We start from the raw sequence: 53,401 nt of genomic DNA, 5'->3' as shown, positions 1-53,401 counted from the left end.
TCTACATTTGCTAGAACATTTTATTCATCATAGTGCTGTCGCCGATACGCACTGCCTCACCTCAGTAGAATCACCTGTTTCTGGGAAGAACACAGCTGATTTCTTGAGGTGTATCCTCTGTTAGAAATGTAGCGTGTTTTGAGGCGTAGCTCGTGTCGTGCTTGCTGTATGGCTGCCGGAATGTTATTTCAGTTTCGAGAGTTAATTGACTCCTTTCTGGAACAACTGAAAGTCCGTTGTAATAATACTGCACAGTGTTCTCTCTAAGAACACTCACCTGGGTAGCGGCAACTACTGACTTGACTTTGACTGTTTTTTCAAGATTTTCTAGTAGATAATATTAAAGTTTTAATGGAATTAAACACGCTTGCTTATGCTTTTGATCACATGTTAACAGATCCACTAACAAAAGCCTAAGATTGTATTCAGTTAGTGAGAGCTTATTTTGTATTGTAAACTTGTCTCGCATTCAATTCTTTTTATCGGAGCAATTCTTACTTAAATCAAATATATATTGTATAAAAATGATATATAAATTATTTAAAATTAATAAATATATATTAATTATTTATCATAATTTACACATACAACTAATCTAGAAAAACACTGTGTTTGTGATGGGTATGTATATTTGTATTTGTAATCTCGTGGGAGCAGTAATAAGTCTGATGCATCCCATATTGTTTTGACAACGGCACATCTGTTGTGTTTTTTATCAATGTATGATTGTTATTATATTATATGTATCTTTAAGGCCAAAAATAAAATTTACACTTAGATCTATCTTGTCGATACTGTACCATGCATTATAGGCAAATTTTAGTTGTTCAAAGAGTAATGTAATTTGAAAATCTTATATTTATTGGACATCAAATTGATGATTATATGAAAAATGTTTAGATAGATGGAGTCTTTCATGTCACCCTTAAATAAATTTAATAAAAATATATTATATTAATTAATAATTTCACATCATTTAAGATAATTAGATTTAACTTTTACAGAAAACAAATTGAGAAAGTTCGATATTCTTTCTTTGATAGGAAAAAAAAATTATTTAGAAAAAGGGAAAAAAAAAAAAAAAGCCAACACATCCACTGTTATCATTGCTATGAGTTGGAAGAGCTTAGATATACTCTTAATGTTCCCAATTTAATTTATTTCTTGCTGGTTAACGGAAGAAATTAATAATGCTGCATTTAATACTAAAAAATATTTTTAAATAATTTTTAAATTATTGTACTAATAGAATTTTAAAATAATAATTTTTAAAAAAAATATCTAAAAATATTTAATGTATAATGGGATTTTATTAGAATATTATGGTAACGTCTTATTATTATAAGTTTATTTATTAATTATAGCTATTAATTAATATTATTTCAAATAATTTATTTATTTATTAATATAGATTTTCAATGAATTTATATGTAATTTTAGTTATTTATATTTTTTATAATATATATATTAGGACGATGAGATGTTGGTCGACAGAATGATAATTATAGCTGAATATTGGGCTCACTGAATATGCATTTGAGTGGCCCATTAAGTCATTACATTCTGTTTGTTTTGGTGATTTATTGAGCTTTGGGTTATAAACAAAGCATATAATAAGCAAACCATTCAGGTCTCAACTTAATAAATACTACTGACACTGTTTTCTCAATGAAGGAATAAAAATGTAAGCATTTCTCAAACTGATAAATATAAATTCCCCTTTTCTTTAGCAAATTATAAACCATTAATTATTAAGATTTTGTTTTCCCCTTTGCAATGAACCACTGGAGGAAAAGGAACCAAAAATCGAAACACTAATAAATTGAAATCTTCAGACATATAATAGGCAGAGAGGCAGAGAACCCATTGATTGCCTCCATTCTGTAATAGTAATAATAACAATCAGACACACACAAAAAGAGAGGAAATTACACCTCCTCTGTTATTTTATTAGAGTTCTTAATGTTTCTTGATTTTATTTTTATTTTTATTAATGTTATTTAGTTGATTTTTATTTTTTTGTCTTATAGCGATATTTGGCATTAAATCTTCTATTTGATTTCGATTTTTTTTATCTTTAATTTTTATTTTTTTTCTCGGTTTTTATCTTTTTTTATTTTTTTTATTTTATCTTTTATTTTTTCTAAAACTTTTCATTATTTCTTGAAAATTAGTGGTTTGTTGTTTATGTAAGACGGTTTTTCTTTTTAGTTAATTGTTTGTCATAGATGGTGGAGGCATCTAACAATAATAAAAAATCACATTTCTTATCAAAAAAATTGATCCAAATTTTAAATTACAAATCTAATAATAATCTCATCAGTAATTTACAAATATACCATATTAAACACAAAAACTAAAGATCATAAACTTTTTAAAAATATAAATTCATTAATTTTTTAATTTTATAAGAGCGAAGTCCAATTTTAAATATATATATATATATATATATAGTTGATTTTGTGTTAATTTAAATTTTAGTTTTTAAAATTTTTCAAAAAACTATCACATTATATGATTTATTAAATATTTCAAAGTTGGAAGAAAGATGAATATTGAATTTCAAAATTCAGATCTATAGAAAATAAAATATTTAGATATATTTTACAAAAAATCTAGAAAATAGTGTATATCGAGTATATATAGATATATTAAAAGTATATAATTTCAAAATTTAGTTTTATGTTTATATTATATGTACTTGATATATGACTTATAAAAATTTGTATATACCGACTATTATATGATATAAATTTTTAAAAGGAATAAATTAATTGTATATTTTATAGAAAAAACATTTTTTCTAAAAAAATATAAAATAATTTTTTAAGTATACAGTGAGAAGTATATACTAAGTATATAGCGAGTTTATTTCAAGTATATGGTATTATGATTCTCATTGTTTTTTCTCAATTCAGATTTTTAAAATAATCTTTTATTTTATATATATATATATATATATAGACTATCGACTTAAAATGGTTTTTAGTATTATATTAAAAGAATTTCTTTTAATAATCTCTAAAAATATTATACTATTATGCAATTTTTATACATGGTTGATTTTTGCATGTATTTGTATTGTGGCTCACTTGTCCACATCTCCCGCATTAGTAAGTAATTGTTTCAAAAAAGAGAAATAATAGTATATACTCGTTATATGCTCATATATACTCACATAATATATTATACTATTACATTCCCTTTATACATTTATTCTATATTTTTTTATGCATATATGAGTTGTGTTTTAATACTAATTATTTTTCACTTATTAATTATATTTAGTCATAAAATATAAACAGTTATTACTTTAATATATATTAATTTAACATGTATATACATTTATAGAAATAGTAATTGATATGCATGATACCCTCTTTATATACTCAGAGTATACTATTTACTGTTAAGAAATAAATAAAAAAAAATCTATATCTTTAAAATGATCTTTAGTATTATGTTTAAAGAAGTGTTTTTAATAATTTTTAAAAATATTTTTATTATTCTATAATTTTTATACATGGTTGATTTATACATGTCTTTCTATTGTGTTCCACTTGTTTGCATCTTTCGCATTTGATTTGATTCTTCTTTTTCCATACTGACTTTGCTCTTCTTTTCTTTGGTCTTCCTGATTTGATTTTGCCTTCTGATGCAAACACTTTTATTTCTTTGATATCATCTGATATATTTTATATATTTTTATTTTCAACAGGGTAAACTATTGACTCATATGTGGTGAGCATCATCTCTTTTGTATAATAATGTAAACAGTAACCATAAGAATTTTAGTTTATTTCTTTCATTATTTTCATTATATTTGATATTTTCTTCCCAATGTCTATTGTGGTGAAGAAAAATAGGTATTGTTGTCATATCTGTACATGAGAAAAAAATATTAAAGGTTATTTTAAAATCAGTAATAATCGTGATATAATATACTTAAAATATACTAGTTATATACTCATTATATACCTCTTACTGTATACTTTTAAATGTATTTTTTATACTTATTGTTTATATATATATATATATATATATATATATATATATATTATTATTATTATTATTATAATAATACTATTATATAGTAGTATTAGATTATAATATAATAGTATTAATAATATTCGATTATTATAAATTAATATAATTATTATAATAAATATAATTATTATATTTTTATTATATTATAATTATATTATTAATTTTAATATTAATTATTTATAATTAATATATATATATATATATATATATATATATATATACACACGCCTGCATATACTCATTAATCTTCAATATACAAATTTTGTACAACATATATATGAATCAAACATGATTTAAATATTAATTTTTTATAATTTTATAATAGATATTTATTGTATGCCTATATATATTTATGGTGTACTTTTTACTGTATACTATTTTCTTCCTAATAGATACTTATTGTATACTAATAGATACTTACTGTGATCTTTAAAACTTGTTTTATATTTTATTTTAAACCTTTTTTATAATTTATTATTGAATTATTTTATTTTTTATTATTTATTATTTATAACAATATAATAGTCAATATATTTTATAGGATAGTTTGAACCTATTTTTGTAAAATTTCAAGATATACTTGTAGTATATTTCTATATACTTGTTATATATAATTTCTTGGGTTTTCTATAGGATAGTTTTGATTACTTACTTATCTTTAGATCTGACAACTTTAATTCTTTAATCACCTTATTCTATATATAAGTACTTAAGAAAATGATATAATGTACTTGTTCTGAAGAACTTTAATATTTTTATTATAAAAAAAACATAAGAAATCAAATAGATAGATGTTTGAGATTGGATTACCTATTTTATATTTAAATTTGATGAATGTATATTGAAGAGACATTTCATTCTCTCATTTTTGTTGAGATTTCTGGTTGATCTTTTAAGATTTGGTGTCATAATTTTGTTAGATTAAATTCTTGCGATTTTTTAGCTTTTTAGATCTATTATTTTTGAGCTTTGAACACGCGTGTTTTTCATAGATTGTACATAAGTAAATTCTTTTGGTTATGAGCATATTTTTGTAAGATTTTATATCTGGTGGTATAAAAGTTAGGAAGCTCTACTTTTTAGACATTTCTGTAAATTTTTCAAAAAAGGATTGAAAGGAGATTGGTTGTGAACTTTTAGTGGATTCAATTTAAACTAAGTCATGGACAATTTTATTTCTATCATTGAGTTAAGTCAATAACTAATAGAGAAATTGATAATGATTTAATATGCACAAAAGGAAATTTATAAATATTTCTTGAGGTTTGTCATAATCTGGATTTACATCTCTTATTTTATAATAATATACATTTTCATATCTCGTATTAACAAAGTCTATTTAAATATTAGTACTATATAAAATTACTCAAAAAAGCAATAAAGTTTGTCTAGTTATGTATTTTTATTATTTTTTTAGATGCAAAAAAATACTGCATTCTTTGCTTTAATTTAAGTGAAAAATGTCTCATTCCATTTTAAAATAAATTTTGGTCTAATATAGATTCGTATAAAGATAAAATATTATTTTAAATTAGTAAAATATAACTCCTCAATACCTGGACCAATTCAAAATTTATTAAATTAACATACTATTGATAGAGTACTATTACAGTGAACATACAAAAAGAGAATAAAACTATATATTCTTAAAAACACTAACAGACTATCAGTCTATTTCTCGGACACTTGTTATCACTTATTAAGAATTGGGTCACACACACACATGCAAAGTTATCAAATTAGGGTATAGTTGTATACCTATATTTTTTTATTTTTTTTGTTTTGTTAAAGAATACATATAATTCATTAAAATGGCTAAACTTTCTTAGCTAATATTTAAGGAAGCTCAATTTCTCAAAAGCAAAAGGCTTATTTTTTTCCAAATAGGTATATATATATATATATTGCAATTAATAAGAAAATAATAAATAATTTATAAATATTTTAAATTTTAATATTAAATAATTAACATATATTTAATTAGACGTATGAATATAAAATATTTAAAATGAAAAATTTAAAAAAGAGATTATTATTAAATAATGAATTATACATTCACGAGGAGACATAGGAGTCCCCAAACAAATTCAGCCAAACATATATTCCAAAAACAGAAGTATAAATGTAACGTATGATGTCGGAAACCAAGAAATCTCAATCATGTCCAATAATAAAAGGGCATTCTGCTCAAATATAATACTAACTATATGTTGGGTAACAATAATTATGGACCTATAAGCATTCACTTAGTAATAATAATTAAAACAGAAGTGCAAAAACAGTTAAAACGCCTTCAAAACTTTTTGTATTTTAGGCATAAAAAGCAGCACGAGCACTGCATTAAAGGTATGAGATAATCTATATATTATAAATAAAAGGGAAATGAAAAGAATGGTTACATTGGATTCTTCAGAATTGTGATAATGTCACCATTAAATCTCTTGGGTCGAGGTACCCGTGTTTCATGCTCTCTCTCTCTCTGGGTGTCTTTTTCGCCATTTTCGCCTTCACACCTTTACATCCATTAATGGAAGACATTTATGAAACCTTCATCCTGCAAACCTAATTTAATCTTATCAAATGGACATGTTTTTCAGTATGGAATTACGTCCCTAAAATAATATAAATATATTATATATTTTGAGTCTAATTTTATTTACTGTAATAAAAAAAATTACGATTTAAAAATCAACAGAATTAATAAAAAAAATTATAATTTGATTCTTAAATTTTTTATTAAAATTACAATTCTACTATAATAAAGTTATTAATAAAATAATTTCTTATTTTATTTTAATAATTTAATATTAATTTATATAAATTTTTAATAAGTACTTTTTAATATTTAAATTTTACTAAAAATTACACTAAAGTTAGAATAATTAAAGAATATTAATTAATTATTTTTATATAAATACTAAAATTAATTTTTATATAAAAATTAAATAAAAAAATTTAATATAATAAATAAACTATAAGAGACCATTTGTATATTATATCAAAAATTAAGGGGTAAATAATATAATATAAAATAAAATCTAATTTAACAGAAATTTTATTAGAAGGAGTTTCAATATAAAATTATAAAATAAAAGATAAAAATTATAATTTTAAATATTAAAAGGTAATTAATATAATATAAAAAATATAAGAAGTAAATAATAATTACCCTTTTAATCTATGTAAAATTGAAACTACTAAAATAAGAGTCTAGCATTCGATTTCTAGATTCCTTAGGTTGTCTTTGGAATTGTTTTTTTTAAACTAATTTTTTCAGAAAAAAAAAATCCTTTTTTTTATTAATAATTACTTCTGAAAAAAAAAATGTAAAATGATGTTATTGTCAAACAAATATAGTTTATAAGAAATTCAATCAATCAATTAAATCAAAAAGTTATTCTCTTTATTTTTTTTTTTAAATTGTCAAATAATAGTTAGTGATCATTTTCAACTTATTAGTTCAAATAATCGAGTTGGATTCCACTATTGTAATATTTGGCTCAAATAACTTGTGAGCTTAGTCCAGCTTATTAGGTGTATATGATGGACATATAAATTGAAGTCAAGAGTGAATTTACAAGAATATATTATTCATCTGAGACTAATAATATATAATTCTATAATAACTAATTTTTAATTATAATTATATATATATATATTAAACTAATTAATTATATAAAAAATATTATTATCAAATAAAATATTACTGACTAGAATTTTATAAGCATATAATAAGCTGGTTAAGAATTAAGTTTGTAAAAGTAAATTTAGTTTTCATCTCTGTATTTATTATCTGCTTATTCTTTGCACTTTTTTATTTTTATTAATTTATGTATTATTTATATATGATAGTTTTCCTTCTTTCTTATTTTTAGTATTAGGTATTTCAATCTTTTCTAAACTAAATAAATATAAATTTAAAAAAATTTAATGACAAAAGATATACATTTATCAAATTATAATATATTTTGGGTATTTAAATTTTTTTAAAATGAAATAAATTCAACTGCATGTTTAAAGTATATATTTATTAAAATATGTGTTAAATATTTGAAAACTAATTTTTAAAAATAAAAAAATGAAAAATAGGTACTTCTAAAAGCAATAAGGATAATTTTAAAAACAAAAAAAAATATATCTTTATAATTATTTTAAAAAATAGAATAAATGGTGAAATTTTCACAAAATAAATTTTGAAGCTCAAAAGCTGTAATTGAATATGTATTAACTCGAGTCCGCTCAGTTGCATCCCTAATTGATAATAAGAAAATCCAAGTCTTTCCTGACCAAAAAAAAAAAGAAAAAGGAAAAAAAATAGTCAATCAAGTCTTTACTTTCTTTCTTCCTTTTCTTAAGATTTCCTTTGAAAAAAAAAAAAAAAGGAAATTTTGCTCCTGCACCATCATAGGAGAGGTCACGCACAGGTCACGGACGCGGACCTGCATAATGAACACGTGGGCCAACTTTAACCGGATACCTGCTGTCCTAGCGTAGTATTTGGGAACCCGCAACGTTAATGACACGTCAAAAATAAAAAAAGGCAAACGCAATTAGTAAGTAAGCCGGTCATTCGTTGGTCCACGTGTGTCAAATCATAGAGCCAGGTCACTCTACGAAGGAAGGCCCCTTCACGAGCAACGTAATTATTACTCTTTACAGGCCTTTGTCCATACATGTATAAATTGAGGTGATTTACATTAATGGTCCCTCAAACTTTAGCCCATATATTAATACATTCTTAATTTGTATCTCAAAAGCGATTATTAATAAATAATAACAAATACACATGACAGTCCATTTATGAATATTTCTTAATAAAAAATATATCACTAAATATAAATTGCATCATTTATTTTTTCTATCACCACTGTAAAACTTTCATTTTCTTTCTGTCAATCACTGCCACTGACATTAATCTTGACAAATTGCTCCTCAATTCCAACAACTTTGTATCAACCAAAGTCCCTCTAACACCACCATCAACTATTATTATTATTATTGTTCGAACCAGTGGGCAACATCAGTGGAAGATAGCAATTCCTCTTGTCAGAGTCAGCATCATCTCACTAGTGGAAGAGGACACCGGTAGCAACGATGAGGCGAGCAACGACAACCATAAGGCGAGTGAACGCATCGGTGACGAGCAATTGCGATGACAATGAGGCATGAGATGAGCGGCTGCAACGACGACGATATGATAAAGAGCGGTGGAAGAAACCTGCGATGGAGGAAACCGACCGAGTTCTGTCTTTCTTATTTAATTTGTTTCGATTGTGAGAAAGTGAAAAAAGAAAAAGATAAGTGTATTAATTTTGATTTTTTAGTATTTTTAATTTATTATTTGATTTAATTAATATAATTTAGTTATTTTTTAATTTTAAAATATGTCATATGTTTATTTTGATGTGGCATATGTGAACCACATGTATTTTTTTTGAAAAAATAAATTATCCAATTGGGCTGTCATCTTATTTTTTATTAGATTCTTACGTGGAGACTGATAAAAAAAGGTTTAGTGATATTATAATTAAAAATTAATAAATTTTATGATAGAAATTAAAATTTAAAAACAGTTGTTATACACGACCACATAAAAAATGAGTGATGGGAAACGCAAATTATCCGTACGAAAATTTCTATCTATCTTTTTACTATTTTTTTGCGACGTTTGAAAGATTTTAATTATGAAATTATTACGATGATATTGTAATATCATTGGTTTTAAACAAAATTTATTCTTTGGATGCTTAAAAATTTTGAAAAATGAAGATTCACGACTTTTTCATTATCTATCAAAATTTAATAAAACTATGGGTTCTTAACAATTCTGTTTTTGTTGAAGGTGAAACTTTATTTTTTCTAAATTATCTTTAAATTTCATAAATTTTGATAATAAATAAGTTATAATTTTAAAATAGCTGAATATACAATTTTAATTATAAATTCTATTAACTGAAATTTTTGATATATTTTAGTTATTATTTTATCGAATCTTTTTCTTTTAATCTTTTTCACATTTTATATTTTCATTCTCTTTTACTTTTGTATATGTAATATTTATATTTTTATTGAGTAAAGGCAAAATATATTTTTAGTTTTATTTTATTGAATTTCTTAACTTTTATTTTATTTTTATTTTCATTTTTGCCTTGATTAAGGAATTAACAGTCATTGATGAAAATAAAATAAAAGTACAATAGTTAGAAGGAATAAAAATTTAATGCAATATGTGCAAAAAGTCACTAATCTAAGTAAAATAAAAGTATAAGAATTTAATAAAAAAAAAAGAACTTAATAAAAATAAATTGAAAGATTCAAGACTTAATAGTAAATTTACTATAAAAATATTTAAAAATACATTAATAAAAGTTAAAGATATTAAAAAAATAAAAGTTAAAAGATACCATAACTTAAAAAAAAAAAACAGTTAAAATTATTAGAGGTTAGATTGATAAAATTTAAGAGTAAAAACTAAGCCCTAAACTATTTAGAAACCCCATAAATATGTAAGTTTTTTATTTCCATGGATTTTCAAGCAGGGTGCTCGTGAATCAGGTTGATCGGTTTAGATGCTATATACTAATCCAATCGTCTTGGTCGGTTTATATTTATTAAGATTGAAAAATTAATAATTTTGAATTTATCGATTTTTAATTAGGTTCAGTTTTAAAAATATAATTCAAAAATAAATTATAGTAATAATATAAAATAGTAAGTACAAAAATATAATATATAATCATTAATATAGCTAATAATTTTATATTGTATGAACAATATCAATTGTAAATAGTTAAAAACTATTTAATATAATATTCTTCTATCAATATAATATTCTTTTTTCTTCTAATGGCTTTCTAAATTCTTCATCTCTTCTTCTCGATCCATTGGCTATGAGTTATTTGTTTGCACGATCTGTTCTTCTATGATTTAAAAGGACTAACTCGGTTATAAGGATCCAAAAGAGCAGAAAGACCTCTCATGGCAAAGGTGCCTCTATACGGTCTTAGCTTGAGGATTTCTCCTACCTTGAGTTTACAGTATGAAAATTATAGAATGAGCAGCTCTCGGCTCCATATGGTATCAGAGCCATGGTGACAGAGAAGAGAAACCCAACTATCATGACTTCAGAAATCACTACTCATACCTCCACTCTACAACTCTCTCATTCTTGCAGAAAAACTATATCCAATAAGATCGACCATCTTGTAAAAATTTCTCATATTCCTGAAAATGTCCAAATAGAAAATACTCTTGTACCCATTATCAAGCCCTATAATATTTTCAAGAAACAGAACTTTGTCAGAAAAACCTTCAACCAAATCATCCACAAACAACCCTTATCCGTTAAGGAGTATGTCCAATCTTCCTCTCTTTCACAATGTTCCCTTACCTCTACCACTCAGGAGTAGTATGTTACTCTTGAGATTTCCACTTCCTTCATAGAACAATGGAAGAAACAGGGATACACACACCTCCATCTTGGAGCTGTCAAGCTAGTCCTCTCATATCATGGCAGGATGGGTCTACCAGTTACGCCCCGTATGTCGCTTTCGGATACCAGATATCTTAGATACAAGCATGCACTAATCGGACTATAGTCACAACACTTAACACTGGAAGTGTTGTTTTGACTTTCTTTTCCAATTTTAATCTATCTCTTAATGATTCCTATTTGTCAACTGCACTCAAGGTCCAAGTCCATATCACTAGAGTAAATCAAGTGACCGATGCTCTCTCTGCGACCCTGTACCACCAGATTGTCTATAGATTACAGGACCATGCCTTTAATCTTCAAATCTCAGGCTTTCAAGCCTCTTCTGATGCTTTGTTTATTATGGATGACTCTGGTCAAATTCCTACAACAGTCCAGGCTCCAAGGCAGCTGGAAAGAGAAGATCTGCAGAAGTTAATCCCAACTGAATGGGTGACCAATTATGAGAAACTCCAGGCATCTCAGGCCAAGCCTGTTCAGGCCACTGACCCTCTTTTTGTTAACCAAAAAGATGGTACTGTAAAAACGATTTTCACAAAAATGGAAGAATCTTCTTCTGCACCTTCTATCTTCCAGGCATCGATGATACAACCTATATCTAGACCTAGAGAAAAGATCCTTATTCACTTTTTTCAGTCCTCTAGACATTATATCTATGCTGCCAGAATTAAGGGACACTTTAGCTAGGATGTTGACCCAGGAATGTACAGATCAGGATGTACCTGCGGAGATGATCTCGAGTTTGCTGAACCATATTTTCAACACTCTAAGAAAACTCCACGAGACATGACTCCAGAAACTTCATGTTCAGTCATAGAGCCAAGGCCAGATGACCGAGATCCAGACGGTCCTTGGATTGGCATCCACAGAAAACGAAAAGAAAATCAGAATAAAGCTCATCTTCCTATGTATAAGAAAGCCTTAGAACTTCTTGTAAAAGAAGGAAAGACTGTCATTGACATCACCTTTGACGATATGAAGGTACTTTTGGCCCAAATGGGAATTGTGTTTGGGAAAAAGCCTTCTACTACTTGCAGAGAAGAGACTCATTCTGATTTACCAGAAGTTCAACCGCCCCATGCAATCCAAAGTTGTTTCATGTTCCAGCCTGAAGATTTCCCTCCCCTAAGGAAGTCCGAAAATAAAAGATCGGAGATCTTCCCCTCAAAGATTACTCCCTCAGGATCCATAGAGCCTCTCACTCTACCAGAAGAGGTCCTAAATTGGCAGACCTCAAATTCCATAGTTCAGAATTCTTATCTAAAGAAGATAAATGGAAAATTGGATCAGGCTCTTCATTTGGCTCACAGGTTGGACCAGAAGTTCGACACCTTCTCTCAAGAAGTACTCCAACTATATTCTTCTATAACTGCCAAATATCAAAGCTTGGATAGAGAGCTTCAGATTCCTCAACCGATTACACCAGCTTTCATCCAGAAGGAAAAAGAAATTACAAGGCTCAAAAGGCAGATTGATCAAATTGAACATGACCTTAGAAAAGATCAGTCTTCTACAATCCCTTCTTTTACATCAACAACTTCTACATCTTCTGCCATTGCCCTCTCATACTATTCTTCATTTCCTTTCCTCCCACAGCCAGAACAAGAAGGAACTCTTTACCAACCTTTTGGTACCTTCTCACATCTATACCCAAAAGGCTCCATAATTTAACAAAAGAAAATATCTCCTCCTCTAGTTTCTAAAGAAAATAAATTGCCAGACCAATCACTCATCAGCCTTTATGATTCTGATTCTTTCTCAAATACCTCTGAGATGGCTGATATCACAGAAATTCTCATGAACACCTCTACTACTGAACCCAGTCCAGAAGTAGTGGAGCCTGAAGATGGTACAGAGGATGCACAGTCATATTTTGCTCCCACTGGAGCTTCATACCCGACGTCAAAATTGACAACTGGCACGGGACCTTGGTTCACCTTTGATGATTTGCCTCCATCAAAATGGAGAGATAAACTTTCTAAATTTTTAGCATGGATTGATCTCCAAATGACTTTTGATGGTGCCACACTTAAAAAGGTTCTTGCTGGATTTGTTATGAGATTCACAGGGAGTTTAAGAGATTGGTTCTAGTCACAGCCTGAATATACCAGGCTACAATTTGTGACGCTACCAACTCCATCAGCTACGGTCACAGTCCTCCATAATCAGTTCCTTGAAAGTTATGATCTCATTATACGACAACAAAAATAAGAATACTTTGATCGAAAATATTATTCGTTGAAGATCAAGGATCTAGAAAGACATTACTCTGCCATGTCCAAGCTATATTATGTCATTGGAGGGCATGGCGGTGATGATACATTAAAATATACTTTCATCACCTCATTACCATATGAGATACAACTAGAAGTCAACAACATGATTGCCGCAACAAAGAAACTAGTCACCTCCATTACTCTTGGAGAAATCTGGCAGTTCACTCTTTCCTCTATCAAGAGATTATGTGACCAGCAAGAATTGTTCAGAAGATTGTCTCAGCGAGATTTGATTGTTCAAAAGGCCTGTAATAAAAGCCACCTCAAGATTAAATGCAAGGCTTCTAATTATGTTTGCCCCAGTCACAAGAAGAAAATCAGACATCATTTCCAAAAATACCCATGCAGCAGAAGCAAAGAATTCAGAGAAAAAAGGCCACATTCAAAAGGATTCAGATACTTCCGGAAAAAAGAGGAATCAAGGCCACAAATCAGACAGATGCTACATCTACCGAAAGAAAGGGCATTATGCTAAGAATTGCCCTCAAAATTTAGAAAAATCAGCAAGAATGATACAGCAAGTCAGCATGTCTATGTCTCTACCAAATTTGTTTGAAGAAGATATAGAGTCTCTCTTATTAGAACAAGACGATCTTACACCAGAAAGTCTCATTGAAATAGAAGCAGAATATTCAGACTCTACTGAATCTTCAGAGGAGTCCTCTTCAGATTCTGATGATAGTGAGATTCCAATTCTGATAATCAGTCTCTCCTTAAGAGAAGAGAAAGACATTCTGACAAATGCGATGCAGTACCCTTTCTCTCTATATCCAGTTCTTAAGTTATCTCAGCTTGCTACTAAAATTCCTCCAGTTCCTTATGTTAAAGTCTCATTGAAATAGAAGCAGAATATTCAGACTCTACTGAATCTTCAGAGGAGTCCTCTTCAGATTCTGATGATAGTGAGATTCCAATTCTGATAATCAGTCTCTCCTTAAGAGAAGAGAAAGACATTCTGACAAATGCGATGCAGTACCCTTTCTCTCTATATCCAGTTCTTAAGTTATCTCAGCTTGCTACTAAAATTCCTCCAGTTCCTTATGTTCCTATACAAGTCTTGCCTTCAAAATATGCAAAACCTGTTCCAGTTATAGCTCTCTTTGACACTGGAGCTCAAAGAAGCATGATGAATCCCGAAGTCCTCCCATATGAATACTGGAAATCTCATATTCAGTTTTTTAGAGCAGCAAATGGTCAAACTTTTAAGACTACTCTGATCACAAAGCAAAAGATCATGATACAGTTTTTTCCAGAATCCCATTCACATTTTCAACACCCTCTTCCCTTGTGGAAAAATCTCCAGTTCTATATCAGCCTCCCTTTCAAGCTCAATGACGATATCAACCCAACAAAGGCCACCCATCTAGGAATGTCTCCTACAGATCTAGCCTTTGCCAGATCAGAATGCTTGACTCTGCTACAACAAGGCCTCATTAAGCCCACAACCTCACAATGGGTCTGTCAAGCCTTTTATGTGGAAAAAAGATCTGAAAAGTTAAGGGGGAAAAAGAGACTTGTTATTGATTACAAGCCTCTGAATCATTTTTTACAAGACAACAAATTTCCTCTTCCTCGGATTTCGAACCTAAAAGTCCACATTCAAAAGGCCCAGTACTATTCAAAATTTGACCTCAAGGCTGGATTTTGGCAATTGGGTATCCATCCCTTAGAAAGATACAAAACAGCTTTTTGTATCCCAAACGCCCAATATCAATGGACAGTCATATGCCTTTTGGGCTCAAAACAGCTCATTCTCAGTTTCAAAAAAAAATGATAGAAATCTTTGGGCCTATCCTTTACTCCTCCCTTATCTACATTGATGACATTCTCCTATTATCGGAGACAGCTGAGGAACATCATCAACTCCTGAAACAATTCCTTGCTATCATCCAAAAGTATGGAATCATGCTGTCAGAGAAAAAGAGTATTATTGGCCAGCAAGAGATAGAATTTCTTGGCATGCATTTCAAAGACGGCCAATACATGTATGGTCCACACTTGACAAAAGAGCTTGATTACTTTCCAGATGAGAATCTCTCTATAAAGCAAATACAATAATTTCTTGGGATACTCAACTATGTCAGGGAAGCCATACCACACCTATCCAGTTACACATGTCATCTTTCCAAAATGCTCAAAAAGGACCCTCCCCCTTGGGGAACAGAACAGACTACAGCTGTCCGGAGACTAAAAGAATTAACTCACAATCCTCCGCCCCTCACCATTCCATCTACAGGAAATCTAATCCTACAGACTGATGCATCTGATCATGCGTGGGGGACCATTCTTCTTGAAAATCTCAACAACAAGGAACAACTGTGTGGTAATGTATCAGGACAATTTTCTCCATTAGAAAAGTATTACCACTCAACATACAAAGAGATCTTGGCAGTCAAATACGGGATAAAAAAGTTTGAGTTTTTTCTGATTGGTCAACACTTCTTGGTTCGGATGGATAATTCCTCATTTCCAAAAATCCTTGAGTCCAACCAAAAGACCTTACCAGAACCTCAATTATTGAGGTTAAAATCATGGTTCAGCAGATATGATTTTGAAGTTCAGCATATAAAAGGGACGAGAAATCTCATCCCAGATTTCTTATCCAGACTGTCAAAGCCACAACCAAAACACCAACCTATTGTCCTCCTCACCTCAACAGTTAATCTTCCTATAATCTTCATGGCCTTTTCGTCCTCAAAAAATCCTTTGCAACCTCCCTCACCACCAGACTATCCCACAAATCTCACAACAAGACAGGTCAACGATTTTGCCAAAAATATGATGTTTCATTATTTGGCAACTATCCAACAAACTTTCTCGCTATCCATCCAACCCAATTTCTTTTATCCAGATTACCCTTGGTGCTTAACTTATCACCTTTCTCCTACCCATCCATAAATTGAAAGTGAATTATGGTTTCTATGGTGTCTTTCCACAGTTTGTTATCATGCTATAGAAATACCAGTCATGGACCTCCTATACTTCTTCAATATTGAGACAAATGCAGGAACATATCCATGGAAATATCTCACTTGGTTCAAAACCCCATACCAATGGAAAAAGGATCTCCTCAAAATCATTCATGAAAATAAATTGTTCACAGACAATGACTTCAAGGCTTCAGGATATCATACCATCTATATTCTTCACAGGCCTTACCTTCAGCTCTCAGAAGACACTTATGCCACCCAAAACATCTGTCATTATTGGAGAACAATTGAAATGCCCTTACATCTTGCTCCTCTAACAATAATAAGGGATTTAAAGCTCACTTTACAACTAAGAAATGATTTAGGAAGGACTGATATTTCTACACCACTTGTCTGCACTTACAGTGGACATCTATGGACTGAACACTCCATTATTGAACATTCCACTTTTCCTATACTACCAACCCTACTAGATGATCCGAGTCTGACCACTGAACAGAAGGATGCCATTATGCAAGATTCTCAACCTACGGATGATGATGGCTATGACAGTGGTTCGTGAGCTGGCAATGATAGTGGTTCGTGAGCTGGCCATAAAGACTATCTTTCTCCTCAATAATTCAAAATGTAATAAAAAGATGAGATTTCAATTTCATCTTTTTCGTCTTATTAGGTGTATTATTTTCTGCTTTTCTGCATGTGATATGTAAGTGTATTATTAAGACTTATCGTCTTAATATGCATGTGATATGTCAGTGTATTATTAGATAGGACTTATCCTTTTGTAAGTGAAAAATCTCATCTTTCCTTCTAAGGAAGACATGTGTAAGAGATAAGATTCCCACCTTATCTTTTCTGTCTTATTGTATTTAGGCTTCTCTATATAAGGGGAAGTCGAGAGTAATGAAAGCAAACAAGTTTTTTCCTTTCATCTATCAATATAATATTCTTCTTTCTTCTCATGGCTTTCTAAATTCTTCATCTCTTCTTCTCGATCCATTGGCTATAAGCTATTTGTTTGCACGATCTGTTCTTCTATGATTTAAAAGGACTAACTCGGCTATAAGGATCCAAAAGAGCAGAAAGACCTCTCATGGCAAAGGTGCCTCTATACGGTCTTAGCTTGAGGATTTTTTCTACCTTGAGTTTACAGTATGAAAATTATAGAATGAGCAGCATATATTATAATTAAACCATTTAAGATGATGGAAAGTTTTCAGTAGATAAAATTATAATATATTTTATAAAATTTAATTAACAAATAAATGTCAAATAAAATAAATTTTAATAGCACTATATGAATACCAACATTAAAAATAGCACTGCATTATAAAGTAATAAAATAGATACTCATTAATTAATCTATAATTTATAATAAAAAGTAATTATTTTAACCAATGAATTATTAGAATAGTTGTTGTCACATGCACGATTAAATTTAGTAAAATATACATAATTTAACTCATCAAAATTATTATGTATAATCATTTAGCCATATATATAAAGGAAAAAGTTATAAGTTAACTAAAAGAATAGTTTCATAATCAAAAGTCATTTCCTATATATGGATTTAAATTTTTTAATTTTATATTGGTTGGATTAGTTTTTAATATATTTTTTAAATCAAAATTGAACATAACCCACCCTTACTCGATTTTGGACATTTTTAAATCATCTCCAACCCAAAACAGTTTAAACCCATTAAATTTTTTTAATTTTTATTATATTTGTTATACTGATCGGATTACTGGTTTGGTTGAATATCCTTAGCTTCAATCCAAACAAAATATACGGTAAAATACACAATTATATTCTACGATTTAATCTATTTTCACTTGCATGCATCTTACGCCGTTCCCACGTAGAAGCAAAATTGCTCAACAGTATTAAGAAATCCTATGTGGAAAAAGTAAAATGATAAACTTATTTAAACATGTCCAAAACTCGGCTGACATGGCTATATAAAATTCAATGAGAATGCATTTGTTAAAAAAAAAAAAAAGTAAAAAATACCTAAATCTGAAAATGACCATTAAATTACTTTGTAAGTAAACTTTAGAGTATTATAGTTTATATTGACTAATTTATTTTAAATTTGTATATATTTATTCCATAAAAAATCAATAAAATTTAGATTTACATAATTTAAAAAAAATTACAAAATAAATTCTAATAAATAAAATCTATAAATATTATACATTTACATAAGTTTAACTTAAGTTTTATAAATTTCTAACAAATAAATATATAAAAATATTAAATAAAAATTACATCACTATAAACTATAATACTCTGAAATTTACCTTATTTTGCATTCAATATTCTTTTTTCTACACTATCTCTACATGCTAACTACCATAATACCACCACCACCATCTTCATCACCATCACTAGTCTCTCTTCTTTTATTCCCATTTATCATAGATCATATCTATCACCATTTCCATCAACACCATCTCCACCATGATCTATTATACATTAACATCTAACATTATTTATTAAGTATAATATTTATATTGACTGAATTTTATATTACTATTAACTATCAATGGTTAATAAAATAACTACTACAAATATTACATCTAAAAAATAATGAAATATGTCAATATATAATTAATTTTATATATAAATCATATAATAGACTAAATTTAATTAAATTTTTTTTCATAAAAAAGGGTCTATTATGAATTGGTAGTATGCATAATATTATTTATTTATGCGTAATACCTTTGTGATATAGTATGATCAACGCATACTGAGCTAAATGGCCATAAAATTTAATAGGTTTTTATTAATTTACTGTGATTGTGAAATTGGATACAACTTTTTTAGAAACACACGTGCTATAGCTCGATAAGCCATACTATATATGCATTAGGGCCGTAGGGTTAGCATTTATCAGCACAAGATATTTATTTGGAAAATAAATCTAAATCCAATAATAAATAATCTTCCAATTAATTGATTTGTCTTTTTTTATTTTCCACAGGTCCATGGGGATTATTGACACTTTTCCTGTCTAGCTTAGTGGCTGCTTTACGGACAATAATCCAAAGTCTATGATTATATCTTTTTTAGGAGTTGGCCACTTAACTTTAGTGACGGGTAGAAATGTCAGTAGGACGGGTCGGATCGGGTTTTGGCCTCCTCCACAGATCAGAGTGGATACGAGTAATATAAGTTTTCTTAAGATAAGAGTCCGACTGAATTCGAGTAATATCTATTATACATTTATTTTTTATATTTTTATATTAGAGTATATTCTTAAAAATACTTATCTAATATTTTAACTGTTATTAAGTTCTATTGAAGAATAAAGTTTAAATTTGAAAAATATTTAGTAAATTTTTATTTTTATTTTATAAATAAAAAACATATAAAACAGTTTGGCTATAATTTAGAGTGAGTTATGGAGCTGAAACAGAACGGAATGGCTAAACTTGTTCACACCTCCTCACTAATAGCATATATACCAATAGGTACAGAGAAATTTCCATATCTGGTGACAGGGAAAAATAAGTCTTTTTGACTTTTTGAACTATTTAAATATGATATTTAATAAATTCAGTTTAAATAATTTTTTTTAAAAGAATTATAAAATTTAATTTTATGATTTAACTTTTTAATACAAAATATTTTTATAATTTTTTGTGATAATTTATACCCTGAGAATTATAATGTTGTCAATTTGTGTCAAAACCATTGATACTGTTAATAATTTTGATAATTGAATTTTAAAATAAATCACTGCAAAATCGGTCTTATAGGATAGATGACGAAATGTAAAGTTTTTTAATGTTGTCAGATTATCCAAAACTCATTGTAATTGAATAAAATTATAAAAAATCGAACTGTGCTATTATTTTCTTTTTTTGATATTTTTCTCTAAACTCTACAAAAATTGATATAGATTGTCTGGTTAGTAAGGAGTAAAATGGCGGTGGATTCACGAGCAATTGACACTATAATTATTAAATTAACATATTAGTGAATTTGGATACAAATAATTAACTTTCAAAATATTAAAGTATTGTAAAAGAAACCACAAAATCCTTTATCCCAATAGATTAAATCAAATGTTCAAATTTTGTAGTTTTTTTTTTCATGTTACAAGCAATATTAAAGAATAAGATAAATAAATAAATAAGAATTATATAACAATATCTTTCTTACTAACACATCTGGGTCACTCTTTTACGATCTTTGGCAGTAGGACATGATTGATTCCACTCCCTAGCTCCTCCATCACCACTACTGTAGAGAGAATGTTTGCCCTTTTCTTTTTACCTTTTATAATTTTCTCATTCTTCTCCCCTGCTACCAAGCAATAGTGTTGTTCGTAGAACTATTCTTACTATTGATGGTGGTGGTGCTGCTAGGTTTTTGTTGATGTTGTCAATGTGGTTCGACATTGTCGATGGTGATGGCTCTATTAACTGGGTGGTCAATGTTGTGTTTTGCTGGGCATTGTTGATGCAGGAGGCGGTGATTGCTATTACAATGATAGTCCTGGTGCTTTTGCAGGGATATTAGTCATTTGATAAAATCATTATTCATAATAGAAATATTTTTTTTATTGAATTTAATTGAAAAGTTATTATTTATTTCATATTCACTCTCTTTTCATATAATGTATAGTCCTTTCTCTTCTTTTGACAAAAATCCATTAAAATAAACTAAATATATAAAAATTTGGTTAAAATAGCAGAAGCCAAAAAATTAAGGGGTCAAATTTAACCTTATTACAGTCTTTTTATTGTACAACAAAAGTGTAGAGAATCAAACCTGAACGAGGAATGTTAACTTTTTTTTTCTCAATATTCAGTTTGCAGAACCCTTGAAAGCCCAATATATGCAGCCGTTAACATTCTTATTGTATTCTCATCAATATCATATATGCTAAAATGACTAAACTGTCCTTTACTATTAATCTTGGTTAATTTCCTTTCCACTACATTTTTATTTTTGCTTAAGAAAGGGTAAAGAAAATGCACATGTTTTTATTTTATTTTCTTATTATAAGGTTTAGCTTCTGTGATCGGGTATTGAAAATCAAAGATGTAGATTGATTGGTATTGGCATGTTTCCATTATTTTGGTAGGGGTCCCAACTTTTATTTTTATATTTTATATTTATATTTATTAGGAGATGAGGGACCCAATTTTGTAGAGAAATTATTGAAACTTTGCTTGTGGTAATGGAAAAGCCAATTTGTAGATATATATTTTCATCAAAGTCCTACTTTTTTTTTTTTTGGCAAGCAATTTCTCTTATATATCATTTTTATTATAGAAGTGTGCATCAGATTGTTCTTGATCATCATGTATATATCCAATTGATTTCTAATGCACAGCCTCTCTGCCTAATTGTAAGCAATTGATTAATTCACATTCTTTTTCATCCAAAAGTTTTCTTTTCACTAAGGAAAAAAGATTATTTGTTAAAAAAAATTCTTGAAAACATTTGTTGATAATGTAGAAATTAATTAATTATTATTTTAAAAGAGTGTTTGATTCAGAAATTTGATTCAACTGATAGTTGTTTCTCATTTAACTAGTATATTAAAGCATTTGATAAACACTTAAGAAATAATGGTTGATAGCTGATTTAGTCTCAATCAGCAGCTGATTGTATCAGCTATATTTTAAAATTTTTTCTTATAATGATAGCTAATTTAATTATTTATTTATTTAGATACTACTATTTTAATTAAAATTTATTAATAATAATTTATTTTAAGTTGATATTATATAATTTAAATTTTATATTTTATAATAAATAATTATTATATTAAAATTATTTTGAATAATTAAATAATTATAATATTTATAATTATGGTCTTTGAAATTAGAAATTTTCATGAGTAGAATTTAAATTTAAATTTCTACTTTTAAAATAATTTTTATAAATATTTTTAATAACAAATATAATTAAACTAAAAAATTAGTTATAATATTTTTAATTATCATAAGCTATTTTATTAATTTATATCATTTAATAAATATAATATAATAAAATATATTTAACGATAAATTATATTCATTTAACATACTAACAACGATTGTTATTAAAATTATCATCAACTACCAGCTATCAGCCACTAGCTACCAGTTGTATTGATCAGTTAAACCAAACAGACCCTAATATTAAGCTGTTTTTAGATGACTTAATATTAAGCACACTAATGTATTATTCTTTTTTCTTCATATAAATCATATGCAATCTGCAAAAGATTAATAAGCTAACATTCTCTAAAATTGACAAACTTTCTTCTATGATTCAAGAATATCTAATCTTATCATTCTTTTTTAATAGAGTTCGACCCACCCAAAAAGATTCTTATACTTGCTAGATAAATATTGTTTGAGATTCTGTATCACATCCCATAAAAACTAATCTAAATCTCAAAATTGATAATCAATTTCTTTTAGAAAATGATTATCTCAAACAGTTTATTTTCAGAATCTTTTTTAAGAAAAGTAAATAGAGAATATCAAGATATTATTTGATGGTGGACCTCTCTAAATGTTGCTGCAAAATTATTCCAAGGTGCATTGCTTAAGGAGGTATAAAACCTTACTAAACAATCCAATTCAATACAGAAACACAAAGCAAAGCACCATAATCAGTAATTCTAAAATATAAATAAGTAATAAATCCATTATAAAATTAATAAATTATAAATGAAAATTCACTATAAAACCCAATAATAGGATCATTAGGTGATACACTACAAAAACAATAAAGTCCTAAAAATCAAACCACCCTATTGGCCCCAGCTACCCAACAACAACCAAACTATGGCAATTCAGTAAAATCCTTCATGTCATACCCCCAACCCCAACTCCTTTTTTAAATAGTCTTTCCACTTTCCATCCTCCAAAAACCATCCCTTAAACCCCTCCCTCTTCCTTTCTCTTTCTCTTATTTTTTTTTTCCCTTTTCTTTCCTTTTCTCTCTCTCTCTCTCTCTCTCTCTCTCTCTCTCTCTTTCTTCCTCTAAACAAACAAAGAACAACAATGGCCACACTCCTTTTACATAACCTAAGCTTCTTGATGATGATGATCCTCACCATATTTTCTCTTGTCTGTCCACAGCTCTCTCTTTCCTCTTCCATCCATGACCTTCTCATCTCAAAAGGGCTACCAGCTGGTCTTTTACCTAAAGGAGTTAAGTCTTTCACATTCTCTGATCAAGATGGCCTGCTTGAAGTGTTCCTTGATGGTCCTTGCTTAACAAAATTTGAGAATAGAGTTTTCTTTGAAAGTGTAGTTAGGGCTAACCTTACCTACCGTAGTCTTTCCAGTGTTGTTGGTTTATCTCAGGAAGAATTGTTTCTTTGGTTACCCATTAAAGATATCTCTGTTGATGATCCAAGATCAGGGCTTATACTCTTCGACATTGGTGTTGCTCATAAACAACTTTCTTTATCCCTCTTTGAAGAACCTCCTGACTGCAAGCCTCAAGGTATGCAGTCAACCTCTTCTGCTAATTACTATTTTCTTCAACATTGTTCTTGCAGTTATAGTTAATCAGCAGTTTCTTGTTTTGTTTGTTTTTTTTATCACATCTGTTATGAGAGGAGCCTGAATTAAACAAGAAACTGCATGTGCTTTTAAATTTATTTACTTATCTTTATTTCTTTTTAACGTACCTATAATGCTATATAGACTGACAATTCTCAGTCACATTCAGTGGTTGGTCATATATATTGTTTCAGAAACTGATGACTGAAGTCTGTTTCCTTTTTCTTTTTCTTTGTTTTGTTTCTTTCTTTTATGTTTTGTCTCTTTCTTGAGAAAATTCCACCTATCCCCTCCAATAAAATTAAATGTATGTACTGCATAAAAAATAAAAAAAATAAAAAACTACAGACAACTTTTTCTCCACTTAGGGTCTATTTATCATATTAAGCCACAAAAATCGAACAAATATGTGAACGCTTTTATTATTTTTTTCTCTTGATTTTCTTCCTTTTTTCTTTCCTTTTTCATACATTGATTTGATCGGTAATCATGTGAATGCACAGGTGGGTTGAAGAATGGCGTGAGGAAAGAGAAAGGATTTGAGGCCTTGAGATAGAAAAAAAGATGCCAAGTTGTTACACCTTTGTCTTTTCTTTTTATTTTTTTTTCCTCCATATAATGTTTATATATATATAAGTATATGATGTTATGTGGTGAGTAATGGACCATCTTTTTTTCTTTCCTAATCATAGTTTTATATTTTTGTAGGGTTATTAGATTAGAGAAAGTTTGTTTTTCAGTTGTAAAGCATGTGAAAAATTATGGAATCTTTTGTGTCCCTAATCAAATTAGAAGTTCTAATCTTGTAACTTTTGTTCATTCCTTTTGTTTTGTTTTAGGTGTCTAAAGCGATAAAAGAGAAGATATTAGATAAGAACCCAAGGAAAGAATCAAGTCAAATAATTCTAATATATCATTGCATTTAGAGTAATCTTAATTATTCTTTTTCTTTTAATTTATTAAGATAAAAACTGGTTTCTTTCAGAAGGTAACAGCCTGTCTTTGGAAGGAGTAGGTTTGTTTTGATTATACATCTTTTGTGTTGTCTTTTTGTTATGCTAATCTTTAACTTTAAGGGTGGATTTGAATTATAATACACATGATAATGTATGCATGTCATTTCTTTTGGAGTAGAAGCTAGTTAACTAAGTTATATATGTTTATATATATAGTGTCATTTTGTGAACAATATGAAACTATGATATGCTAATATTAATACAAATTTATTATCTTTATAATGATTGTAAGATTATGACTATTATATTGCATAATTCAGGGCTTATTGAGTTTCTAATAAATTTTGGAGAAAAATGATACTTTGAAATAATACCCAGAATAAATAAATTGAATGAGATAATTATGCTATTAAATGTCCTAAAATTTATAATTCAAAACCTTGAGGGTTTTTATTAGGTCCTTCAAATTATAAGGGCTTATGCTATAGAATTTATAACTGTTTTTATGATATAGTTAATAATATAACAATTCATTCAAATATTCTTCATATAGATTAAGACAAATCTTGCACTAGAGAAAGGAACATAAAAAAAAAAAAAAAGCCTCTCTTCACGGGCGAGTTTTGTGCCATTTTGGAGACAAATGGTTTGTCATTTCATTCTTTGCCTATCAATTTCTAAAATGTTAATCTAATAATCATTTTTACACTGTTGTAGCAAAAAAAACCTTTAATTTACGCGGGAATTGTGGGCCATCCTTGGTAGGGTCGAGCGTCTTTTGTCTGTAGACTTAGGTGGGCCCATAAGCACTATAAAGTGGGGTCTCTATAGCCACTAATTCCTGTAATTCGGGTGTTTAGTCTGATGATGAAATAAGAATAAGACCTCTTTAAAAATAAATACTAAATTTTAAATTCATCATGAATCCGGCAGACTTGGCGAGGACTTGAAAGAGAGTGTCCGGTGGGTTTTTGGTCAAGGAGAGGATCTGTAAAATAAAATAAAAAAAGCATCCAAAATGGAATCAAAATCCGGGGATTCAATTCCAGACATCTAAATTAATTCATATAATAAAAAGTAAAAAAAATAACTGTACGATTAAATATATTAAAATTTTTATTCTAGTAAAATTTTTAATAGTATTTTTAATTATTATATCGGATTCAGATCGTATGAATTCTCTTTCATCCACATTTTTAAATTTAATCTCCTAATACTTATTACAGTATAATTTTAGATTTTATCAAAATTTGGTCTTCTAAATTAACCGATGTACGACCGCTAAGCTAAATAACTTTTAGTCGTATTTTATCAAAGCTGAAAGGAAATTAGTATAAATCTAGCTAGGGAACCAGTGAGTTGGAGATATCTATGTATCATGTATATGCTATGCACACACAAAAATAGCCAATTGGGAATAAAATGATCGTTTCTTCTTCAGGATCTTTGTTAATGATTCACTGCCTAACATGGTAAATTTTCTGTTCATTGTTCTTGTTTCGGTTTCAATTATTCATCTCCCTATTAATTTGACCCACATCCTTCATAAGAAATAATAATAATCAGTGATAATAAGAAGGGAAGGCTATCTAAAGTCCCTCCTAAAAGGCCCACAACATTTTCTATTAAGGGATAGGGAAAAAAATTAATGAGATCTTGAAATTTTGATTTGTTCTTCTGCATATTGATTTCTGCAGAATCTTACTTTGAATTCATCTTATTTTCTGAGCTTGAAATTAATTAATTAATAATAATAATAATAATAATGCATCTCCTTTTAATTAAAAATACATACTTTTCCACAAAATCAAAGTGCACAAGTGAACAGCCCATGGAATTGCAGATCTTTATGAATATTGTCAGACTGGCATTAGCAAATGTCTAAAAAGCTTCCAGTGAGATTTATTTTAAGTTTGACTTCTCTTACTGATTTTCACCCTTTTCATATTTTTTTTCTGTAAAAGAGAAATTAAAATTTGAAATGATAGGAATATAATTATAACTAATAAAATCAATCATTGATTTGCTCATTTATACCATTACTTATTACATTTCAGAGAACTAATCATTTATTTTTTTAATTTATTATTAGCAATAGCTCTAACTTGTTTAAATGGTAAGAATATTTATTTTTTTAATTAAAAAATCTGAAATTTAAAAGTGTATTAAGTGTAACGGAATGACTATTCAATTAATAAATAAAAAAGAAAGTGACAACTCTAGCAAGGTGATGATATTTTTTTTTTAAGTCGGACCTATTAATTTTGGAGTCTACTGATATTGAGAATCTGAATATGGATTTGGCTGCTTGGTTTGTCCTTTCATACTTGTTACTTGATGTCTATATATAAATAATTTAGCATTAATAAATATTTGAAAGAATATATTGAAAAAGGAGTAATATTGCATTCATCCAAAAGAAAAAGGGGCCATTGTCTACAAGTATTTGCCCTGTATAAGCATTATTGTTCATAACTTTAAACAAACATTTATTTAACTCTTTCAGTTTCGTATACAATAATAATAGTAATAATAATAATCTTTTTGTTAAAAGAATTCTAAAATTAGGAATTTTAAATGTTGTAATTACTATAATTTTTTAATATTTTTATATATTTATTTATAAAATTTAAATCAAATTTATATAAGATATTTTAATATGTGATTTTTATGTAAAATTACATGATAAAATATTTTCATGTATTTTTTTTTTAAAATTCTTTTATGTAGACTAATTCAGAATTTTATAATTTTTATTTAATAAATACGTATACATTGAAAAGCCATTATAACTACGACATCTTAAAATTTACCAAAAAAGTTTATATTAATTAAATGGAAGGATATTATATATTCTGTAAATACACAACCGTCTGAATTAAATACTATTTAAATTAAGAAATTTTTTTAGACTAACTGTCTATCATGTTATTTATATATAATATTAATATATAATATTATTAAGTGTTACATTTGTATTAATTTATTTATTATTTTTAATCATTCATGAATAAAAACTAACAAATGCAACTGCAATGATTATATCACTATATAATTAAAATAGAGGATTCATTTCAAATTAGAACGCAACCAAAACCAGTATATTTGGTCAACCTAAAATCAGATTGGTCAATGATTCTGGTTTATAAACCACATAAGGGACCCCTAGCCGTCCAACTGGAGCCGGCCAGCAATTCAAACTTGCGGTTCAGGCTGGTTCATATAGAAATGAAAAGAAATAAGGAATTGGCTAACTGAAACTTTAAAGCGTGTTTTCTTTTTCTTAACAAGAAAATCTTAAATTAATCAAACCCAAATCCAACCGCTACTGAAACTAAAATCGAAACTGAATCTAAACTAGCAGGAAAATTAAAACCGAAACCATCCGACCCCAGATTGTCCAAAGGAGGACGTGAACCGGCGGTTCCGAGCCATTTCGGGTTCTGGAATGAAACTATGTTTAAATTTGACGTGTGAATCTGGGAATCGACGTGACCGTTGAACAGTGTTGTTCCCTCTTTTTTCTGTATTCCTGCACTCCTTCCTCTCCATTCCACTGACCCGCCAACTGCTAACAAAACTGATGTATAAAGGGCGGAGAAAAGTACGGTTTACAGGGCCATTAGAATAGTAACTTCTCTAGTCAATTTGGTAATTCAAGCGGTCAAGGGAGCAATTTCTGACTCTATTTAAAACAAAAAACAACTAGGGGACTAGTGAAAAACAAAAGTAATTGGCACACTTTCTGCCATAGCTAACTGAGAAACTGCAACTGACTCATTTCCTTTCGTTCTCCCTAGTCTTATCCTAATGATCATAAAAGACTTTCAGATTTTGTCCGACTGTGTAGTGCTTTGTGGGTCAGGAGGGGGCTTGTGCTTTTGTGAACTGGACCTCATCTGTCTAATCTTTAGTTGATAAAAAATTTAGTGCCCTTTAAGGCCAGCATTTTTTAGGGCATATAATGAAATTATAAATGGTTAAACAATTGAACTTATGAACATGTTACTAGCTGCAAGATCCAATTGGCTGGATGAAGTATATTCAGAATTCCGTTAATTCTTAAATTTCCAAAGAAAGACAAGTTATATGCAAGTAAATTGTTCAAATGCAAGTTTCTGAATAGTTCTACAAATCAACGACTTGCTCAAATCACTAGTACCGGTACTTGGTGGAGTAATCTTTTGGAGCAACAACCAGACCTCGACCCTTTCTTGCCCCGCGGTAGACAGTTTCGACGATGTCGATGAACTCTTGCTTGTCCTTGAGAGCCCAATTGATCTTGTTGTTGTTTCCGGTTCCCAGATCAATCATAATGTGCTTGTTCCTGAAGAAGAACATGACTGTGGATGGATCATACAACTCGTACATTGTGTTAAAATCAGGAACTTCTGTGATGTCCACAAGGTAAATGACAGCAAAGTTCTTTATCTTTTCAGCAACCGAGGCCAGAACTTCATCCATCTAAGAATCAGCAACAAATTAAACCAAACAGTAAGGAAAAACTTGGTAATGGAACTGACTATTTCCTAATCTTAGAGAACAACTAAAACCCAGATCACATAACTTCTTATCAATTTTCTTTTCTGTATTATCCTTCTCCGAATTACTTCTTAATTCACTTTCATACATATGCCATCAAAGATAATTAGTTTGTTCGAAAAGGATGCTCTATATCTTCAGAACTAATTTTTTCTTTTTTAAACTTATTCCGAAACTTGTAAATCTTCCGAGCTTCTTAATAGACAGTATAGAACTCGACATAGCCACTAATGAGTTTGTATACCTTTACAGATGAAACATCTATTGACATTTGAAACTTTAAAAAGGGCAAAAGGAAACTACTCTTAAGACTTTGATATATGGTTTCTGCACAATTTGCTTCCAGAAACTTTCATATAATCTTGTTTCAAGCCAAATTAGAAGGTGGCTACGGAGTCTCATGCAGTTCTCACTTACAAACATACGGTCACTGTATCATCGAGTCGAAAATAAATTAATTTGCATATGAACTAAGACGGAAAAGCAGAATAAGACCATCTTTCACGCTGCAGAAAACTAAAAAATTTTACCTGCTTTCTGAACTATCCTAATCATCTATCATGAGCTAAAGATCCAGGAAAGAAAAGAAAATACAGGATCAAAGAACTAGCATCCAATTAAGAATAAAACAAAATTTCCACTATGGATTAGAATACTATCAAAGCACATTATATTCAAAATTTATGCACATTGACAAATTAACAGGGAATTAACAATATTATGCCTAAAATTTTGAATATATATAAACAAGTTTCTTTTACAAACACCATAGCGTGACTGATCCTAAAGATGGAAACAACTCTTACTAGCACCAACCATGCTTTAATCCTATGCAACAGGTCATGTGCGTATACTCGTGGCCTACAGTTGGCCCCAGAAAGTTTTTGGTCGTGACAAACAGCATGTGTTCGTGTAAATTTGTTGGTCCAGAGACTCCAAACACAGGACCAGGAAATCTTAGTTAAGCAATTCAGAAGAAAACTACTTTACCCTGTGAATGGGAACTTAAAGAGAGAAAACAAAATAAGGGTGGAAAATAAAAGTTGAATTTCACCTTTCTATTTTCCATCCAATTGTTTGGATTGTAGAAAATCAAAGTGGAACCCAAACTTCTTACTAATTTTCTTTTCTCTCATTCTAAAATAAGATAAAAAGTTTAAGATAAATAGAAAATAAGATTCATTTTCCTTGCTCTTTTATTTCACTACGTCTCCAAATAAGAAAAAGCTACATTTCTTCCCTTAGTTATTTTCCTTCTTTCCAACAAAAAGGCTAAAGATTACGAACTGATAGTTTAATGAATTTTAGCATAGAAGTAAAAAGGAAAAAAAATAAGGGGTAATTACTATTTACTCCCTGTATTGTCCATTTTTATACTAGTTACCTTGACATTTAAAGAATATATTTTTCTATTCTTCTATTTTGTAATTTTATACTAAAAACCCCTTCCGTCATAATTTCCGTTAAATAACCATTAACTAGGTTTGGTTTTATACTATTCGCCCCTTGATTTTTTTGTATAATATACAAATTGTTCCTTATAATTTATTTATTATAATAAAACTCCCTTATCTAATTTTTTATACAAAAATCAATTTTATTGTTTGTACAAAAATAATTAATTAGTGTTCTTCAATTACTCTAATATTTAGCATAATCAAATTTAAGTGAAATTTAAATAGCTTAAAAGTACTTATATTAATCATAATATTGAAAATTCATATATATTGTTAAAATAAAATAAATAGTATTATTATTATTAATTTTAGTACAATAGAATTATAACTTTTTGATAAGAAATTTGAAGATCAAATTTTTTTTATCAATTTAGATCCTAATTTATATTGACTTTCAAAATGTAAGAGGATTTTAATGTAATAAATAAAATATAAGGGACAATTTGTATATTACACAAAAAAAATTAGAAAGTAAATAGTATAAAACCAATTCTAATTAATGATTTCCTAATCGAAGTTTTAACGGAAAATTTTTAGTATAAAATTGCAAAACAGAAAGATAAAAAAGTATATTTTTTAAATATTAAAAGTTAACTAATATAATATGAAAAAATTCGGAGGGTAAATAATAATTATCCCAAAAAATAAAGAAAAATGATAAAAGAAAAGAAGTCCTCTATGATACTTGTATATAACTTGATCATAAATATCATAGGCCCACATCCAAGGAACTTAGGGCCATTGTTTCAAGAACCAAATCGCCCTGCAACACGACATTATAGAGGGCAATATACAGAGCATTTCAAATACAAATTACTTATTATACTTGAGATAAAATACGTTTAATCCAATAGAGAATTCTATTTTATTTTCCTTATTTTAACTACATCAAAAACTAACATCCAATTTGCACTTATAGGTATCTCCACTTGAGTGAGTTCTCAAGTTCTGAGTACCCTTACTCATTTGTAAATTTAAAAGTAGAAAACCATAATTCAGACCAAGTTTGAATCCTCCCTTCCTCGCTGTAATTTAAAAAGAAAAGCAGAAATCAATCTTAACTTCGTTGATTATGTTATTAATCAACAATATTTATCTTGATTTCAAGTTAAACCCACAATCCTCTAATTGTTGATATTTGAGGAGCATTTTCTCCCACATTGCTAAGTTAACAATGTGGAGGTACTTTCCAAGCCTATATAATAGAGGCCTCACCTTATTATTAAAGCATCCCAAAATAAGAGAAAAATATTAGAGAGTTAAGCAATTATTTTTCTCCTATTATAAAGAGAGAATTTTAATGTTTTCTCCTTTATACATAGAGAGTTTGTAACTCCTATTATTTTTTTTTTCTTATAGTAAAATTCTTCTATCATTGCCCGTGGTTTTTACCCTAATTTGTTTAGGGATTTTCCACGTATATCTGTGTGTTCTATTGTGTATTTTGTCTTTCTTTATCTTTATTTTTTCAAATTATTAGCTGTGATTTTGCTCTATCAGGTTCATATTTTTCCACAATTGGTATCAGAGCACCTGGTTGGTAAGAAATTCCTTAAAATTCTGTGATTGCAGCTCAGCCTGATCTTTCATAGGAGTTTGAGGTTTTCTTTGGTGCAAAAGAGCTTGTGTGGAATAGTAAGAATACTTACAATCTAGGGAAGGTTCTGTCTAAGGAGATTGGTATTTAAGAGGTCCGGCCATGACCTCCGGGTCTTTCTTGGGAACTTACCTAGTGAGTTGTGTTCATTACTGCGGTTCATTTTACAAGCTAAAACGCACCGTTTGTGATAGAAGCAATGGCGGCAAAATTTGAGATTGAAAAGTTCAACGGGAATAATTTCTCACTGTGGAAATTAAAGATAAAGGTTTGTATTGAGAAAAGACAATTATCTTGCCATCGCTGAACGCATCACAACACTCACAGGATGATAATAAGTGGAACGAGATGGATGGGAATGCTATTGCAAACTTTCATCTAGCACTTACAGGATGGGATCTTGTCCAAAGTATAGAAGAAAAGAAAACGAAAGGAGATTTGGGACCACTTCACTAGACTGACGAGGCCAAGTCATTACACAACAAAATTTTCCTTAAGAGGAAACTTTACACCTTAAGAATGTCGGAATCTACTTCCGGTGTGAGCATCTTAATGTCTTGAAAACTCTATTTTCTCAACTCACATCGTTGGGCTATAAAATAGAGTCACAAGAACGTGCAGAACTTCTACTCCAAAGTCTACCTGATTCGTATGATCAACTCATCATCAGTTTGACAAATAATGCTGTTACCGAAATTATAGTCTTTGATGATATAGCAACCGCTATTCTTGAAGAAGAAAATCGGCGAAGAAACAAGGAAGACAAGCAGGCAAGTTCATAACAAGTGGAAGCCTTGATGGTGATGAGAGGGAGATCAACAGAACGTGGTCCAAGTGGGAGTCACAATCATGGTAGATCAAAATCAAAGAGTAAGAAGAATTATAAATGCTACAATTGTGGTAAGAAAGGTCACCTAAAGAAGGATTGTTGGAGTTTAAAGAATTCCAATCCTCAAGGGAATGTGGCATGCATTTCGGATGATGGAAATGTATTATGCTGTGAAGCAGCAATATCAACTGAAAGCAGGAAGAGATTTGGCCGATGTATGGCTTCTTGACTCGGGGAGCAACTTATCACATGACCTCTCGAAGAGAGTGATTCCATCATTATGAACCTATCTTAGGAGGATCTGTGTATAGTTGTGAAGATAATGCCTTAAAGATTATAGGCATTGGAACTATCAGGTTGAAGATGCATGACGGTACAGTCCGCACTATTCAAGGAGTGCGACATGTGGAAGGTCTGAAGAAGAATTTGTTATCTCTGAGACAGCTGGATGATCTTAATTGCATTATCAAAGTTCGGAAAGGAATCATGAAGATTAGCCGAGAGCGCTTGTAATTATGAAAGGAGAAAAAATTAACGCTAATTTGTATATGTTTTGGGAGAGACTGCATGAAGCGGAAGCATCTGTTGCTTCAAGTAGTTCAAGCGAGACATCTGCAATGGTGTGGCATCAGAAGCTTGGACATATGTCTGAACAAGGCATGAAGATTCTTGCTGAGAAAAATCTACTTCCTGGTCTCACAAAGGTGTCATTATCCTTTTGTGAGCATTGCATAACAAGCAAGCAGCATCGACTACAGTTTAATACATCCAATTCTAGAAGCAAGGATGTTCTAGAATTAGTTCACTCTGATGTATGGCAAGCACTGGTTTCATCACTAGGAGGAGCTAAGTACTTTATGTCCTTCATCGATGATTACTCAAGGAGATGTTGGGTGTATCCAATCAAGAGCAAGGGAGATGTATTTATAATTTTCAAAACTTACAAAGCGCGGGTTGAACTTGATTCGTGCAATAAGATCAAGTGTTTAAGGACGGGATAATGGAGGAGAATACACAGTCATGAATTTAATAGCTTTTGCAAGCAAGAAGGCATCAAGAGACAGTTCACTACGGCATACACTCCTCAACAAAATGGAGTGGCGAGCGGATGAACAGAACTCGCTAGAAAGAACTAGAGCATTGTTGGGAGACTGCAGGGCCTAAATAAGGCATTCTGAGGCGTTAACACACTTTGTTATGTGATTAACCGGTCTCCATCTACGAGAATTGATCAAAAGACACCGATGGAGATGTGGATCGGGAAGCCGATTGATTATTCAAACCTCCATATATTTGGAAGTCCCGTATGTGATGTATAATATCCAAGAAACTACAAAGTCGGATCCAAAATCCAGGAAGTGTTTGTTCTTGGGATATCTTACGATGGTGTGAAGGGTATCGCTGTGGGATCCCAACGCCCACAAGGTTATAATCGGGCAGGGATGTAATCTTCCTAGAAGATAAATTGAAGGGAGAAGATGATAGCACTTCAAAAGAAAATTCGGAGACTACAACTATACAGGTGGAAAGAAAGTCTACAGAAGAAGATTCTTCTGAAGTAGCACCAGAGCACGAAGAGGAAGAACCAGTTGAGTTTGAAGAGTCAGAACTTGGAAAGGAAAAACGTATAAAATTTACACCAACCTGGCATAAAGATTATGATATAGGCGTGAATGTCGCATCGCTCTTCTAATCGAGGAAGGAGAGCCATCAACTCTCCAAGAAGCAATGAAAGCGATTCGGATGCATCTCGTTGGATGGCGGCAATGCAAGAAGAGATGGAAGCTCTACATAAGAACAAGACTTGGGAGCTTGTGCCACTACCACAAGGAAGAAAGGCCATTGGCAACAAATGGGTCTTTAAGATCAAAAGAAATAGTGATGATCAAGTGGAGCGGTTTCGTGCAAGAATGGTGGTGAAAGGATATGCTCAGAAGGAGGGGATTGACTTCAACGAAATATTTTTCCCTGTGGTTCGATTAACAACTGTTCGAGTAGTCTTGGCGATGTGTGCTACATTTGACTTACATCTAGAGCAGCTAGATGTGAAAACAGCTTTTCTCCATGGAGATCTTAAGGAAGAAATTTATATGCTCCAGCCATAAGGTTTTGAAGAAAAAGGAAAACAGAACTTGGTTTGTAGATTGAACAAATCTCTATACGGTTTAAAGCAGGCGCCGAGGTGTTGGTATAAGAGATTTGATTCCTTCATCATGAGCCTTGGATACAATGGGACTTAATGCACTTTGTGCATATTTTAAGAGGTTTGGTAAAAGTGATTTTGTTATCTTACTGTTGTATGTAGATGACATGTTGGTAGCAGGCCCCAACAAAGATTATATTGAAGAACTAAAGGCACAGTTGGCTAGGGAATTTGAAATGAAGGACTTGGGACCAGCAAACAAGATTCTAGGGATGCAAATTCACCGAGACAGAAATAATAGGAAGATTTGGCTTTCTCAGAAAAATTATTTGAAGAAGGTCTTGCGACGCTTCAATATGCAAGATTGTAAGTCAATTTCTACCCCACTTCCTGTTAGTTTCAAATTATCCTCCAGTATGAGTCCTAGCAATGAAGAAGGAAGGATGAAAATGTCTCGAGTACCGTATGCATCAGTAGTGGGGAGTTTAATGTTCGCGATGATTTATACACGACCAGACATTGCACATGCAGTGGGAGTAGTAAGTCGGTACATGGCGAATCCTGGTAGAGAGCATTGGAATGCTGTAAAGAGGATTCTAAGATATGTTAAGGGAACCTCAGATGTTGCATTATGTTATGGAGGATCAGACTTTATTATCGGGAGGATATGTTCACTCAGGATTATGCAGTGATCTTGATAAAAGCAAATCTACTACAGGGTATGTGTTCACACTTCGGTGAGTGGGTATCAAAACTACGGTCGGTTGTGGCGACATCAACAATGAAGGCGAATATGTAGCGGTACACAAGCTAGTAAGGAAGCGGTATGGTTGAAAATGATGATGGAGGAACTCGGGCACGAACAAGAGCATATTCCTCTATTCGTGATGAGTGCCTTGCATCTCGCAAGGAATCCAAACTTTTCATTCAAAGTCAAAGCACATACGAGTCCAAGATCACTTCGTTCGTGAAAAGTGGAAGAGGGCAACGTGGATATGCGGAAAATTCATACTAAAGACAACCTAATGCTTTTTGACGAAGAGCGATTAACACTGACAAATTTATTTGGTGTCAATCCTCTAGTGGCCTGATAAAAGTATAAGCAGCATGGAAAGGCAAGGAAGAAAGAACGGTGTGAAGATCTGATTGATCCTCAATCAAATCTTCAAGTGGGAGATTGTTGATATTTGAGGAGCATTTTCTCCCACATTGCTATGTGGAGGTACTTTCCAAGCCTATATAATAGAGGCCTCACCTTATTATTAAAGCATCCCAAAATAAGAGAAAAATATTAGAGAGTTAAGCAATTATTTTTCTCCTATTATAAAGAGAGAATTTTAATGTTTTCTCCTTTATACATAGAGAGTTTATAACTGCTATTTTTTTTTTCTGATAGTAAAATTCTTTTATCATTGCCCGTGGTTTTTACCCTAATTTATTTAGGAATTTTACACGTATATCTATGTGTTCTATTGTGTATTTTATCTTTATTTATCTTTATTTTCTCAAATTATTAGCTGTGATTTTATCATGTTCATATTTTTCCACGCTAATAACGATGATATCGCATCATTTTCTGATTATACAATCCAATAATGACGAACCCTTTTAAGCATTGTAACTTATCATAGATATACGTGTTACCTTTGAGTTATTCCAAATTTGGCTTTCTTTGACAATTCTGCAATCACAAATGATTTATAATATAATTGTTTTGGCTTTCCTTACAATACGTGCACCAATTTAACACGAGTGTTCACTTTACCTGCATGCATGTGTCGTCCCAGTCATGGCCGAATCTGATGATCACAACGCGTTCTTCTTCGGCTAGAATCGCCTGATCAACTGCCCATCCTGAGTGCAAATGCGGCAGCAGATACGACAGCGTTCTGTATCTCTGTCTCTCACTATTTTTCTTTTATGGTTCTAACCAGCTACTTAACTCGATAACTTTGTCTATAGCCAACAACACCCAGAACACTCTAGAACAAAAAGAAGCAGCCTGAAGCTTCCTTCGTCTTTTTCAGATAGTCAACTAAGTTCTGACGCGTGTATTCTAAAACAACAATTAGGGGTAGAGTAGTAAATACCCCTCTTGCACTAAACATTCATCACTTTGGTAGAGGTGCCTGCAAGTGCAAGCTCTCCAATTATCGTCTGCATTCACGCTTAGAATCCTTAGCTTCCGATATATCAAGGTACAATATTTAATTAATTCTCCTTTATATTATTAATTAATTAACTCATATGGTAATGGTCTATTGATGCTGATTTTTTTATTTGGGGGTTTGTAGGAAATTAATCAAAAATCAAGAAAATAAAAGAACCCTGTTTCTTGATTCTTGCAGTAGCAACAATGGCAACCAGATGCCCATCGTCATACAAGAAATATGAGATCAGAAGGAGAGACCCAGATCCCAAATTTTCAGTTCTTTTAGTAGTTGATGCACAGAACTATTTTTCTTCCATGGTCAAACCTATCCTACCTAACCTTCTTCAAACCATTGACCTCTGCCGCCGTGCTTCCATCCCCGTCTTCTTCACGCGCCACCGTCACAAGTCTCCTGCCGACTACGGCATGCTGGGTGAATGGTGGAATAATGACTTGATTATCGATGGCACCGTTGAATCTCAGCTCGTGCCAGAGATTAAAAGGCTAGTGTTAGGGAAAGATCACGAGGTGGTGGAGAAGAATACGTACAGTGCTTTTACAAACACGCGCCTCCATGAACGGTTATTGGAGATGGGTGTTGAGGAGGTTATTGTGACGGGTGTTATGACTAATCTGTGCTGCGAAACGACGGCGCGTGATGCGTTTGTGAGAGGGTTTAGAGTGTTCTTTTCTACAGATGCGACTGCCACGTCGGATTTGGAGCTGCATGAGGCTACATTGAAGAACTTGGCTTATGGATTTGCTTACATGGTTGATTGTCAAAGGCTAGAAAATGGATTATTTAGAAACTAAAGGGTTTGTTTTGTAATTTGGTTATGGAAAAAGATAAATTATGTACATGAAATAAATTAACTTTTCATTTTATAAGAAGATAATGCTTGCTAAGTAAACAAAATATCAGTGATATATTTTGAACTCCACATATTTAAAATTCGTATTTTAATAGTTATATGAATATATGATGATTACAAATATTGTGATTAGTGCAACCAATTTAAGCTTTTCATTGTTTTTAATTCTCTGATTCTTTTTCGGGTGTTTTGAGAATTCAAATTCAATACTTACAATGGATATAAATTTAAAAGTTTATCTTTACAACAAAATCAATATATATATTATTATTGATATATATATATTTTAGATATAATCAGATTAAATTATTTATATTTATTAATCTTATCTTATTTAAATAATATATAAATATTAAAATTTTAACTTTTTATTATTTTTAACATTCAAAATTTTATTGCATCAGATCTAAATTTAAATATAATTTATAAATATTTATAATAAATTGATTAAAATCTAATTATATTTTTAATATTATATTAATTAATAATTTAATTTTTATTTTTATAATGATTATAATTTCTAAAAATAATATTTTAAATTAATTTTTTATTATTATTTTAACTAATAAATTAGTTTAGTTATATAATAATGTTTAATTCTAGAAAATAATAATATTAATTATACTTATAGTACTAATTTTATAATATTATAATTGATTAGTAAATATTTTTAGAATATTTTTTATTTTATTAATCGGATCTTAAAATATTATATCCTTAAAAATACTTTAAGATATCATATTATTATTATTTTAAGAATATTAGAAATAATTATAAAATATTAAAAAATTAAATCTTAACAACAAAATAAATTTTATATATAATTAAAATAATAACAACGACCATCAAGTATTTTTACTAATTTTAAGTAGGATTGCCCCATCATTATATGCTTAATCCACTTCGGAACTGACATCCTACGACGTTCACATCCTGAAAATGATTTAAACAATATTAATTAATTAAAATTTACTTAAATTATAAGGAAAAAATTTTTTATCGAAGACCTTTGTTATTATATCTTTCGAGTACATTTGGTATGATATATTGGAGGATGTAATAAAATCACTGATATATTATATATTTTATTATTTTATTTAACTATTAATTTTTTAATGTAATATAATAATAAATATATTATGTAATTAATTATTTTTAAATTAATATAATGTTTAACACGCTGAATTTCATTGACCGATGATCGGACTCAACGACCAACGATTGAATTCCGAAAACCATCTATCTTTAATAAGTAATTTTAATATTACTTTTAAATAATTTACTTTAATATTTTTATACACCAATTATTATAAATAAATTAAATATTAAAATAAAAATTATAATTATATTATATATGTAATTATTTTATAACTAAACATAATAATAAAATGATAAATATATTACATTTTATTATTTATTTAATTCAGTTAGTTATTTGATTATATTATATTTCACTATGCTTTGACAAACATAATACATGATGGAGCCGCCGTTATATTCTTAATATGTGAGCTTTGATTTTTAATTGTATTAAACAATAGCAATTGTTAATGTCTATTTTACCAATTTTTATGTATTGAAAGGTTTAAATTTTTATTATAATTGTACTAAAAAAATACTCATATTTTTATTTTTTTATCAAATTTATATTTTTTAAATTTTATTAATATTATTTTTTATTTATTAGATAAGCAACATGCTATGCACTATGCAATATAGATAGTTATTTCCTTATAATGAATATAAAGGCAAAATCTTACTAGTGTGAAGGAAAAGACTTGTATTTGAAACTTCTCATTCTCCAAAGCAAACGCTTTTATCACTTAAACTATGGTATAAATATAAATTTTTATTGTATTATAATAATATCGATATAAGGTAACTTCTATATTACTATGTTAATAGATAATGATTTTACTAATTTTTAAAATAATTAATTTATAAATTAATTGAATCTTATTCATTAAAATATATCCAAAAGTGATTAGTAACCGGTTAAATTTTTCTTAAATTTATTTTCACCAGATTATTGTAAGTTAAAAACTTACAAAAAAAATAGTAAATTTATAAAAACTAATAAAATTTTCGTAATAGTGAATTAAATTGCTATATTATGGAAAATAAGAACTTTTTATAAATTAAAATATTTTTCATAAGTTCTATTATTATTTATGGAAAAGTGATATTATTTTTTAAAAATCAATAATTTACAAAAAATTATAAATTAAAAAAAAAGATTTTTTATAGTCATAAAATTATTTACTAACTTAAAAAAATGACAAATATTTTTCTATATTTTTATAAATTAAAATAATCTTTTAAGAGACTTATTACTTATTAAAGCTTATATAATATTATAAAAATATAATTAATTTATAATATTAAAAAAGTTTATGAAAAATAAAAAATATTGAATTTATTTAATCGCAAAACGGATTGCTATTTATAAAAAATGATTATTTTTAATAATTTCTATATATTCAATAAAGGTTTCATATGTTTTAACCGTTTGTGTATTTTTAATATTAATTTTAGTACTTTTCTATTTTAATTAGTAACTTTATAGGGTACAAAATTTAAATACTTTTATATTTATATAAAATTAGTTATTTAATAAATTTCTAAACATTACTTTCATAGAATTATTCAATTATTATTTTTGGAAAGTTAAATTTCTATTTTTCTTGAGAACGGAAAGTATAATTATTCACTTATTAGATCATAATTAATTTACTACCGGGTAAAAATTTGGATAAAACTGTATAATTGTCCAGTTACATTCTCGCATACGACGCAATCCCTCGCCGTATCTATATCCTAAATAATTATCCCTTATCTATATCCATCATTTTAACAATAAATAAACACCAGAATAATAATTAAAAATCAATCTCGATTTTTTCTTTGTAATAAATACGAAACTTCTATCAGAAACCGAAACTCGCGATCCATTTAAATCGGTAAGTTTCGCCTGATAATAACAAACAAACACCAAAGATTTGGCTAGGTTTTTTTGACAACCGCTATGGGAGGAGGAGCAGCCATGAGAGCCGCTGGGAAAGTGGCGGGTATAGCCGCGGTTAACAGTGGAATCAGAGGAGGACTTTCCTCCGTCTCGAGTCCAGCTGAACAATCGGTGAGAAACGCGAAACGCCCCGTATCGGCGATAATATCATCATCATCGGCACAGCAGAATAAGGTGCAAAAAGAGGGATTTCAAGGGCCAGCCTTTGAGGTTAGCGATGATTGGGAAATAGCCGGATTTGAAGAATCAGAGGAACTACAATTGATTGAACCGTTGCCACGCCTCGTGTTTGGTGGTCCACCTAGTCTTGAAGAAGCCAAAGCTGCTACTAGTGAAGTTAAAGATGCTTTAGAGAAGTAATTCCTTTTGGTTTATATATAATCAAAAAAATATTTATTGATTCTTTTTTTCCCAGAATTTTCTTTTAATTATTTATAACCTTGTGATTAGCAGAGTGTATCTGTCATCCCCTGGTTTAGAGACTAAAAGCTGCATCATAAGTGATGCAAGAGCATCTTCTGCACCAACACATGCTATTAAGGCATTTACATTGCTCAATCGGAGTCCTCAGGCACAGGTTATCATATTCATATCTGATTGAGCGTTTAGATTGCTCAAGATATTCATATAAAATTACTGATCTGTGTTCATACACAGACTATTGTTGCTTCTATTGCCACAGACCCAAATGTCTGGGATGCTGTTTTAAAAAATGGAGCTCTTCAGGAATACCTTCTGTCTCAAAACACCAGTAAGAATAGCTATTACATGCACCTCGTACTTTGTTTTTTTTTTTTTTTTTTTTATCTTTGTTAGAGTTGAGCCCTTATAAGTGTTAAGTTTCGACCAGTCAAATTTTGTAGTTGTTCTAACCATTTTGGTGATGGCTGGACCCCGACTCAGCTCAATTTAATAAAAAATAACCCTTGCAGATACTGAGTTCCAGGACCTGGGCTCTCCAGGGATGTCCAGTGTATCATCTGATGATGCGAGCCAAGCCGAAAAGGTTGAAAATGGTCCTATGGATATATTGGAGAGTATCAAGCATACTGTGGCTGAAATGGTGAACAATGTCTCTACATTTGTTCAGCAAATCTTTGGGTATTCACCTGCGGATAACATTTCTGCAGCTGCTGATGCGAATGCCCGACCATCCTTCATTGATAAGACCATGGCAGCTTCTTTCATGGCTTTGGCTGTGATGGTCATCATGGTGGTGGTGCTAAAGAGAGGTTAGAGTTTCTTTGTCGGAAGCCGATCCGTGAATTTGCCGAGAATACAGACTTTTTAAGACTTAAATTCCTGTTTGGGTTTCTACTATAATGTATATACTGAAGTTTATAGTTATATTATAGTTGCTCATCTTCTTTACCAATGGATAGTTATTTTTTATAGCATTAAAATAGTCAGTAATTACTGTCTGTCTTTGTTTAAATGATTCAGCATCAGTTTTTTCTGCCTACTTCATTTATAATCTGCAAAGCTGGCCAATGGCTATGGCATCGGATACCTTGTATGCACCACATAAATGCTAGTATCAAAGTGATTGAAACTGATTTTTGTTTTTCAATTTTATTCTTAGTTCACATCTTTGGATGTGCTTCTTAAATTAGAAGCATATGTTTTCTCTTGGCTTCAGATTTAACCTTCAATGGCCCGCTTTGACAACATGGACTTTTAGTGGGAACAACCTTTCTGGTTGCTTTTGTTGTGATTCTATTGCACTACCACGCATTATCTTGTTCACTGAGAAGGTTAGTGAAATTCTGAAGCATCGCATGGTCCCTGCTGCTTCCTTTTTGTTTGGAACTTCGATTATTGACATCCTAGACTGTTTCCATTTGAGATGTTTACTACCAAGTGTTTTGTCTATGTTATTTGTTTTTCTGAAATGTTATGCTAGTGGTGATCTCATATTATTTGCCTTGTTAATGTATGGTGAAATCTGGTTTGATACTGTAGAAGGTTCAGGCCATGAATTTCCTTGTAGTGAATCCATCTGCAAGAGGAATTCCATAAGATCTAATGAGGTTTGTGTTAGGTATACTGCGTACTCTCAAGTGAGAGAGGAAGTTGGGGATGCTAATATTAGCCTAACTGGATGTTTGTAGTGCTAGTAGCTAGTCTTGACGGCCAATGTTACCCCGAGTATTATGAAAATCTGTTTACTTCGATAAATTTAGTTAAATTTGATTTTTCTTTTTACTTTAAAATTGTACCAAATTGAATTTATTTTAGTCTTTAGATTTATAAATATAATAATACACAATTGAGATTTATATATATAATATACACTGAATTGATAATTTATTTTGGTTTTTTGGATTTTGGTTACGTGAAAAGGATTATAATTGTACAGTTTGTACATAGTAAGTTGCTTCAAGAACTTCTAAAGTTCATGTTTTGACACCAGAAAATCATTTCACTGGCTTCCGGACGCTAGAAAATCATGGATTTGACTTCTTCTTCTTCTTCTAACAATTTCTTAAAAAATATATTAAAATGGTCAATCCATTCAGGACAGGCTACAGCATCCTGTAATAAAAAGCATAGGTCTTCTTGTTAGCTACAGTTTAGAATCAATGTCTGCCACTCATAGCTAACAGACTGATGTCCAAAAAACTTAGGCTTGTAGCCTTGAAGTCTGAAAATAGAAGGAAAAACCTGCAACTAGTAAATCTTTTCACAATTTCTTTGGATGTCTAATAACATATGTTTCAACTGTTGCCAAATTTATAAGTCTCCCTCTCAAATCTGCCTTTGGTTTTCCTTTCTTTCTTTTTTTTTTCTTTTAATTTTTGAATATGAGTGGACATTTAACTTGTATTTCTTAAATAGTTTTATATATTTACGAATATCAGATGGAATATGGCATTTATGCTTTTAAATCACGTTAATGGAATTTTACATTTGATGAAATGTAAGGGTTTCATATCTCAGTTAACCAGATTCTTTAAGGTGCTTTCTTTTTATGTAAATGATTATCCTACTGCAGTTTAGGCTTAACATTGAATTGTTCTTCCTTTAATAGTTCCTATCTAGACATTCTTACAGATATATTGAGGTTATTAAGGCGAGCAACAGGCTGCTTTAATCACTTGGACTAATTCTGGAGTTCAATTTATTATTATTTTTTAAATTACTAAAACATATCATTATTCCCTGGAAAGGAAAAGGAAAAGAAAAAAAGAAGAAGCAAAATTCAGGTATGAGGTGTCAAGCAAACCCAACACCTCCATTGAAAATCCCAACCTTTGGCCCCATATTTCGTTAACCCATGGTTTGTTCTCTTATTCCTTCTTTGATTTTGTTCTAAAAATCTCCAATTCTTGTAAATTAATATTTGTCTTGTTTTTGCTTCTTAACATTTTCTTTTTCAATGGTACATCATGTGCCTGATATGTGATTTTGTAACAAAATACATTTCAATGCAGGCTTTATATATCACTGTTTAATCTGAGTATACTTTTGAACCATTGAACAGAAGCTTTTGGTATTCTTGTAAGATTATTTTTGTAATCCACATAATATAGTCCAAATCGGACAGTATATCCTGAGTTCCATTCCCAGTTGTCTAGCACAGACCAAACGAAATACCCTCGAATATCGCACTTATCCTGCCTGCATCAATCGATTCAATTTCCCGTTAGATAGCTTAAATGCCTCAAAGAGAATGCAATTCTGCAGAGAGCTATTGCCATTACCTTATAGCTGCAGACAGGTTTGACAGATAGTCCCTGTGGTACTCTATCCGTTTATGATCCTGTAATGCCTTGTTTAAAGATGTAAATGGCGTATTTGGATCGTCCATTCCTGAAATTTGCCAATTTGATTCATGAATTTGTGATATCAAAACTGTGCTCTGCAACTGCAAGAACCAGAAGAAACTACTTACCGTTTTCTGTTATAATCACTGGTGGGTTCCCATACTTATCTTTCACATAATTGACCAACTTACGGATGCCCCAGGGGACAATGCGTAGCCAACGTGAAGCTGCCTGGAGGAGGAAGCACTTTGTGAGGTGACTTTAATTTGAAATCAATAACAAAATCCTAGGGCCTTGTAAGTGGCTGGAACATACTCGTTCTCCGATGGCTACCCCGTGTCGATGAGCTATTATTAAGAAGAAAGGTACAAGAGTTTATCAGTTGATTGTTTATTTTGATTTTGAAATTCTTTTTTCTTTGTTTGTTTAAGATATTAAAGATTGCGTTCAAGTATCTTACGCGTGGTAATTACGGCACTATCAGATGAAGCATCCTGCAATATTAGTTTCCGAATTTGGGTCCTGTCATTTCGAGCAAACAATGTTGTGTAATGATTAATGCCAATAAAATCCAAGCATCCCATTAGGAATTCGGAGATCTTTGGAGTAATCTCAGGTAATCTTTCACCCACGAGCTTTTTCATCGAAGGAGGATACTTGCCGAAGAAAAGTGGATCCAGGAACCTGTTTCATCATTTGTTCTGTTAAAAACATGTTCATGACTTTTGTGTATCTGGAATTTGATTCCTTCTGATTAATATATTTACCATCCGATTGTGAAGTCCATTGCTCTATGCGCCGCATCTTTGTCCTCGTCAGCATCTGATATTGGCTCATACCACTTGGAATCTAATGCTATTCCAATCTGACCTCCTTGTTTTGCCTGCAAGAAGGAACAATCCGGAATCCGTTTTATATTCCAATATTTCTTGCAGCTATGTTCTTGGGGTTTTTCTCTAGTTAAGATTTTGAAAGAAAATATTTATCATTTTAGGGTGAAATTTTTTATAGAATTTCTTTTTAGGGTAATATTAAAAAATCCCTATTTAGAGTTTTTTTTTTTTTTTTTGCTGTGGCTCTCCACTAGTTGGACTGGAGTATTGAAGCTGGACACCAGTTGGACGGGCGATCGGCTGACAGCTTATGTCTATATCATCCGGTGGATAGATGCTTGATTTAAAAAAAAAAAAAATTAAATAATTTATAGATTTTTTGGAACGAATTTTTTAGGAATTAATATTCGGTGTTTAAAGGTTATTCAGCTAATTTCATTACTTCAACAATGAAAATGTCAGTTTATTTTTTTTTAAAAGAATCACATTCACAGCCCTGCCCGCCAGTCTTGGGGCGGACAAGCTGAGAAAACATTTGTCAGCCTCAACATGAGGCGGAATGTTGAGGCAGACACTCTTCTTTTCTTTCTAAATTCCTTTGACTATTCTAAATCACCCTAAGTCTGGTTGTTCCCTAAAGTGAGAATTATGTTTTTTCAAAACCCTAAATTAAGAAAAAGCCCAATATTCTTGCTCTGGAATACCTTGAAATTTAACTGATAAGAGCGATAAGCAGCAGCATGTGACAAGAGGATGTTATGAGCTACAACATAAGGCTCAACTGATGAATTTCCTGTTTTACAAAGAAGATGACCAAGAACAGAACACCTTCCCGGAGCTTGGATCCCTGTATCATAACCTTGGATGGAAAAACCATGAGGTTCATTGAAAGTAATCCAGTGTTTAACCCTATCTCCAAAAGCTTGGAAGCAGGTGAAAGCATAATGTTCGAAGTCCTTTCTGCAAGTATATAATTATTTATTGCCATTTTGTAAAACTTCCAATTGTCTAACCAAAGACCAATTAACTTAAAAAAAAATTAACAGAAAATAGAAGTCATACTAACAATTGCGATATACTTACACTACTTGCTTGCTCAACCATCCTTCATATTTATCTTCAAGCATTTGGGGAAGGTCCCAATGATAGAGAGTTACGAAAGGCTGAATTCCTTTGAAAAGAAAAGTTTATAGCTTCAGATTGTCAATTTTACTATTCTTCAACTCAATATGAAATTAGAAAAAAAAAAAAAGAGTTCTTCAACCTTTTTCCAATAAGGCATCTATGAGGCTGTTGTAGTATTCTATTCCTTCTGAATTGGGTTCCCCTGTTCCATCTGTCAAGGATAAATTCTGATACAGTTTGCTATAATCTGATGACTAAGAAAAATGTGAAGCAAAAGAATTTTTCAGGACATGATTTATTGTTAGCTTACTTGGAAATATTCTTGGCCAAGATATTGAGAATCTATAGGCATCCATTCCCAAATCCTTCATCAAATCTATATCATCCTGTAAAGATTTATTTATTTTTTTAAAATTCATTTGCAGCTCAGTTATTAGTAGTAAACTAAAAATTTAAAATAAAAAAGAAAAACCAAAGCAACTGTTTTGGATAGGTTAATAATGTTCTTTGACTTCATACGCTAATTAATTGTCTTCTTTTGTATTTTTTTTTTCTAATTCCATTTACGTACGTTTTTGATACTTTTATATGAAGTAGGAGACACACCATCCTCATCTCAACATCTCTTACTAAACAAAATACCAACATAAGTGATAATTTATCATTGATTCTTATCCAATTCGATTCTTTCCCAAATGTCTGCCATGTATTAATATAATTTTTCCCCCACTTTTCTTTAATGAATACATTTGTAACAAACACTTTTTTTGGTACAAAACGTGGGAAATAACCCAGGAGATAGAGAGCAACTAGGCAATATAAAAAAGACTAGAGAGCAACTAGAGAACCTAGGAACTATTTTAAGAACTTAATAAGTGGGTATCCTGGTTCTTTTTTTTTTTTTTTTTTTATAATCAAATATTGCCTAAGATAAAAAGACTAGAATAATTATAAGCTTCGATGATAAATATATTTTTTAAGTAAAACAAAAATTAATTTCCAAGACTCAGTATTGAACTTTTTCTAATGAGGAATACTTGGGTAGGCAAATTAAATGAATAGAAATAACAAAGAAAAGGGAAGTTCTGAATAATTAAAGCATAGAGGTCTATACTCCATAAATTTTGATGTCATTGTCCTCTGATATAGACCTTGAAGAGAAAGGAATGAAAAGCCTACCATTTCTCATCTATTTCTGTATATTACAAACCGATGACTAAAGAATATCTACATTAAGAAGTTTCATTCTTCTTGGGAAAAGAATAAAAATGGAAGAAAGAAAATGAAAGGAAAGTGTTGAACTCATCAACAATAAAAGTCTGTAATTCTTACCTTAAACCTATGATATTGGTCAACTGTTGTATCTGCATTACTAAAGTCCAGTATTCTCCCTGTCCAAACACATTAACAAGTTCTTTCATATCAGACATTTTCTTCTTTTATTTTTTGTTTATATAAAAAATAACAGAAAAGTCTCCATCTCAAAATCCAACTCTTACCACCAGTAAGCTTTAGCTTAATGGTGCTAGAATTTTTCCTAATACTGTAAGGTCTGGAATTCAAACCAGTAGTAATAATTAATCATTAGAAGAGGAAAAACTCTTACCAGGTTGCCTTGTAAAAGTGTCCCAAATGCTAACTCCTTTATTTCCTTCATTTACAGCTCCTTCAAACTACAACAACATCTCTTGTACATAAAAGTTTTTGTCCAAAACATAAAACCGAAAAGCAAAACAAAACAGTACCTGATAAGCAGAAGAGGCAGTTCCAAAGATAAAACCTTCAGGAAACTCAGCTCTAGAAATGGATTCAGAGCGTACAAAATGACAAGTAATTAAGAAGAAGATTAGGAAAATTATTGACATGGATTGTAAATGGTTTCCAATGAGTTTTGTTAGATGGGTAGGTGTTGAATTTTGTATAAATTATTTATAAAAGAGAAGAGAGTTATGTTAGTTACTTAATTGTAAAGGTGAAGAATATATAGTTGAGGAAGAAATGGAGAGAAGGGACATGTGGTTTTCTCTTGTGCAAGAAGGTGTTACTTTGATAGGTTGGGGTGGCTGTGAGAGGTTGGCTTATAAACTGTCTTTGCGTCCTTTGTGTGCACGTTATTATATTATCCTACGCACCAACTTACATTCAACTCCAATGTGTTAGCCCAGCTCGAAAAATTCTTATCGGATCTGGTTTATGTATACTATATTAAGTAGAAAAATTATATTTACGTAGCAGTATTTTATATTTTGATATTAAATAATTTATAAATATTAATTATTTAAAATTAATAAATATGTATCAATTATTTATTAATTTAGTGATAGATAGAGATATAAACTACGACTAAATATAAAAAAATCTTAATTTATTTGCTAGAGGATTTATTTAATAAAAATGTAAAATTAATTTATTAAAAAGATAAATTATTTTTTCTATTATTATTGATATTGATTATGACATTTCTATGATGTCTTGCTTGTTGAAATATAAAATGATTTTATCAATTATATTTTATCCGTAACTACCATTAAATGATAGATGTCCATTATATTTTACGATGAAAAAAGTAAAATAGTAAAATAATTAGAAATCATAAATCGCCTCATCTATTTTCTTAAAAATAGAATACACTATATTAAAATATTCTAAATTTAAATTTAAGTAGTATATAGATGAGGTATATTAGCATTATGTAAAAACAATTATTCGTAATATCATTTCATTGTTAACGTAAAAAAATTAATAGAAGCCTTTATAATTTTTTTAGATTGATGAGATTTGATTATAGTATTCAATTGGAGTTATATTTTTAGATCCTAAGAAATTATTATTAATAATTAGAATAGTAATTGCTTGATAGTAAAAATAGGAATCGCCTCATTTCCCTTCTTTCACTTTTTAATATTTTAACTCTATTGATGCTAAAAAAAATAATTTTTTTTAGATGGATTCAATTTATTATTTCATCTGTATCAAAAGTGCTTATCATATGGATTATATATATATATATATATCCAATGCCCCGAAAACCTAAGGGTTCCTCCACAAGGTTCGTCCACGGAGGGTGAGTCAGGGCCTAAGATCAGGCCGAAAGGCGTAGTCGATGGACAACAGGTGAATATTCCTGTACTACCCCTTGTTGCATAGTTATATGACAGGTCGATCTTTTTATCAGATAACCCCGCCCTCAAGCCTGAGGTTTTAATTTTTTCACAGTAGCACCTTCGTTGACTTCGGCTTTACTAATGATTAAATTGGCTTCGTTTATGTTATATAGACTTGTATGTAACTATTGAAAGTCACGATATTATACATAACGCTACTATTCCACCAAAGAGTTTCCTTTTAGTTCAAAACAATCAATATGTAGAATCACCCAAGATTCAAAACTTTTATTAAATAAAAAAGAGATCCACCAGGGCAAAAAAACTATAGCTGTAAGATATAGAAAGGGATATCGCAGGTTTTTTCTTTTTATTTCTTTTTATTAAAATTAAAAAGAAAAAAAGGCCAAAACCCCTTATCGGATTTGAGCCGATGACTTACGCCAGGTCAATCCATTGGAGAGTCGGGTACTCAACTAACATTAAGAACATTTCTCAAACTTTGCATCACTCCGATTTTGAATCTCCAGTTGTATATAGCTCCTATCTCCTCTCCAAATATTTCAACTCATTATTCTTTCTCCATCAAACTAAATCACAAAAATTACCTCATGAAAAGCTCAATTCTTTTCTTTACTAAAATATCAAAGGTTGGCATCATTTATTGATAAAACAATTCTAACAATGCCACACCTCCTAGAATCATTCCAAACCTAGAATATGAAGCATGGTTTGAGAAAAATCATATACTTCTTTGTTGAATTTTATCCTCTTTAACCGAAGAGATTTTTCCATGTGTAATTGGATTGTCATCATCCTATTAAGTAGGGCAAGCTTTAGCTCTATTTCTCAGTATAGGTAGCTCAAACTTCATATAGAATTACGAGAATTGAAGAAACATAACCTTATTGTATTTCAGTATTTGTAGAAAGTTGAAGAACTAGCTTCCTTTAGACGTCTTATGTCTATAGCTGAATTTAATGCAAATGTGTGTCGTAACATTGAATGTGATTATCATAGCATAATCATACCACTAAATTTAGAACCAGAACATTTATCATTCATTGAATCACATGGTCATCTTGTGGCACATGAAGTCTTGCTCAAAGGAGTACAAGATTCTCCAACGGTTTACATGGCCATCAAACCCAACTCTACTGCACCATCATTACTGCCTACACCTAGTACCACACCTATTCCACAAACACAATCCAAAAATAATAATAGAAACTAAAGATACCATGGTCCCTCTCAAATTTGTTGATGTAAACCTTCTATGGAAGAGAATATTACACGCCAAGATCAATACTTATAAGGTTTGCCAAAAGTTATTTGCGGAACTATCACCCTTATTTATAAAGAAATAAGATCAATAGATATAATGAGATGAACTTAATTAATCCTAGGAACTAACAAGTTAATAGAATTAAATTAAGATAGAAGTGAAATCAAAACCTAAACAATAAGCTTTAATCTCAAGAACACTCAAAAAAACTCTTTAAGTAAAAACAAGGTTTTTTATTCAATCAAAAGATGCTTTTGCCGAATTGGTTATACAACCTATTTATAGTGTTTTTAAACACTTAATAACGAAATTAAACCCTAGAATATAGCTACATATTCGGCTAAAATAAGGTTCCTTATTCTAAAAGAATTCCTAAATAAAAGACTTCCTAAAGAAACAAAACTTGAAGTAAAAGAAAATTTAAAAAAAAAAAAACTCATATTTTGACTTGGACTTGTTAAAAGAAAACTCCTATTTTAACTTGGATTTTGACTTTGAATATTCAACCTTGGACTTGGGCTTTACGTTTGGACTTGAATTCAGCATAAATCAGATCTGATCTTCATGTCTTCACGTTGGGCTTTAATCCATGAATGAAATACAATTAATCAAAGTTGAATCTTGATCTTCTAAGTCCAACTCGCTAACATTGCTTCTTAAATGCATCTTGTCTATCATGTGGACCATGAAAGAACACAAAACAGCCTTGAATCTCTTGCTTCTAGCTCGTGTGATTGGACCCTCATACTTCAATGGATCCATTCATGGCTTGCTTGGTGGTGAAGGATCAGCCTTGATTTCATCATCTGTGGTTATAAAAATCACACGGATAATCGATGTAAGCGTAGGTATGAACATAAACAATTCAATCAACATCAATCATATTCTTACTCACCATACCCTCATGCAAACATGGCTTACACTCCATTTTCTTTTTCATGCTACCCGATAACTCACAATCAAAACCAACCATACGATCAGACTAAGTAGGCAATGTAGTGGGTAGTTGGTTCAAGATTGAATTTTCATGTTACATAGGATCTAGCTACTCTTAGCATCAGTAATGGTCACAAGGGTTGGGACTAATAAAGGGTTTGCAATAGTCAAGATTTGCGCATTAATCAAATTGATAATGGTTCTCTTGCTATTGATTCTAATAATTTCAATTTCAATAATGGTTTACATGTTCCTTCTATTGAAAAGAATTTACTTTCTTTGAAAAATTTGTATTGATAACTCGTGCTTTTTTAGATTTTGGTCAATTTTATTTCTTATTAAGGATCAGGTAATCAGGTGAACCCTAATGCGGGGCATGAGTAAGAATGGACTCCTAATCGTGCAAGTGCTACTTAATTTATTTCTTTTGATGAATGACATGCTAAATAAGGCCATCCAAATGCTAGAATTGTCTCCAAAATAATAAAGGACAATAAGCTGAAATCT

The 53,401-nt window shown here is 30.2% G+C and overlaps 5 protein-coding genes and 1 long non-coding RNA gene across 8 annotated transcripts; 4 read left to right on the top strand and 2 right to left on the bottom strand.

Annotated features, from left to right (window-relative positions):
• Positions 1–23,513: 23,513 nt before the first annotated feature.
• LOC107262188 lies at positions 23,514–25,080 on the top strand. The gene is made up of 2 exons (XM_015726440.2): positions 23,514–24,212; positions 24,775–25,080. Exons 1-2 carry the CDS (start codon positions 23,765–23,767, stop codon positions 24,825–24,827), a joined length of 501 nt encoding a protein of 166 aa, XP_015581926.2. The 5' UTR covers positions 23,514–23,764; the 3' UTR covers positions 24,828–25,080.
• Positions 25,081–29,252: 4,172 nt separating this feature from the next.
• Positions 29,253–37,701, bottom strand: LOC8268552 (thioredoxin-like protein YLS8). 2 transcript variants are annotated; one of them, XM_025159420.2, is made up of 3 exons: positions 37,561–37,701; positions 37,440–37,476; positions 29,253–29,691 (listed from the first exon to the last, which is right to left on the bottom strand). In XM_025159420.2, the coding sequence occupies exons 1-3, from the start codon at positions 37,584–37,586 to the stop codon at positions 29,383–29,385; spliced, it is 372 nt and encodes a 123-aa protein (XP_025015188.2). In that variant the 5' UTR covers positions 37,587–37,701; the 3' UTR covers positions 29,253–29,382. The 2 variants fall into 2 exon arrangements, with proteins under 2 accessions (XP_025015188.2, XP_048235607.1); XM_048379650.1 differs by lacking the exon at positions 37,440–37,476 and having other exon boundaries at positions 37,561–37,689.
• A 450-nt stretch (positions 37,702–38,151) lies between these two features.
• On the top strand, positions 38,152–38,838 carry LOC8268538 (nicotinamidase 2). Its single transcript, XM_015726443.3, has one exon. The coding sequence runs from the start codon at positions 38,152–38,154 to the stop codon at positions 38,758–38,760; it is 609 nt and encodes a 202-aa protein (XP_015581929.1). The 3' UTR covers positions 38,761–38,838.
• Positions 38,839–41,688: 2,850 nt separating this feature from the next.
• LOC8268539 lies at positions 41,689–43,219 on the top strand. Its single transcript, XM_048379134.1, has 4 exons — positions 41,689–42,200; positions 42,298–42,421; positions 42,502–42,595; positions 42,777–43,219. Exons 1-4 carry the CDS (start codon positions 41,845–41,847, stop codon positions 43,079–43,081), a joined length of 879 nt encoding a protein of 292 aa, XP_048235091.1. The 5' UTR covers positions 41,689–41,844; the 3' UTR covers positions 43,082–43,219.
• Positions 43,220–45,281: 2,062 nt separating this feature from the next.
• LOC8268541 (putative beta-glucosidase 41) lies at positions 45,282–49,659 on the bottom strand. 2 transcript variants are annotated; one of them, XM_048379132.1, is made up of 13 exons: positions 49,315–49,658; positions 49,176–49,242; positions 48,902–48,960; positions 47,880–47,955; positions 47,709–47,780; positions 47,528–47,615; positions 47,149–47,404; positions 46,379–46,494; positions 46,072–46,295; positions 45,927–45,958; positions 45,740–45,842; positions 45,549–45,657; positions 45,282–45,465 (listed from the first exon to the last, which is right to left on the bottom strand). In XM_048379132.1, the coding sequence occupies exons 1-13, from the start codon at positions 49,432–49,434 to the stop codon at positions 45,282–45,284; spliced, it is 1,506 nt and encodes a 501-aa protein (XP_048235089.1). In that variant the 5' UTR covers positions 49,435–49,658. The 2 variants fall into 2 exon arrangements, with proteins under 2 accessions (XP_048235089.1, XP_048235090.1); XM_048379133.1 differs by having other exon boundaries at positions 47,709–47,796; positions 49,176–49,659.
• On the top strand, positions 45,836–46,570 carry LOC125371093. Its single transcript, XR_007217316.1, has 2 exons — positions 45,836–45,976; positions 46,096–46,570. It is a non-coding gene; the product is annotated as an uncharacterized LOC125371093 (long non-coding RNA).
• Positions 49,660–53,401: the final 3,742 nt, after the last annotated feature.

The sequence above is a fragment of the Ricinus communis genome, chromosome 9, assembly GCF_019578655.1.
Source record: "Ricinus communis isolate WT05 ecotype wild-type chromosome 9, ASM1957865v1, whole genome shotgun sequence".
Taxonomy (NCBI): domain Eukaryota; kingdom Viridiplantae; phylum Streptophyta; class Magnoliopsida; order Malpighiales; family Euphorbiaceae; genus Ricinus; species Ricinus communis.
Note: the sequence above shows the minus strand (reverse complement) of the source record. Positions and strands in the feature narration are given on the sequence as shown.

What these genes read in the sequence shown, in the direction of transcription:
- LOC8268552 (XM_025159420.2), bottom strand. Translation starts at nt 37,586, where the DNA reads ATGACTGGGACGACACATGCATGCAG. An exon ending in GGGACGACACATGCATGCAG is followed by an intron (nt 37,477 to 37,560) that starts GTAAAGTGAACA and finishes TTGTGATTGCAG; the next exon opens with AATTGTCAAAGAAAGCCAAA. An exon ending in AAATTTGGAATAACTCAAAG is followed by an intron (nt 29,692 to 37,439) that starts GTAACACGTATA and finishes GCTGATTCTTAG; the next exon opens with ATGGATGAAGTTCTGGCCTC.
- LOC8268539 (XM_048379134.1), top strand. Translation starts at nt 41,845, where the DNA reads ATGGGAGGAGGAGCAGCCATGAGAGCCGCTGGGAAAGTGGCGGGTATA. An exon ending in GTTAAAGATGCTTTAGAGAA is followed by an intron (nt 42,201 to 42,297) that starts GTAATTCCTTTT and finishes TGTGATTAGCAG; the next exon opens with AGTGTATCTGTCATCCCCTG. An exon ending in ATCGGAGTCCTCAGGCACAG is followed by an intron (nt 42,422 to 42,501) that starts GTTATCATATTC and finishes GTTCATACACAG; the next exon opens with ACTATTGTTGCTTCTATTGC.
- LOC107262188 (XM_015726440.2), top strand. Translation starts at nt 23,765, where the DNA reads ATGGCCACACTCCTTTTACATAACCTAAGCTTCTTGATGATGATGATC. An exon ending in TCCTGACTGCAAGCCTCAAG is followed by an intron (nt 24,213 to 24,774) that starts GTATGCAGTCAA and finishes GTGAATGCACAG; the next exon opens with GTGGGTTGAAGAATGGCGTG.
- LOC8268541 (XM_048379132.1), bottom strand. Translation starts at nt 49,434, where the DNA reads ATGTCAATAATTTTCCTAATCTTCTTCTTAATTACTTGTCATTTTGTA. An exon ending in ACCAATATCATAGGTTTAAG is followed by an intron (nt 47,956 to 48,901) that starts GTAAGAATTACA and finishes AAATCTTTACAG; the next exon opens with GATGATATAGATTTGATGAA. An exon ending in TAGTGCCGTAATTACCACGC is followed by an intron (nt 45,959 to 46,071) that starts GTAAGATACTTG and finishes TCTTAATAATAG; the next exon opens with CTCATCGACACGGGGTAGCC.
- LOC8268538 (XM_015726443.3), top strand. Translation starts at nt 38,152, where the DNA reads ATGGCAACCAGATGCCCATCGTCATACAAGAAATATGAGATCAGAAGG.